The 69948-nt window shown below is 35.9% G+C and overlaps 8 protein-coding genes across 9 annotated transcripts; 3 read left to right on the top strand and 5 right to left on the bottom strand.

Moving 5' to 3' along the window:
* Positions 1-5382: 5382 nt before the first annotated feature.
* Positions 5383-6269, bottom strand: LOC7480696 (mavicyanin). The gene has a single exon (XM_002300807.4). It carries the CDS (start codon positions 6048-6050, stop codon positions 5541-5543), a length of 510 nt encoding a protein of 169 aa, XP_002300843.4. The 5' UTR covers positions 6051-6269; the 3' UTR covers positions 5383-5540.
* A 559-nt stretch (positions 6270-6828) lies between these two features.
* On the top strand, positions 6829-11846 carry LOC7480695 (ribosome-recycling factor, chloroplastic). Its single transcript, XM_002302076.4, has 11 exons — positions 6829-7085; positions 7187-7349; positions 7446-7515; positions 7650-7745; positions 8294-8391; positions 8704-8815; positions 9588-9629; positions 9998-10054; positions 10166-10216; positions 10815-10871; positions 11528-11846. Exons 1-11 carry the CDS (start codon positions 6989-6991, stop codon positions 11543-11545), a joined length of 861 nt encoding a protein of 286 aa, XP_002302112.4. The 5' UTR covers positions 6829-6988; the 3' UTR covers positions 11546-11846.
* An 8618-nt stretch (positions 11847-20464) lies between these two features.
* Positions 20465-26672, top strand: LOC7480039 (protein TIME FOR COFFEE). The gene is made up of 12 exons (XM_006386204.3): positions 20465-20888; positions 20972-21292; positions 21375-21523; positions 21626-21899; positions 21989-22337; positions 22463-22523; positions 22612-22701; positions 22830-23019; positions 23151-23217; positions 23322-23388; positions 23503-23886; positions 23968-26672. Exons 1-12 carry the CDS (start codon positions 20792-20794, stop codon positions 25741-25743), a joined length of 3825 nt encoding a protein of 1274 aa, XP_006386266.2. The 5' UTR covers positions 20465-20791; the 3' UTR covers positions 25744-26672.
* A 197-nt stretch (positions 26673-26869) lies between these two features.
* Positions 26870-29413, bottom strand: LOC7480694 (fatty-acid-binding protein 1). Its single transcript, XM_002300806.4, has 4 exons — positions 28958-29413; positions 28162-28411; positions 27698-27789; positions 26870-27188 (listed from the first exon to the last, which is right to left on the bottom strand). Exons 1-4 carry the CDS (start codon positions 29358-29360, stop codon positions 27043-27045), a joined length of 891 nt encoding a protein of 296 aa, XP_002300842.2. The 5' UTR covers positions 29361-29413; the 3' UTR covers positions 26870-27042.
* A 14040-nt stretch (positions 29414-43453) lies between these two features.
* On the top strand, positions 43454-51812 carry LOC7480038 (ent-copalyl diphosphate synthase 1). Its single transcript, XM_002302074.3, has 15 exons — positions 43454-43653; positions 44434-44520; positions 44639-44733; positions 44850-45153; positions 45277-45460; positions 45634-45848; positions 45939-46059; positions 46148-46260; positions 46357-46583; positions 47113-47228; positions 49175-49273; positions 49365-49607; positions 50423-50546; positions 50689-50886; positions 51478-51812. The coding sequence occupies exons 1-15, from the start codon at positions 43530-43532 to the stop codon at positions 51718-51720; spliced, it is 2493 nt and encodes an 830-aa protein (XP_002302110.3). The 5' UTR covers positions 43454-43529; the 3' UTR covers positions 51721-51812.
* A 3087-nt stretch (positions 51813-54899) lies between these two features.
* On the bottom strand, positions 54900-58653 carry LOC7480037 (N-terminal acetyltransferase B complex catalytic subunit NAA20). Of its 2 annotated transcripts, XM_024594714.2 has the most exons (6): positions 57903-58653; positions 57718-57808; positions 57502-57634; positions 56835-56904; positions 55310-55370; positions 54900-55215 (listed from the first exon to the last, which is right to left on the bottom strand). In XM_024594714.2, exons 2-6 carry the CDS (start codon positions 57800-57802, stop codon positions 55124-55126), a joined length of 441 nt encoding a protein of 146 aa, XP_024450482.2. In that variant the 5' UTR covers positions 57803-57808; positions 57903-58653; the 3' UTR covers positions 54900-55123. The 2 variants fall into 2 exon arrangements, with proteins under 2 accessions (XP_024450482.2, XP_024450484.2); XM_024594716.2 differs by lacking the exon at positions 57718-57808.
* A 102-nt stretch (positions 58654-58755) lies between these two features.
* Positions 58756-60528, bottom strand: LOC127904993 (COMPASS-like H3K4 histone methylase component WDR5B). Its single transcript, XM_052450483.1, has 2 exons — positions 59824-60528; positions 58756-59308 (listed from the first exon to the last, which is right to left on the bottom strand). The coding sequence occupies exons 1-2, from the start codon at positions 60478-60480 to the stop codon at positions 59021-59023; spliced, it is 945 nt and encodes a 314-aa protein (XP_052306443.1). The 5' UTR covers positions 60481-60528; the 3' UTR covers positions 58756-59020.
* Positions 60529-60976: 448 nt separating this feature from the next.
* Positions 60977-67319, bottom strand: LOC7480035 (F-box protein SKIP17). Its single transcript, XM_052450482.1, has 13 exons — positions 66904-67319; positions 66000-66175; positions 65394-65588; positions 65190-65300; positions 64357-64442; positions 64145-64266; positions 63245-63309; positions 63079-63151; positions 62759-62821; positions 62596-62660; positions 62433-62507; positions 61997-62264; positions 60977-61339 (listed from the first exon to the last, which is right to left on the bottom strand). Exons 1-12 carry the CDS (start codon positions 67237-67239, stop codon positions 62048-62050), a joined length of 1584 nt encoding a protein of 527 aa, XP_052306442.1. The 5' UTR covers positions 67240-67319; the 3' UTR covers positions 60977-61339; positions 61997-62047.
* Positions 67320-69948: the final 2629 nt, after the last annotated feature.

The raw sequence follows: 69948 nt of genomic DNA, 5'->3' as shown, positions 1-69948 counted from the left end.
GGAAGCATAAATATAGTGGTTGTAAAGGAGAGGGTGGTTGAAAAGGAGAGGGTGGTTGATGGTTGTTGAGAAAAATGTTGACAATTTGTAAATGTCAACAATTTGCTACAAATCTCCACCTTGACAAGATTTTTCCATTCAATCCTCGTGATCAATCAATGCTGCCTCTGATGCGCCATATGGCGCTGCACCCTAAAGGTGCTCAACACCGAGAGATGTTGACCAAGTCCAAACAATGTTGGAACTTGATCCCTGAGACACATTTTGTGAGCATGTCAGCTGGATTATCTGCAGTACCAATCTTCTATAGCAGAATATCCCCTTCATCCACAATTTCTCGAACAAAATGAAATCGAACATCGATGTGCTTGGTGCGGGAATGATGAACCTGATTCTTTGCAAGACAAATAGCACTTTGACTATCACAATGGACATCCACGTGCTCTTGAATAATTCTCAAATCTTCAATCAACCCATGTAACCAAATAGCTTCCTTGAAAGCTTCCGTTACTGCCATGTACTCTGCCTCAGTTGTTGACAAAGCTACTGTTGATTGTAACGTTGACCTCCAACTTACAGGCCCTTTAGCGAGTGTAAACACATAGCCTGTTGTGGAACGACGCTTGTCTAAGTCACCAACATAGTCCGAGTCCACATAACCAACTAAATTTTGTCCGAGTCTATCATCCCTCTCAAACTTCAAACCAATATCAGTTGTGCCATGAATGTACCGTAGAATCCACTTAACTGCCTGCCAGTGACCCTTTCCCGGATCATGCATATACCTGCTCACCATACTAACAGCATGTGAAATATCTGGTCTTGTACAAACCATTGCATACATTAATGCACCAACTGCATTTGCATAAGGAATTTGAGCCATATGCTTGCGCTCTTCCTCTGTGCGTGGAGACATTGAAGCACTTAGCTTAAAATGAGGAGCTAAAGGTGTGCTTACAGGCTTGGTCTTACCATCTACCCCAAATCTCTGTAGAATTTTCTTCAAGTATTGGGTCTGTGTCAAACAGACTGTGCCTTTTCTTCTGTCTCTCTGAATCTCCATGCCAAGAATCTTCTTAGCTTCTCCAAGGTCCTTCATTTCAAACTCAGTTCTCAGTTGAGCTTTCAGTCTATCAATCTCCACCTTGCTCTTCGATGCGATCAACATATCATCCACATATAAGAGCAAATAGATGAAAGAACCATCAAGAAGTTTGCGAAAATATACACAGTGATCAAACTGACTCCGTGTGTATCCATGTTCTGCCATGAACTTATCAAATCGCTTATACCACTGGCGAGGAGATTGTTTCAATCCGTATAATGACTTCTTCAGTTTACAAGCCCAATTCTCTTTCCCAGTGACTTTGAAACCATCTGGCTGAGACATGTAAATTTCCTCTTCCAAATCTCCATGTAGGAAGACAGTTTTCACATCAAGTTGGGCTAACTCCAAATCAAACTGTGCAACCAAGGCTAACAGAATACGGATTGATGAATGCTTAACAACTGGAGAGAATACCTCATTATAATCTATCCCCTCCTTCTGAGCATAGCCTTTTGCTACCAATCTTGCTTTGAATCGGATGTTGTCTTTTCCAGGATTACCTTCCTTCTTGGCATATACCCACTTGCAACCAATTGTCTTCTTTCCTCTAGGGAGTTGTACCAAATCCCAAGTCTGATTCTTGTGGAGAGATTTCATCTCTTCATCCATTGCCTCTTTCCATTTTGCACTTTCTACACTCTGTACTGCTTCTTTGTAGGTGTAGGGGATTCCATCATCAATCACCGGAAGTGCATAAGCCACCATGTTACAATACCGAGCAGGTTTCTTGATAACTCTTTTCGGTTTACTCGTTGCAATGGATTCTTGTTGTGTGGTTGCTGGAGTTGTTGCATCCTCTTCATCTGAACTTTCATCTGAATCTCCTTCAGTAGGGATTGTCTGAACAGTGTTTATAGGAATGACTGAAGTCTCCAACTCCACCTGTTGTGCATCACCAAACTGTTTTTCCTTCTCCTGTGATTTCTCTTGCTGTAACATGTCAGACTCATCAAAAGTGACATCTCTACTCAAGATCACTTTCTTTGATTCAGAACACCAGAGTCTGTAGCCTTTTACTCCTCCACTAAAGCCCAAAAATATAGCTTTCTTGGCTCTAGGATCTAGCTTGGACTCAGTAACATGATAATATGCTGAGCAACCAAATATACGCATAGAGTCATAATCATTTGCAGGAGAGCCTGACCATACCTCTAAGGGGGTTCTACCATCTAATGCTGCTGAAGGTAACCGATTAACAATATGACGAGCATAGCTTAATGCCTCGCCCCAGAACACTTTGCTTAGTCCCGAATGTGATAGCATACATCGGACTTTCTCCACCAATGTGCGGTTCATGCGTTCCGCTACTCCATTCTGTTGTGGTGTTTTGCGAACAGTAAAATGTCGCTTGATCCCTTCATCCTGACAAACTTCAAAGAAAGGATCTGAAGTGTACTCACCACCATTATCTGACCGAAGAGTCTTAACCCTCCTTCCAGTTTGAGTCTCCACCATTTTCTTCCATTTCAGAAAGATATCAAGGACCTCATCCTTGTGTTTCATCATGTACACCCATACTCGTCTTGAGAAATCATCAATAAAAGTAACAAACCAACGATTACCTCCAAGAGATTCATTCTTTGAAGGTCCCCATACGTCTGTGTGAACATAATCTAGGATCCCTTTTGTGTTGTGTACTGCAGTGCCAAACTTGACCCTTGTCTGTTTTCCAAGAACACAATGCTCACAGAACCCATGCTTCCCAGTCTTGGCGCCTTTTAATAGACCTTGCTTGACTAATCCTTGCAAAGCCTTTTCACCAGCATGCCCTAAACGCATGTGCCAAAGTCTGGAATTATCTGCTTCATCATCTTCTATACTTTTGGAAACAGCTGCTGTACCAGTAACTGTAGATCCATCCAGGAAATATAAGTTTCTTATCCTCGTGCCTCTTAAGACAACTAATGCACCACGAATTGCTCTCAAGACTCCACCATGCATGATAATCTTATAACCACTAGATTCTAGAACTCCAAGTGAGAAGAGATTTTTCTTCAAGTCAGGTACATACCGTACATCTGTTAGTGTCTTGACTACCCCATTATGCATCTTCAGATGGATAGTCCCAATCCCTTTGATCTCACTCACATCATCATTACCCATCAACACACCTCCTCCATCGAACTCCTCGAGTCTCGAGAATAAGTGCTTGTTAGGGCACATGTGATAGGAACATGCAGAATCAAGAACCCATTCACCAGAATGGTTTTCTGGTGATGAGACCATGAATGCAGAGTCTTGTTCATCCTCATCTCGTGCAACGTTCACAGTTGGTTCATCTTTTTCCTTGTTGCCCTTGATTGGACAATCTTTCTTCCAGTGCCCTTTTTTGTGACAAAAGGCACACTCATCTTTTGCAAGATATCGTCTGTTTGATGATTCTCCTCTGGATTTTGAGCGAGATCTCCCTCGCCCTCGAAATCTTCTAGGGTTTGTTCTGCCTCTAACAGTCAATGCTTCTGACGTTGACTCCTTGTGAACAATCTGGTCCTTCTTTCGGTACTCATTATTCACCAAAGCATTGGACACATCAATGAATTTAATCTTTTCTTTACCATATAGTAAAGTGGTGACGAGATGTTCATATGTGTCAGGCAGTGAATTCAATAACAGTAGAGCTTTATCTTCATCATCAATTTCCACATCTAAATTCTTCAAATCAACTATCATTTTATTGAAATCATTTAGATGCTCATTCATAGAAGTACCTTTCTTGTGCTGAAAACGGAAGATCCTTTTCTTCAAGTAGAGACGATTCTCTATACTCTTCTTCATAAACTTGTCCTCCAGTGCTTGCCATAATTCCTTTGCAGAGTTTTGTTCTGAAAAGGCGTACTTCTGATCCTTTACAAGACAAAGTCGGATGGAACTGCAAGCCAACCGATTTATCCTTTCCCAGCTTTTATCATCCAAATCCTCCGGTTTATCTTCTAAAGTGAAATCCAAATTCATTTGGACAAGCATATCCATGACTTCACATTTCCACATGCCAAAATTACCTTTCCCATCAAACTTCTCCACCTCAAATTTGGTATTCGATACCGGGATGTATTGTGGAGGTATACTAGCATTCCCCGCTGATTTTTCTTCTGGAATATCAGCCATTAGGACGTCTTTGGATTACAAATGGAATCCCGAAATTGTTAAAACACACACTTTTATGCTCAAAAGTGCCAAAACAGTAACTTCGGTATGCTGTTTATCAAAACGGACACCACGGTTGCGTCCGGAATGGTTGAAAATGCTAGGAACCAACTTGACTCGGCCAAAAACGGGTCAAAAAATCACTGAGTTGGCCAAAAAACCAATCTGACCGAGTTGACTCAGGGAAGGAATATTCTGTCTCTGATAAAGAATATTCTGTCACGGGAATATTCTCTTACTGGTAACGGAATATTCTTATTCTGTCAAGAGAATATTCTGTCACTGTTAGATGACATGGCTGATGACGTGTCTGATGACAGGGTGATGTGGACCCTCTGTTGATGACGTGGATGATGACTCGGCGCCTACGTGTCGGATGACGTGGCTGTCTTCTCAGACGAGAATTCCGGCACTGTCTGGTTTTTCCGGCAGATTTCCGGCGAAACTTCGGCGAGCTCTACAGGGCTCGTTTCAACTCCGATTGCGACGATCTTTATATCGCCGGACTCGTATGGACGAGAGGAATCTCCGCAGCTGGTCAAAAGCAAGATCTGAGAACTTTGAAAATTCTGCAACTTTGAACAGAGAGCTGAAAAACGTGTTTTTCTGCGTTTAAGCTTCCCTAATGCTCTGATACCAATTTGTTGTGCATACTGGATCGAAAGCAAACACAAATAAAACACAAACAAGCAGATTTACGTGGTTCCCCAAAACCGGGTACGTCCACGGAGGCAGCAGATTGTATATTAATGGAGGAATGATACAAACACTCAACTCAACCCAATACAACCCCACAAAACCCAGTGTTTCACTCTTACACTCGTTTCTCTCAAATCTGCACTTGTACTCACTCTCACAGTTGCACTGTCTTCCTCTCTCTGCACACACTTGCACTGTCTCTATGCCTTCTCTCGTCTCTCTTCTATCTTCTGTCTACATGAGAAGGGGAAGCATAAATATAGTGGTTGTAAAGGAGAGGGTGGTTGAAAAGGAGAGAGTGGTTGATGGTTGTTGAGAAAAATGTTGACAATTTGCAAATTTCAACAATTTGCTACATAGTTAACAATTAGAAAAGAAGCCTAAGGTTGACATAAATTAAATTACCGGGAGAATCTACGAAGCCACGAAAATTATCCCGTAAAAGTTACTTTTATTGAAAACGCGATTTAATACATCGAATATGGCCTTTAATCGCACCTCTACATGGCAATTAAAATAAGAAAAAGAAAAGGCACTGCACTAAACCAAAAAAATCCCTCTAACAGAAGCAGCTTGAAAAGGTTCCTAATTAATAAGCAAACTGTGAGAGACAGAGCACCAGCACACTCAAGGTCCAATACAGTTTATTAAAATAAAGATCAGATGAAGCACTGCTACGCGAGCTTAAGGGCCAATGAGCTGGACTCGGACCGGAAGTTACTGGGGAGATCAAGATATCGATCTTCTGTCCTGCTAGGCAGTGACCACGAAAACCACATATGAAGTAGACGTGGCCAAGCCTTTCAAGATTGATTGCATCGGAGCCGCTAGTGTATGTGGCTATAGGGAATGTTGCATTGCATGTCTCGAAATCCTGTGACGTGACTTGCTTCACGTTGTGGAACTGGATGTTATAATTGAAAACAAGAGTATCGCTGGCGTGGAAGTTCTTATCAGCAGCCCAATCTTGGTAATCAACGCCGCCCATGCTTGTCCAACCAGCAGAGTCACCGACTTGGTAAACTGTAGACGCCATGGAGAATCCGTAAAGAGCCATCATCAAGCAAGAAATCGCCAAAGTTTTCTTCATACTACCCATGATTGGAAGCTAGTCGATACTGAATGAGAGAGTACCCTGAGGGGCTGCGAGGTCTTCGATTTATTTTTTTGCTTGAAGCCTTGAATGAGTGATGAATACAGAACTCCTGACGTACGTATATATAATAGCCAAGTAACCGAATAACAGAAGGAATTCAAGGATTCCCAATTAAATCCATCAGGATAATTTATTGAATCCGCTTTCTGATCGGAGAATGAGGACGAATTCGTTTTTTTTTTTTGTTTGTTAACGATAATAACTTCCTTCAATAATTAGCACCCAAGTTATTATTTTTCATCGAACAATTTCGACCTGGGTCCAATCCTTGAATCACAAGGACAATTACAACGGGTCCAAGTTCCTCCATCAAGTAATTTTGGATCGTTTGGCCCGCTGGGTAATGGTATGATTAGAGGCAAAAGCAGAAGGACAGCAGGGCCCAACGAGCGCTTAGGCAAACAGAGCTCGTGGTTTGGTGCAATCATGGCAAGGATCCAGCATTCGCAATTGTAGTGATGTGAAGCTTTTGTCTAGCTTGGCAGTGGCCAGGGAAACTACACGTGAAGAACTTGCCTGATCTGCCTTGAGGCTGATTGAGTAGCGGCTAGTTGTAATCCCGTTTCCCAGATGCACAATTTCATGATTCCATTGCCAATTCAGTATATTTCAAGGCCCGGATCATAAGCCCAGCCAAAGAATTTAGCTAAAGCTTCGTCCAGAGTTTTTATGGGCCACTTGCAGAGACTGATAAATGATGTGGCCCACTCATTCTGTAGCCCTTTCCCAGAACAGGGGATTTTCTAGCCGCAGCATCCAAACAGTGAGGTCTCCTGCTACTCCTTATCCACAATCCCTCCCTCGGAGTGTTGACAAGCCAAGACCAAGCTTCTACTATTTCCTCCAAGTCCCGAGAACCTCTGCCTTAAACTCTCTCTCTGATGGCGGCTCCATTCTCTTCACCAACAACGCCACCGCCACTGAGGTCCATCTTTCAACCCAACCCAAACCCACCCAAAGCCCTCCTCTCCCTCCCAGGTGCTCCTAATCCTTGCTCTCTTACTGTATAACATTTTTTTTTTGTCTAAATAAAAAAAAATGTTTCGCACATTTCAAGCAATGCTATATTAGTTCTACAGGTTCATTTCATAGAGGGCCCCACCGCGCCAAGGTTTGTTACAACAGTATTGGTGCTACTAGCGTGTCTTTGTGGAGCTCTTCTGCTAACTACTCCAGTCTCCGTAACGGCTCCACCAAACTCTCCGGCAAGCCCGTTGCTGTAAAGCGGTTGCTGCAAAACAGGCAAGCATTTCTGTTCATTTTTAGTTATCAAGGAGTAGGTTGTTGGCGTTGTTATTTTGGATTTCTGTATATTGAATCTGATTAGGTTATGTTCAGAAGAGGAGTGGTGAGGAATGCTACTATTGAAGAAATCGAAGCGGAGAAATCTTTGATTGAGGATGATGCTGTAAGTGTTTTTGATTCTCAAATTTAGTTTTAGAAAAAAGATGTATATTTTTTTCAATTTGAAAGAAATCTTATAGAGTTATGGAATTTTACTACCAGGGAATGTATTGACAAATCAATGTCTGTTTTTATCAGAAAGGAAGGATGGAAAAGACTATTGATACTATGAGAGCCAATTTTAATTCTGTGAGGACAGGCAGAGCAAATCCATCGATGCTAGATAAGATTGAGGTACAAGCCTGCTTTTGTGTGATTTCATTTGTGATTCACATGTGGTTGGTGTGTAGACATTGTATAATGTATGCTTTTTATCGTGTTTTTGCTGGATCATTATTGAGATTAATTGATTAAAGAGACTAAGCCGCAGCAACTATTGAGTAATAAAGTATTGGTACCAGGATTTGGTAGTAACAATCTGTTTGATGCATCATCTATGGTGTCTCTCTTTGTGCATTCCCTAAGCCACTCCAAGGATGCCTTATCCAAATTTTGATTGCTTTGCTGTCGGATGGTTTGTAAGGAAAACTTCCTTCAGCTAGGAATCTAGCGTAGAAAATGTTTTCATGACAGATGATGGATGCAATGTGTGAAAAGGCAACCTCGATTAATTATTTGTTTCCCGGTTGCTGGGCAAGTAGCGCATGTCTGCAAGTTGATTGGATTTGATATTTTCATACGAAGAGAACCTTGGCACTTTAATTCTACCATATTGTTGATTTGGTTTTCTGCGGAACTATTGTGCATTGTCTTGGACTAGCTATGAAAAATATGCATTACAGGTGGAATATTATGGAACTCCAGTCAGCTTGAAGAGCATAGCTCAAATCAGTACTCCTGATGCAAGTTCTCTCTTGGTCCAGCCATATGACAAATCCAGGTAATACAAAAAGGGAGGAGATGATACTATCTGGAATAAACACATTAAAATTACTAAAAGCAAGCATTACTGAAGAAAAAAAAGTAGAGTGCAAGGAAAAAAAATTTAGCTTCTCATATAACTAGCACAGGATTTATAGGGCGAACCATATACAACCACTAATTTTTTCTGCCAATTCATCGGTGTTTTCTGGTTAGCAGGCTACCCAAAAGAGAGATAATTGTACAGTTGGTTTATGCTGTATGAGCTGGATATTGTATATTTGGAAGAGTAACTTTAAAGTCATTGTGATTTTTATGTCATGTTTGTCAGCTTAAAGGCTATTGAGAAGGCCATTGTCAGCTCTGATCTTGGTTTGACTCCAAACAATGATGGAGAAGTGATAAGGATGTCTATTCCTCAATTGACATCTGAAAGAAGGAAGGTAGTTTTCCTTCCTATGGTCTCTCAGAATGTAGCAAGTAGTAATTTTCATATTCACCTGAAGATCCCTCAGACCTTTTTTTTTGTCTTTCATTGCTTTTCAAACACTCTTGAATATAGAGACAGCTAAAAGTTATTATTGCCATGCTCGCTCAACTCATTTAACTATGAATTCAGTAAGAAGTATCATTTTTTACCTTTAGTTCTTGTTGATGATGTAAGTTGGATGTGGCTTTGCAACTTATGCATGATTTGTTCATATAGCACCTTGCCTCTTGGAGCTAGTGATCCTCCACTTTGTTGGCTTGACATTTCTTTTGTCCCATAAATAGTGATCATTCCCCAACTATTCATTCCTTGTTTTCAATAATCATGTCTTGAAGAGGATTTGAGCCCATCAATAGTTTTATATTTTCCTAGAACTTGACCCTCATTTCAAATTAACCACACAAGTCCTGTTTGACAGTTCCACTACGTACATTATTAGAGTTTTGGTGCTGGAAGCAGTCAGCCTGATCTTGGCTAAAGTTTTTTGTTATCTGTAAAGTTTTTATTTGTGATTTTGGTTCACACCGATGCTATATATTTAGAAAGCCATGGTTGTATAAATCAGAAATATAGACAAAATAAATAGCTAACTTTCTTATACTGTTTGATAAACATAGAATGGTGGTACTTTTTGAAGAATATTTGGGCAAGTTCGTTCAGATGTTTTTAAAGATTGGCTGCATATGTATCTTCAACCTTTTCTTTTTCATCTTCTTTATCTGCAGGAGCTATCAAAGATGGTGGCCAAATTAGCTGAAGAAGGAAAGGTACATTGCACTTTTAGTTAGTGGTTTAAGACAGATCATTACTGTTTTGATTGTTTGAATAAGATCATGGTAGGGAAATCTTAAGTGATTTCACAAGAATGATGCAATTGATTTATAAATGAGTTTTTCGTTCCATGAATTTGTAACTAGTGCTATAAAGATGCAAATTTTCACTGGTATCTTGAATGCATGCAATAACACTCATGCTCGGGTTTAGCAACGGCATCAATCATTCACCTTGATGAATCTGTTCTACAGTTGCATTTGCTTACTGTATTGTTATTTGCATTGATTGCATACTACACTAAACAGACAACCTCTTTCCTCTTGCATTAACTGATGATTTTTTCTTGATACATTGTTTGTAGGTGGCGTTGAGGAATATTAGAAGAGATGCATTGAAAGCATATGAGAAACTCGAGAAGGTTTGAATCAAGAAACCAATTCATTTTTGTCACTCTACTTAGATGGTTTTATCTCATCCTCTTCTTGGTGACTCATTTATTAACTTAATTCTGTTTGTTTTTCCCCTTCAGGAGAAAAAGCTCTCAGAAGACAATGTGAAGGATTTGTCAAGTGATTTGCAGGTATGATGATGCTTGAAACGTGTATCTCATTATTAATTGCCATTTGGATTTGGTATCAGTGAACTGTGGCTTCTTTTAGCCGCAGCAGTGAGGTGTCCAAATTTTTTTGTGCTCTTGAAATTGGCTTGATTGTGATGATTTCAAGCATACAATGGACCTGTATGTATTCAGGGTTGTCAAACAGGTCTGTGAAGTGATGATTACTACCATTACAAGCACCACATGGTTTGATCTCTTCCTGGAAAGTTCCTTCAAGTTGTGTATCTTGTCACACGCTAGTGCTGTATTAACTTATATTCTTGCTGTTATGACTGGATAAATGCATTTGGGACAGCACACTAAATTTTTTTTAAGGATACCCAAATAGTTTAATGCCAGTGTGTCACGTTGCTATTGGAATGTGCAATAAATTATCATGATGGGAGTTGAAATAAGTCCCTATAGTTTGTCACAGAAATTTTAGCTGGAAAGGATAAGGGTTTTGTATTCTCTATTTATGTTCTCATTTTTTTTCCCTTTCTGTTTTTTATGTTCTCTTGTCTGTTTGTATCTTCTTTTCTTTCTGCCATTCGCAGTTAACATCATTTTCTTCTTACAGAAACTTACAGATGAGTATATGAAGAAATTAGAGAACATTTTCAAACAAAAAGAAAAGGTAACTTCCCCGCTAATCAAACTTGTAGAATGGAAACTAATATGTGATTACTTTTAGATGAGAGTTTTCCTTTATCTGTTATTATTTAAGGGAGTGTACTTCTTGCATGAGTTATATCATAGATGTGAATCCATGGTGATCTTCATTGCTTTACTTAGAGGTAGAATGGATGGGGTAGATCTCTTGTTGAAAAGGTGACCGTTCATCTCTTTTTGACATTTCTGTGAAATTAATGGAAACCATGTGGGAGAGATGTAGTGGAGTGGGCCTTGGTATTTTTTCACCCTCATGTCATATCAGAATGCGCCTACCAAACACAAGAACAAACACAAGAATACCGCCACACCTCACATCGGAATAAAGTTGCTAGTTTTTATCCTGTTAAGCCAGCATGTTCAACTTGACAGAAAGTGTGAAATTGTCTATGGTTCGAAGATGCATGTTGGAGATATTTGTTCTGAAATATGAAGCTCAATATGAGATAAAGAATAAAATTAAGAGGGATTGCTGAGGGTGGTATCATTACGGACCAGGAGTTCTGCATTCTATTTGATGTCTGGCTGTGATTATTTACTACACTACTGTTGTTTTCAGCTTCCTGTTTTTTTAGTAATTTCATTTCGAGTGGTGTGCTGATGGACTGACCTGTCTTTCAGGAGTTGCTGAAGGTTTAACAACACCTTATGCGTATGTATGAGCTTCCAGTCCAAGGCTCTTCTTTGAGATGAATCTACGATGAACCGTCCATACCTCTCCGAAAAGGTAGTTGTGAAGAGTAAAAAGAATTTGGTCGATGTTTTCTTTCGGAAATGAAGGATGAAAGGCTGGCCGTGTGAGTTTTTGTTAGACATCTGTACAGCACTGTTCAAACTTATCTTTGAGGCTCTGTTTGTACAAGATAGGAGTTCAGTAACTATAAGAAATCACCACTGTGTCGTTGATTTTCTAATGGTAACAAACTTTATCCCCATTTCATTTTCCCAACATTCCTTCTTCTGAAGGGACTCGTGATTCTTGTGTGAGATTCTACATGCATCAGATGGTGCGTGATTCGCCATAATACTGTATGGACCAGACTGCTGTGCTACGCATAAAAGGAGACTGGGGCAAAGATGCATACCTCGCCTGGGCATTGGAACCCAGTATATTATTCCGAAACACGATAAAGTAGAAATTGACTCAAGTGAAAGTCTAGCTGTAAATTAAACAAATTCCTCGTAGATAAATCCTGAGAACGAGCAAGCTTGTGCATTGGTGATGCCACTCTCCTGGAATACATCGCCTTCATGCAGAGACTGACAAGACAGGGGAAGAGCTTTTAAAGGCGGCGAGGGGAGGCGATGCCACTTGCTATTGTTTCTTTATTGGTTAAATGGATGTCGAAAGGATGCCGGAAATAGCACAGCTACCGTTCATGGGCTTGTTTAGGATCAGGTAATGGACTGGATTGCTACAGTTAAGGGTTCTGTCCAACTCAATGAGAAAAAGAATCTTCTCGACTGTTTTTAAATCTGAGTGGCATATAATTGGACTATGATCTCATGATTTATCCACAAGATGGAGAAGTGTGTTGTTGCGTGCAAATAATTGCTTGGAGGAAACTTCGTAAAAACATTGTATATCATGGAAGGATCGGTGAGGAGTAGGGCCGGTGGACCACCACCTTATTGTGCAAAGGTGCGTTCATGATTGGTTCCTTTTAGACCAAGTTTGCAATTTTGGATTCACGGGCAAAGCGATACGCCTTTGACAAATGAGGATAAGTTGCTTTTGCTTGCATTTTAAAGGAGGGATATCATGAGCATCCCCCCGTCTTTTATTTCAAACCAAAAGCAGTGATTTATCAAGATACCATGTCCACCCATCATAGTCCCTCTCGTCAATTGGCCACCTGTGGACCGAGTCGAGATGGTGCTCGAATAGGGGGGTTGGGACCCAGTTTCAACGGTTTGCACCTACTCTCCAAAGCAAAATCATTTTCTATGCCCCCGTCTCATTCTTTCTAGCATAACTCAATGGCATAGGTAACCCCAGCTAATAAATAGTAGACGGTGTGAGTCGGTTGCCGACTGGAACTTTCCTGCTGATATTGGGATGATCTGCACAGCTTACTTTCATGGCTCGCAGCACAGGGCACTCGATATTCTTGTGTGGATTTTCAATCGATAATTCACCAAAAATTTAAAATATATATAGAAAATCAATAAATGGGGTGGCCGCGTCAATTCCATTCTTGTAGCATCAAAAGATGCAATCTTTGTGTGGCTCTCTCGAGTCTCACATGAGAATAACAAATAGGAGTGGAATTGTATTTGACCCTCTGCATTACTAAATTCAGTACTAATTAAAAAAATAAAAATAAAAACAGCAGCAGGAAAGTCGATGCTAGGCTGTTATCACATTCTTAGGTATGGGACCTGAAGATAAAAAGAGAAGGCACGCTGGGCCATAGGGTCGTGCAAGACTGTAAAAGGGCCGGTGTGCCGGTTCAACAGATCCTCTGAACTTCACCAAATTAAAAGTTAAAACCCCCCAGTCAAGGAAGGTAGGGAGGTGGCATTCACTTCAATCATCTTATCTTGTGTAATTTCAAATTTTCAATGTAACAAGTCCTCAAAACACACTAAAAAAGGAAATGCTCCGAATTTATTTGTTCTTTTACGGGTGTCAATTTGTTGTTTGAATTCTAAATTCCTATTTACCGTCTCCTCTACTTTGCGTGAAGAGTTTTTTTTTCTAAATTATTTATTTGAAAGTGCAGTAGTTTCTTGTTCGGAAGCTCGGTAATTTACCGTCTAAAACCTTCCCCTTCCAGCCCATATATACGCATAAACAATTTAAAAAACAAATAAAAGTACACCATTTTTATAAAGAAAGAAAGACATGCCTGAATATTGTATTTCAATTTGGTACGTTGCTTGACTATGGTAATACCTAACTAAAAATGGGACAAAACCTTTGAGGTATTGGTTCAGTCTACCGAGTGATTTATTAATTATAATCCTCTTATTGTTGAATTTAAGAGAAAACCGAAAAAAATAATATTTTTTTCTAAATCCGTCAATCCAATGCACATCACTTGTTTTGTGACTTGCTGAAATATTTAATCTTGATATAATAAAAAATATTTTAAATATACCTTGACCGTTTTTATTATATATATATATAAAGACAAGGCAACAAGCTGGCTGCTTTCCCTAAAGCCCTCTAGAATGCTGCTCCAGTGCGGAACAATAAACAAATGATAGCCACATTGACAAGATCGTCGGGACTAAAATATGTTTTCAACTTTGTGGCCTTTTTAACCCCAGCTGGATCTGATTATCATTATCCTTTAATTATTATACTTAAAAAACCCATGATTTGTTTTTATAATATAGTTACAAAGTGGCTTTGGATGAGTTGTCTTAACTCTGAACCCACTATCATATTATATATTTGTTTTAGTTGCCTCTGATCATATAATATAGCAAAGTAATTAAGCCCCGCCAATTAGAATATTAAGATATACTAAACTAATCAAGATCAAACTATGCCCTCACGCAAATTAAATAATCGCCTGGTAAAGTGATATATCTCTAGATCTATTATCATTATTCGCTTAAATAGTATAATGACACTTTTTCATCTCCACTCAAAAAAAACTTAAAACAGGTTTATAAGGACATTGATTATTTTTACATAGTTTATTTTCTTATTATCACATAAAACAAACAAAAAAATAAGTATTTTTTAATTTTGATTTCTTAGTAAAATGACTCGAATAGCACACAAAGTACAAAAATTAAACTTAGTGTCAAGAGTTATTCTTGTGTTTTCATAATGTTTTTTTGGCTATTATAATTGCAGTTGAGATGCACTTTGGTATTTATATAAATATAAAAATATTAAATAATTAAAATGCATACTGAAACTACAAAATACCCTTCAAATAAAAAAATTTAAGCTCGAGATCAAAGGACATTTTCAGCTTCTCGCAATGATTTTTTTGTGATTACAAAGTCGTCTGGGAGCAATTTCATATTTGTCTAAAACAAAGGTGGGTGCGTGGGAGGCTCTCGTGTCGTTTTGGGGGTGCATGTGACGCCTCCTGGGATCAAAAATTTCATTTTTGTTATGTCGTAGAAGCGCTACCATGTTCTCTTCTTGTTGATGTGGCACAAACCCCTGTCAGTGGTTTAGTTTGGTGTCAATAAGCTTTTTTCCCCTTCTTTTCCCTATTCTCCCTAAGAAATTACAACTTAACACTTTTGATTATTAATATTTCAACTTCAATCTCTGTTTTTTAAATTTATAATTTTTTATCTTAACTCTTTTGTTAAAGTTTTATTTGTTTTTAATTTCATCATTCAATTCTAATTCATCAAATATTATATTCTTCAATGTGGTTCGTATTCTTTGGATTTCTAGTTTTTATCTTTGTCTCTTTTGTAAAAGTTTTAGTGATTTTTGATCTCATTGTTTTAATCTTTGATGTTAATTTTGATCCTCACTGTTTTTGTTTTTTTACTAAATTAATTTATTTTTTTAATTTTACCCTTCAATTAAATATGTATATATATATATGTGTATATATATATATATATATATTGTATTTTAATTTTGATCTTCATTTTTTAATTGCTATTTTTTAAATTTCTTTTATATAATTAAATTTATTTTTTTAAATTTTATTATTTAATATTTAATTGATTGAGAATTATATTTGATGATTTTTTATATTAAATATTTCTGATCCAATGAATTGGATTATAATTTTTTTTTTAAGTGGCTTTACAGTACTCTTTATTTTTTTCTTGGCTTGTCAAATTTTATATGAATATAATAAACCCGCGGTTAACCAATCATAATAATCTGCCCCACGATGAATTGCGATCACCAAAACTAGTATATATCTACTCTCATGACACATGTGAGCATAATAAACCCGTAAACCAATCATAAAAAGCTGATTAGGATTCGCTCAAACTTGTTTAATCAGGACATTGTTAGCAAGTGGACGAGTGGGATGGATTCCTTTGTTTTTTGAGTTTAATACATAGAACACTCATGCCTGGCTGTTGGAAAAAGAAGCTTTTAATGCTTTTTATTATTATTATCACAAATAAGAGTTTTAAAACTCCTACCATGCACTTCCAATATAATTAATTTATATCAGTAAATAGCGATATAAATTATATTTTAAACCTCACTTAATAATTTAATTTTTTAATTAAAATAATTTTTTGACAGAGTACTAGAATATTAATGACTAAAAAACAATAAATTTAAATTTTATTATCTTTTCTAATTAAAATTAATTAAAAATACAAGATAGTACGAGCTTGTAATCCAAAAAACTTTTACTCGAGAGAATATATTAAAGAATAATACGAAACATATCTTTATAACTCATATAAAAAATTAAATTTTTGAATTGAAATTATTAGTTAACACATGTATGATAGAGTAGAATGAATAATTTAATAGTATATTTTTGTAGTAGAATATGTAATGGGTGCATTTGTTTTTCCAAAGTGGAAAAATAATAATAGAAGCTTGCTTTGATTTGAATCATTCTTGCATAGAATAATGCCTCCATTGTCTTTTTTTATGGGGCAAAATACTAGAAAGAATGTATCTAGTGTTGAATGTTGGATTTATACTCAAAGCAAAGGACATTGAACCGGAACTAACCAGCGAGCACTTGAAATATTCTCTTCACAATGCTGCTCAAGTGCTTTTCTTGATGCGCCTGAAGGATACGCATGTAGGTGACTATGTTGTTGTTTTATTCCTCTTTTTTTTTTTTTTTTTTGCAAAATAAAATATTTTTCTATACCTGATTTTTTTAATAAAATAAAATATTCTCTTTGCTATATTTTGCTATGTATATATATATATAAAAACAAAGGATTATATGAGGTTCTTTTGCCTACGATTCTCGATTTTTTTCAATGTAATTTAAACACAGGAATTTACATAAATTTTATGAAAACAAAACAAAGAAATAGAGGTTTAAAATTATAAATTAGATTTTAAAAGTAAAACAATTAAAGACGCACCAGCTTTTTTTATTTATTTAAGAGGGTATTTTAGAAAGCACATGATAAATTGAGCATAAAAAAATAAAATAAAAATATGAACCCACTACAATGCAATCTCGATAAAACTTTAAAAATGAATTTATTGATTTTTTTAAAAATTAATTCTCATAATTAATTCGAGACTTGAACTTCAATGATCAAAAAGAAAAAAAAAACGCTTCTTGACCATTAAATCAACTTTTGAATTCAATTGAATTTAATAGGTTGAAGTGTCCAAGAAGTATATCATGGACCATTTTACATCACATCCACCATGGTAACCATGCCGGTTGGCCCTTCCATGTCACAAAGATAACCTCGAATGGCCTACGCATTGTCCTCTCTTTTTCTCGAGATAATCATCGAAAAAACTCGTTAACCCATCAACCCTACAGGGCCACCTCAGTGGTCGAGTGATGGCCCAGGGACTGGTAAATAGTTTTTAAACTTTCCATCACCCCTCCACTAGTCTAAAATATTTGAAAAGGGTCTTTCAGTTGAAGAATCAAACTTTTTCTCGAGTTGAAGTTGGAGCTGTAGTTCAACTATGAAAAATTTGCTTGCAAGTTAGGTTTGATATCATTTCGAATAGAAAACTGGGGTCGGAATCAAGGCTCATGATTCCGAATCGATAGCATACTAATTTTGAAGTATTGCTAGACTAGCTAACAAATCAATGGCCACACCTATCATTTGACTATGATGTTCTCGAATTAATTTAAAGCATGTCCTTGCTAGCTATATCACATGAAGCCAGCCATATTCTCTTAAATAAATGTTATCAGCAATTACGATTAATATATTCGAATTGCAATTAAAATACACACATGTGGATCGACATGAAGATAATAAAAAATAAAATAAAATCCATGGGCGTTTAATACTGGTGTGGTTTTTTTAGCAAACTACAAATACACCCTCCGTCTTGAGAATACATTTCGACTTGGTCCCTTTTTTATCGACTTCACCAATATTACCCTCGAACGATCAAAATCTTGCTATTTTCTTTCTTCTATTAGGCCGGCGTTGATTTTCCCAGTCACAATACTACCAAAACTCACATGAGAAAAATATTCTCTGAGTTTTATGAAACATAGACTTTTTAAATTTAAGTGCATTAAAGGACCCAACCTTTTCATTCGAGCGTGTTCGGAGAAAAAAAGGGCATATGAAGGTTACCTTTTTTCTTGTAACCCAACCGTGGAAAAATTAGTGCCACTCAACATCCTTCTGGAGAAGAGAAGAGACTGCTGTAATTGTTGACAGAACGAGGGGGTGTTTTGGTAAGTTAACACAGTTAAAAGAAGCTTCTTATGCAATAACAATTTCTTTTACCCGTAGGAGGTCTACGCCGTATAAAAATTTTCTACCTGAGACTGTCATCGGTGCATTCATTAGAAAAAGTACCCATCTAGTTTTATATTTTCAGATATATTTTTCATTTTGTTTTTATTGAAGAGAGTCGGTACAATCATAGGATAGGCAGAGGTGACGCCGCTCGGTTCATAAACTTAATTAATATTTATGTTTGGTAAGCATTCTTTTTTAAAATATTTTTTAATTTAAAATATATTTTTGATTTTTTTATAAAAAATAATTTAAAAAACATAACAGAGCACAATGATAAATAAACACCGTAGCATTTGGCGGGACTTGTTTATGCTGCGTTTTCTATTCTATTATCAGGAGTATTATAAATTATATATAAAAAAAAGAATAAAACATTCAAAAGTGGAGATGTCGTGGCGATATCGAGATCCGAGGCCAGTCGGCTACCAGCAGTTCCAAGCTCGCAACCAGCACTCCTCTACTCTACCCATTCAGCTTCACTCGCTCGCCCCTCCCTGTCGTGATTGCGCCTTGGATCGTGCTCTCTTTTACACGTGGCTTTTCTCTATTAAAGAGAAAAAAACCTTTCCTCCTATCAACACCCGCTGATACTCACAAGCATCACCACACTCGCCTTCTAAATCGCACTCTTTTTATCTTTTTGAAAAAGTTACACGGTTCAGCCAATGGAAGCGCGAGTATATTAATCGAAGAGTTAAAAAGCATTTATACTTGCTTCAGGCATTGGGGACATTGCATCATGGAGCCGCATCAGGCCATTCTCCTCTTTCGAATGAGATGACGTCATCTATCTGCCATGTCATCCGTTTCAGTTGGTATGTAGACCTCCTATCCTATATGTGGTCCCATCATGTACTCACGACAGAGTATGTCTAGCAATGCTACACGGTACTTTTTAATTAAAAATAATATTTTTAAAAGTTTTTTATACTAACAAATTAAAATTATAAAAATAACATTTAAAAAAAATTAAATAAGAAAATATCTTGAAAAACAGATTATAAACACACGTAGTAACACTTGAGTTGAATAATAATAATTATGAATGATAATTTATGTCAAATATGTTAATTTGAATATTTAATATTTTTAGATAATTAATTTTTTTATTGAATAATGGGGGGATACATATATATATATATATATATATATATTTTCAATTTTAAGTAAAAACTCAAAAACACAGTATTCATTTAATATAATATTTATAATTTTATTATTTAATATATATATACCTCAAAAATATATATTATTCATTTATTTCATGTTAAATTACAAATAGTATTCATGAAATGAACACCAATATTTAATAAAATATTAATATCTAGTTTTTTATTAATAAATAAATAAATATGAATATAGTGGAAAGTGGAAACATGAGGATATGCAATGCTGCCCAAAGAAAATGGACCGTCCGATTGAATCATACAGACGGCGGGGATCTCGGGCTTCTTTCCGAAGCTCGACGAGGTTGACTGTGAGGTGCCAGGTCAGACTTGCTTTTCTTAAATGGTTTGTCAAAATTATGATATGTCCACGTCGGATTCTTATCCAACGTCAGTTATGGCTTCAACCAACAGTCCGAACAATCTTATTCGTCGATTTACAATGCGGGTCCCGCTTCCAGCACTTTGGTAGTTAAGCGGGCCATGCTGATTTTGACCGGCTGGAGCGGTTGTTTCGGGGACTCAAGCCCCACATGATTATTATATCCTCTTTTTATGGACTTTACGTTCAATTTTTTTTTAAAATATATTTTCCACCAGTAACCGGCTGCAATCTATGTAGGGGAAAAGATATTTGCTTCCGGTTTCTCTGCACGAATCAACACTCGGCAAATGTGCAGATCAGGGCCAGCAGCAAGTTAGCAACCCTTTACGAAAACGAATAGTCTTCACGTGCCTAAGGCGCGTGAGAGGATGCGGAATCGTGGATAAAATGCAGAAAAGATAATCAAAATATATAAAATGACACGTGGCCATTCATTAATTCATGCAGGGGCTACTATATTCTATGAGGGACAAGGACACATCTGCCATGTTGGCTTCGGCCATCAGTAGCCGTCCGTTTAAAGCCAATCCAAAGGCAACGAATAACCAAATAAAGCAAGTGATTAATCTGAGCCTTCCATCTTCGGAATGGAGTAGGTTAAATGTTGAGCGAATGGACACGATAACAAACACGGCATAAAAAAGAGCAGATAAAGAGATGAGATTTTATAGAGGGCACAAAAAGAACACACAATAACAACCAGGTGAAAGAAAAACAAAGAGAGAAGGTCAGCCAAAAACCGCTCAAGAGAAGAGAAACAGAGAGAAGCTAGAGAAAGAGCGCACCGTTTATCTGATGCGGTGCTCCTTGTTTGTTCTCTTCTAGATAACATTCCTTTGTAGAAATCAGAAACTCTCCTTATTGTAGCCGGCGATTATGGTGAATTTCCGGCTAGGCAGTTGTTTCTCCGGGAACTGTTAGATATTGAGTGTTAGAAAGAGGTGGTCAAAATTTATGGATAGAAACAGAGAAGGTAGAAGACCATCCAACATGGCAGCCTCTAACGGACTATCAAGACGGCGACAGCAGAGAGCTACAAGAGATTCTCCTGGTATAAAACTTAACAATTTCTCTAACAATATTTAACAATATATATAACTGAGCTAACAATATTTTTCATTTTTTTATTTGCAGAGGAGGATGGACAAATAGAGTTACAAGAAACGGCGAGGCTGAGAGAGAGAGGAGGGAGTAAAAGGGAAAGAGATCGAGAATTATCGAGTAGGAATAAGCGTAGTAGAAGAGGAGGAGGAGATAGGTTAGTACAAGGAAGTAATAAAGAAGAAGGAGAAGAAACAACAGAAGAAAGCATCGGTTACGAAGATGAGTATGAAATTGAAGATGGCGGAGTTTCTCGGTTGCGGCCGCCGCCAAGAGCTGTAAAACAAGTTGCTGGTTTTAGAGTGCCTGCAGATGAAATGATTGGTGTCTCTGTACCGAGAAAGGCTCGGTCAGGTAAAAATACTTGTAGATTGAGTAACTATGTTTTGATATGATTTTTTTTTGGGTGAATTAATAGTGATTCTTGGTTTTGCAGCTTCTGTGAAGAGGTCCCATGAGAGTCGGGTATCAGGAAATGGTGGATTTGGTAGTGAAGATAGGCGAGCTTCGACTTCACCGGCGGCGAGTAGGAGTTTTGAGGCTGCATCGCCTTCTTCATCGAATGTTTCAGTCAGAAAAAAGACGGTTTGTATATTTTTTTCGTTTTGCTTTGTTAATGTTTAATGTTTTTTTATTATTTTTGGACTACATTTGAAGGGTGGAGATTTTTTTTTTGTTTATTTGCAGAAACCAAATGGACCCAAGACTCGCCCTCCAAAAGTGTCGAAATGTTCTTCTAGTTCAGTTCAGGAAGATATTGAGATTGAGATTGCAGAGGTTTTGTATGGTTTGAAGAAGCAATCACACGGGTCTAAGAAGGAGGAGAAGGCTGAAAATGATCTGCAGAAGCTTGATTCAACGGATGCTAACGACTCCAAGTCGTCTCCGAATTCAAACTTTGCTCAGACATCGATATTGAACCAAAATAATGCCTCTGCTTCTGATTCTTTACTTGTTTTGGGTGGGTATATTTATCTATCAGTCCAGATTGTGGAGATGGATATTTTATGATATTTGTGTTTTAATTTCCATTTCCAATGAAATTTGCAGCATCGAAGACGCAGATAATGGATGCTGATTCAGTCGTGGTTCAAAATGGTTTAATTGCTCCTGCAGTTACCGATGAAAGGGAAGGGGATGCAAAAATGGAAATTTCAGCGACGAAATCGGGAAAAACATCGTTTTACGCAGAATCGTCTGAGGTTTCACATGACATGGGTGCTTCCAAACTTGCGACTGGGTTAGAGTCACAGGAGGAAGCCATTAAACAACAGGATTCCAAACTGGCAATTGAAGAATCTGGGGTCTTAACTTGGGAAAATTCTGTATTACCAGAAGAGAAGTCGCCTGTGTGCAATAAAGTGGATGTTGATTTCCATGATTCCTTGTTGGAAAAATCGTTAGTGCCATGAATCTTTTTCCTTTTAGTTTTTTTTTTGTTTTGTTTTCTTATGATTTCAGATATCTAGTTAGATATCCCATTTTCTCATCTTTATCCTTGCTCTATCTGGTGGGGTTTCTCAGGACTTCAACCGTGTCAAAGGTAGAGAACCAGAGAGAGGAGAAGTTCAAGATCGATCTGATGGTGAGGATCTATCTTGTCGCATTCCGGTTACATTTCCATTGGTATATTGCTGTTGAAATTTCTCAAGAGTGTAATGGCTTTCCAACAGGCTCCTCCTCCCATGGCGTCTTCTCCAGAACAGGACAGCTTTGTCGATTTGTCATTGGATCCTAAGCCTGCAGCCCAAGATGTGGCAATGGTAAGCATATACTTGTTAACTAATTCACCTCCCCTGTTTTAGTTTTAAGCTTGGATTTGACTCTGACATTTTGTGTAATTTTGTTTTACTTGGAACTCAATACTAATAATTTCTATGTTATGTTGCAGAAAATGGAAAATGTGGTTAAGAATGAAGAATTGGCGGACAGTCTGGTGAAGAAGGAAGGAGTGATTGTTGAAGAGAAGATAAAGACAGTTGGAGAAAAGCGTGGATTAAAACTTGATTTTGAGAAGCCGCATCGCAATGTGCAGCAGAAACTGCTACCTAGAGCTACCATTTCTAAAGTGGAGACTACTGGTAATTCAAAGCTTGAACTTGGGGTTCAGGGGGGTGACTTTAAGAGCTGTCATATAGATTTATTTTATTTTATTTTTTTGACCCAGAGAAATTATTGATGATTTCTTTATCTTCTTCCTCCTCCTTATCAGCTCAATCTGGTTCAGTGCCTTCGCCAATTGCTTTACCTGGGTGGCTGAGTAATCTTCCATCTCTGGGGTGCGATATCTAGGCCTTCAATTTCTTCTCAATCTTTGATTTAAATGTATCCTTGATGAGTGTATTTGATTTATCATTATGAAGTAACTCATGTTTATTTGCAGATACATGCCTTCCTTTCAGACGGTTGTGCCCATGGATGGTACTGCCGGATCATCCAAGGCATTACAGGTATCATACGCCAGTTCTTTTTTCCGAGGCCCAACCGTGATATATACATGTACCTTGGATTTTCATCTTGAATTCGCTGTTGAATTTGCCTTTGAATTATTGGAAAATGTGCAGCCTCCACAGTTTATCCCTCAACCTCGGCCAAAGAGATGCGCAACCCACCATTATATTGCTTGCAATGTTCGCTTACACCAGCAATTTATTAAGATGAACCATTTCTGGCCAGCAACAGCTGGCTCTGCTGCTCTATGTGGAGCCAAGCCCAAGGATCTCAATGCAATGCCTTCCACGGAAAACATGATTATTGGAAGCACTTTGCAAGGAAGCTTTCCATTTGTGAATCTAAATCCTGCCCAGGACAAAGTGCAGGCTGTGGCAAATATTCCAGTTTTTACTAGAAAAGATAGAGGCTCTGAGAGTACTGCCTTGATAGATGCACAGAAGAAGCAGCTTGTGCCTCCTCAGCCTCCACAGCCAGCTCCAGCTGGTAATCTAATGGTATGGTCTTACCCTGTGCATTGTAGTTTAATTTTTGAGTTTACTATTTAGATCTTTGCTAAGTTTATTTTTAAATTGTAGCCTGGCCCTGCTTTCATCTTCTCTCTCAATCAGCATCAAGCGTCCACAGCAACAATGACAAGTCAAACGGGGCCTTCTAAATCTGCTTCCTCAATCAACAATGCATCATTTCCTGGCAATGGGATAGCTGGACTAACAACAAACTCTTCAGCATTGCCAGCAATGGCTGCAGCTGTGAGCTTTAGTTACCCAAATTTGGCAGCCAACGAAACTCCTTATTTGACAATTCTACCAAACAATGGCTATCCATTCTCCATCTCCACTCCTGTTGGAAACCAACCAACATTTAGAGGTGGAACCCCTTCTCAAGCATTGCCTTTCTTTAACGGGTCTTTCTACTCATCTCAGATGCTACATCCATCCCAGCTTCAGCAGCAGCAACCTCAACCTGTAGTCCAACCAGGACATCAAAATGCAAGTAATTCAAGTGGCTCATCATCATCTCACAAGCAACCCCAAAGTCGGCAACCACGAGGGGCACTTGTTAGCACTGCTAATTTTTTGACCTCGACAATGATGCAATCACAGCAGCCACCGAAGCAGCATGTGCAATCCCATCACTCTAGGAAGCTTGACACTGAGATGAGTGGGGAGAGCACCCCAATAATTGCTGATACCCGAGCCGGTCACTCAAAAAAAAGTGTTCATGGCCCTAATTTTATGGTTCCTGTTCAGCCAAACTTTGGTTTAATGGCATCTACCACTGTTGGTGGCAGTGGAAATCATGGTGAGAAGCAGCAACAGCAACATCAACTGTCGCAGGAAAAGAATTTAAAGGGTGGAGTAGAGCTTATCCCCTCTCAAGCATTTGCAATGTCATTTGCCTCTTTCAATGGAAGCAAGACAGCATCAAACCTTAATTTCTCAGCTATGACACAAAATCCTCCCATCTTACAAAGCTTCCCAGACATGACACGTCAGGGATACCAGGTTATAACAGCAGCTCAAGCCACACAAAAGAAGAATCACCAGCCATCCGAAGGGAAGTCTGGAGGTAGTTCGACCAATCCTGATGATGGAAAAAAAGCTCCTTCGGGAAAGTCAACCAGGGGTAATGGGCAGACACTTGTTTTTGATAATTCAGCTCGAACTCTGAACTTTGTGTCATCTCCTTCCACTGGAAACTGGCCTTCTCAATCCATCACTGCAACCACAAGCATTCCAATGGCTGCCAACTCAAGCTCAACTTCTCAGCAACAACAGTTAGTTCAGCTTCAGAAACAACATATTTTGCACCAACAGCTCCAGCAGCCTATTGGTGCAGCGGACAGTAAAGCATCAACATCTAACAGCCTGCCTTTGCCTTCTATTGGTGCCAAGTTTCCAAATAATGCTTCCATTTTTTCTCAAACTCAAGCTCTGGGCAATAGTTCTCCACAAAACCCCCAGTGGAAGAACTCATCCAGAATCCCTTCCTCGCAAGCACCTCTTACATCTCTCTCTGCATCCAACACCTCAGTCCATAAGAATGCTTCCCAGCAACAAGGAAGAGTACCACAAGGTCATAGCCAAATATCATTTGGGTCAAGTTCCAAGTCTGCTTTGCCACCACAAGGGCAGCAAATATCCTCTAGTTGCCAGTCTCCATCTAGTGGTGGCAATTCGAGAACAACTTCAATGAATGCCAAGGCTAATTCATCAATTCCTGCTATACAATCACAGCAGAGTGACAACTCCTCAAGTGGGAATGCCCAGAAGTCCTCCCCGGTTTGTGGTAGGAATGTGCCTTCAATCTTAAGCGCATGCCCAAGCCACCTTTCTGAACTCAAATACTAGAGTCAGCAGTCCATCTATCAGATGTGTTCATCAAGGAGTAGTTACTCGGACTACCATCCGGTCTCAATTTCGGATGGTGCAAGGGTGATTGTAGCCAGTTCAAAAAGGTGCTGCAACTTGCTCTGCTTCTATCGTTGCCGCCCACTCTTGTATTGTTGCTTTCTTGTTCAAATCAAAGCCGTGAGAGCTGGATTGCAGGACTAGAAAACAGTTGATTGTCTCCCTGAAGTTGGATGATACGGGGGTCTTGCATTAAATAGGGAGGCTTCTTGATGGGGGAACTGGCAATTTAAGATGTCTGCTGGCAAATGGATTATAATAGGCGAGGAAGATTCGTTGCATGTGAGATTTTATGACAAGCGTGGAAGAACTGTTCTTATCTTGCGTGGATGCCTGAGGTGCGCCGCCCACTTTGACTGTATCAGTTTGGCAAGGATGTGAATGAGATGACAGGATTATGAAAAGGAAAGATAGGCTCTGTCTCAGGCGTACAGTTTTTGAAGTTATTTTAGTCGGGACCTACCATATCTGAACATCACCCATCGGCAGGCCTACCATATAGTCGCAACTATGGATGGCCGTGATATTAGTTGATAGGGTCTAATTTAATTTGATTTGTGTAATGTGATGCTGATGTGTCCATACGATTATGTTTAACATAGAATAGAACGCGATGCCCCTAAGGCTTGGTTAAACATTTTGAATCCATTTGTGCAACGTTTGGTGACGGACCAAGACTTGTCTGGGCAGAAGAGAACGGGTGGGGGTACCGTGAAGATTTGAAGTCAGAAAAAGAGCACAGAAGTTCTTGTGAAGAAAGGTCCAAGATATATAGCAGGGAGCTGGAAGCAAACTGATCTTTTTAGCCTTTTGTATTAGCATTTTTTTGTGCACCACATAATTAGTTAGCGTATTGCCTTATTTTCTTATATCTTCTTCATTAAGTCGGTTGAAATCATTTAACCAAAACATTGCAGCGTTTAAGGAGATCATATGGTCAAAGGTAGGGAGGGATACATGGAAACGAAATGATTAGATGACAGACCTCTTGGCCTGGACCATGTGACAGAGACCTGGATCGTTAAGGGCAGGCATTCATTGATGCACTCAGGGTGGCAAGATCATCTCGACTCGAAAGTTCTTTCATTAAATAATCCGAATCAATAGTACAGGTTCAATAACAAAGATATATAAATCTGCCAAAACCTTCCATACAAATGGGTCATATCCCTGAAAGTTCTTAAGCAGCTCAGACCAGGATTATTCGAGATGTCATCCACAGCAGTATTCTACATATGATCAGTGATCTACTTGAAGGAGAGATGCAAACTTGCTTTCTATGTCTTCTTTGGCCTCTTTATCAAATGGATCCTCGCCAATGTATAGATCTAAAATCGATCGGCAGAGGAGTTTGCTCTGGATACTTCCCACCTCCTTCCCATCAACTGCAGAAATTAAATGCAAATGAAATCAAATATTTTCACATATTAAAAAAAGGAAAGGACGGATAATATTACAAAATTATTTATACATTGATAACATATGATAGGGTATATATATACCGCACCAGACCAGTAAGGCATTGCATGGTTTAGACATGTCGGCTTAAATCTTGAGGTTGATATTTACTGAGCTCATAGGCTTGCTCTGGATAACTATAGTTACAAAATTTTAATTTTGCTGTGCTTATTTGATGGATCCTTGATATTTTTACATGTTCCAGTAATCCCCAGAAGTCTAGAGATTAATAATATCCACAGACACCATCAAATCTTTTATCAGAATTTTATTGGTTGGGCCATGACCGAACTTCAAAACTTCATCAAAGCGGTCAGTAGCAGACCTCTTGGCCTTAACAAAATCAATGACAAGAGCTGAGTTTAAAACCATGAAGGATAAGTTACAAGGGTTTTTTTTATTCCTTAAAAAAAAGCAAAAGATAGGGAGGTCTCACTTGTTGTGCGAAGTACATGGCCTTGCTCCCTTGAAAGCTCAATCACAGAACCCCGTGGTATTTTATATTCATCCTTAAACTGAGAAGTGAACCTACACATAAAAATGGCTATAAGAGGAAAAGAGATGTACAAGAGTTCGTGACATCTTATAACCAATCAACCAAAACAGAATGAACAACTGGCTCTTAGGAAATCACAACTAGGCCTTCCAAAATTCTAGGAATAACTTTCAAGGACACTGTGGTAAGATGAGAAACACTTTCTTCTCAACATCAACTAGATGGAAATATGTAGAATGAATATATTGCTGCAGATGTATCATAACAGCAAATTATTATTATAGTGACCTCCACGACTGCAATAATTCAGAATTGTGAGCCTTCAAAAATTTATGTCCCATTAAATTCATATACTATAACCATACGGTAAGAAAATCACTAGTTGGAAAAGAAATTTTTTTTACCTCTGAAGCAATTCCTTGCTATTTGGTTCCCCAAAATTTTGCAGTCTGCTTCCTACAGACTCTTCAAAGGCACTTCTAACAGAGCGAATGCTTAGCTTACTATAGACTATCTGAAGTCTAACAGTCATGCCAATATCACCTCCCATAAAATCCTCTTTAAACTCCTTGCTTTCCTTGAGTTCTGAAACAGAGAGTTTTCCATATTTTTCACTCAGAACTTTCCTCACTTCATCAGCATCCGCATAAACACCTGCCAATTGACATATTCCCATTAAATGAAGAACTGACCAGTTCTTTCATCCTTGAAGACATCTATTCAAAATTCACATCTTGCAAACACGCACTACTTTCGTTGTCATAGTCATACATCGACAATATATACTCTCAGAATAACCTAAATACTGCATACACATTAATACAAATCTAAATTCTTCCAAATACATGTAGTAATGGTATATTTCTAAATTCTGTCAAATATATAGCCACATTTCTAAATTAAACTAAACTGTCTCAACCATGGATGAAACTAGTACAAAACTTGTCCCTGACAAATACTAAAGTGCCTCAAAACATTCACCTAAATCTAACCATAAAGTTATTACTACGTAGCAAGTGATTTCCTTCTTTGTTATTAGCAAAGATCAAACCACATTTTTACTTCTGAAACCAGTATAGTAACTTCAAAATTTTACACTTAAACATGATTGTTCACTCATAAAACACACTATGTTCATTATCCCATAAATTAAATCAAGGAAAAAATGCTTATAATCTAAAATTCAGTAAATGTGATTACCGAAGGCGTAGACATCAATGTTCTTCAATCCCAAGATAGTCTTTTTACGCAGCCCAATTCCCAAAAGTCTCCGAGACTCGAAAATAACCGAAGGAAACGCTGCTCCGGTCTTCGTTTCCACAACTGAAGGTGAAGGGTCTGCTAGAGAGAGTGAAGCCCACGGTGCTAGCAAGTGATTGGAGAAGAGAAGATTCAGGGCGTTTTGGATTAATGGGTTATCTTGTTTTGGATTTTTGGAGTTGCGGGTGGCTGCTATGCCTGCAAATGCGGCAGCTCCGGCGGCCAAGGCACATGCCACGGTGGTTGTGGTGGCGGGGAAGGAGCGGGAAGTGATGGTACGGGAGATGCCGTTGGGGTGTTTCTTGGGCTGAGAAAACAAGAACGGGAAGCGCAGTGAAACCATTTTTTTTAAAAAATTCTTTTTAATATCTTTTGTTTCTCTTTGAAATTATATTGAAACTTGGATTTATATATATGCTTAGAGTGGCACGTGACCTGCACGTTTGATACAACCTGGTTTTGTTTTGGGCTGAACTTTGAAGAGAGAAAAGACTAATAGTAATTTGGGCTGATCAAAATATCTCCATTAGCAAATTGAACGGCCCAGGATGAAAAATAATGATCATAGATTGGAAGCTGAAGCTACCAATACCATGCCATTTAAATAAAGGCATATTTTGATGTTTTTCTTTTCGAGCTATTTGGAGAGGGATGATAATGGAGAAGGGTCATGTAATTTCTTCTATAAAGTCATTTTAACCTTTATATTCCTTTCTAGATAAATTTTAATCTTTCATATTTAATTTTTTAAAAATATCTACTTTATAAACGTAGATATTGATTCATCTGAAAAACAGCCCTCCATTTAAAGGTTATGTGGTTTTTTTCATTAAATAAAGTGTATAAATGAAGTATTTTATGTTTTATTTGACAAAGTTAGTCAAAGTAATCATAGAATATATATATATATATATATATATATATATATATATATATATATATATATATATATATATAGAAAAAATCAAGTCACTTCTCCGACAATGAAAGAAAAAAACCCTGACTTCATTCGGACAAACAATGACGGACCTCCACGAAATCGTGTAAAATTATCATCCCAGTATTTGGACAAGGCTATAACATGTGTAAACTGACAAACAAAACTGGAATCCTTGTTACACGAATCTTGGTTGATTGCAGTGTATGTCTTCGTGGATGTAAAGCCCGGTGAAATTCAAATCACAGGTTTCCATGGCGGTAAGCTGACATACTCGGTGAAGTTTTTTAGGTGCCATGCATGCATGATGTTTGCCAAAAGATTTTTTTTCTTTCCATTTTCCTTTCTTATAACAAGGTAGGCCATTGCTTAGATAATTACATCGCTTTTACCTATTGGCAGAGCATGTATGTGTTACATATTTTGCATCATATCTTCCCTACCCCCCCTGAAATCGTAAGAGAAATCATTCGTAGAGATAGTTCTCAATTTTATATGTTAATATCATATATTTAAGATTTGTGGAAAAATGATTATATAAAATACACAATCATAATTCATTATTCTAAATTTGTAGGTTATTAAATATATATAATGTCCATTCGTATGAATATATATATATAAAAGGAGTAAAGGAATCAAGATTCAAGATCATGCAACCAATCAGCAATCCAGCAGCATAGGCTGCGGGTTTATGAAATTTCTTCTTTCTTATCCACCAGCAAAGGCAGAATTATGACTGCGGGTCTCTGAACATTGGCCATTTTTGAGGTGATTAAAGCTGGAAACCGAGGTAGAATTGCAGTTATCAAGATCATGCATCCAATCCGCAAATCAGCGTGCATCAACTTGCATACTGTGTACTGCATGCACCTGGAAAAAGTTTGTTCCAAACTTGTCCCTTCCGAGGAACCCTCTGCAAAGACTTTTTATTCCGTTAAAGATTGATCTAAGAAACACAAAAATAGCATTATCTTGGGAGTGATCATTTCGAATTTTCAACATTGCCTGTCGAAAGGGGCGGAGCCCAGGTAACAAAAAAAATTTAATAATTCATTTTCCTTTTATCTTTTACATAGCAAACCTAAACAATGCCCACTTTCCCTTGCAACACTAATTAATTAGTTATATTTTACAGTAAACCTATCTAAATATAAATAATTAATTTGATCACATGTCTTCTAAGTAACTTGGGGTTTTAGCGTTTTCTTCTCAATAATATACAATTTTAGCTTAGATTTTGAAGAAGAATCTATACAGAGAGCCGCAAGAGTGTAAAATCATCAGGTAAGAATTTACAAGCCTTGACTTTTTATTTTGAATTCAATGTTTCACATTCATTACAGTAGATTGTTAGTGGAGTAAACAGTAGACTGTATCTTAGAAATGGACGGATGCTAACACACTAGTACTAATAATTTACCGGTTATTTCAAAGTTAAGTTCTCCAAATCTCCCAGTAGTCTGCATCACTAGTTTATCCTTGTATATTCTGCATGCATTTCATGAATATTCTATTGTGGCATTAGTAACTTTTTATCTTGCACCTAACTTCTCTAATCCCTTTTACTTGAATAGGTTATAAATTATAATGGAAAATCAAGGAAGCAAGAGAGGAAAAACGATGTTTGCATTCTTTAAACCAAACGAACAAACATCAACCAATAAAGGACATTCTCTATCCAATATTGATGTCTCAAATCGTAGTGAACAACCCCCTTTCAAATCTCAAAGAGTTGAAATTGATGTTAATACTCTTGAACGTGATCCTGGGTTACGAATTCCAGTGTGGAAACATCCTATTAATCAACAAGATGAAATTAGAAGAGCTTATATCAAAATGGTCCATATCAACCTAAGTTAGCAGAGTATTCAAGGACTGAATCATGGAGACAGTATCGTCGATTTCAATACACTTGGTTTGATCAATTTCCTTGGCTAGAGTATTCTCCATCAAAGGATGCAATGCTTTGTTTTCCATGCTTTATCTTTGAAAACAAAGTGTCTCGTCATCTCACATTCACCACCAAAGGCTTTAGAAGTTGGAAGAGGGTTAATGATGGGGTTAGATGTGTACTTTTAATGCATATGTAAAGTCCCACTTCACCACATAATAATGCTGTGAAATCTGCTGAAGATTTAATTAAAGCAAGTAGACATATTGATAAAGTGTTGAATGCACAAACTGTTGAAGAAGTTCAGAAAAATCGGTTGAGACTTACAACAACAATTGAAAGTGTTCGATGGCTTAGCTTACAAGCATGTGCATTTAGAGGTCATGATGAATCTTTAGCTTCTAATAATCGAGGCAATTTTTTTGGAGATGATAAGATTTATGGGGAGACTGAATGTTGACATTAATGATGTTGTCTTAGAAAAAGCTTCAAAAAATTCAAAGTATACCTCGCCGACCATTCAAAAAGAGATTTTGCATATTCTCGCGAACAAAGTGAGGAAAAAGATTTGTGAAGAAGTTAGAGATGCAAAGTTTTGTATTTTGGTTGACGAAGCCAAAGATGCATCAAATAAAGAACAAATGGCTATTGTTTTGAGATTTGTTGACATTCAGGGTTTTGTACGAGAGCGGTTTTTTTTTCCCGTATTGTGCATGTTTTAGATACTACTTCTTCAACACTTAAAAAAGAAATTTGTGATGTGATTGCTCGATATAACTTGTATATTTTCAATATGCGAGGTCAAGGGTATGATGGTGATAGCAATATGCGTGGCGCATGGAATGGACTACAAGCTCTATTTCTCAGAGATTGTCCTTATGCATATTATGTACATTGCTTTGCTCACCGACTACAACTAGCATTAGTTGCAACAGCTGGAAATGAGATTTTTATTTGGTTATTTTTCTCAAAATTGACAACCATTATCAACCTTATTTGTGCTTCTCCCAAACGTCATACCGAGTTACATTATGCTCAAGCTACAGAAATTGCACATATGGTAGCTACTGGAGAACGTGAGACTGGTAGATAGGCTAATCAAATCGGTAATTTACATCGAAGTGGAACTACTCGCTGGAGCTCTCATTTTGATTATATTTGCAGCTTAATAGATATGTATGGTGTAACTATTACTGTGCTTGAAAGTATCGTTCAAGAAGGATCTTCTAATTCTATACGTGGAGAAGCTGGTAGTTGTTTGATTGTGATGAAATCTTTTGAATTTATATTCATCTTATATTTGATGCATAAAATAATGGGGATTACTGATTTACTTTGTCGAGCTTTGCAGCAAAAATCTCTTGACATCTTAAATGCAATGGATCTTGTATCAACTACTAAAGCATTGCTTCAAACTTTGAGAGATGCAGGATTTGATCTTCTCCTTGCAAATGTGCAATCTGTTTGCACAAAATATGAGATTGACATACCACATATGAATGCTTCATATAAAAAGGCTACATGCTGCTCATGTCAACAATAAGGTTCAGTGACAGTTTACCAGCATTATCATTATGATATATTTAACTCAACAATAAATTTCCAGGTGGAAGAATTAAATTCGAGATTCAGTGATGGGACAATGGAACTCCTTATACTTAGCTCTGCTTTAGAACCCAAGGACAACTTTAAATCATTTAAAGCTGATGCTATTTACAAGCTTGTTGAGAAATTTTATCCTGAAGATTTCAATGAACAAGAGATGTATTATTTGAGATCTCAGCTAGAACATTATTAGATTGATGTGATTCATCATGAGAGCTTTCAGAATATATCTACCATTTCTGAATTATGTCGAGGATTAGCTGAAACAAATAAGTTGCAACATTATCATTTGATTGACAGGTTCATTCGTCTTGTTTTGACTTTGCATGTTTCCACTGCCACTACAGAGCGGACATTTTCAGCTATGAAACATGTTAAAACTATGCTTCGCAATAAAATAAAAGAGGAGTTCTTTATAGATTCTATGATGATTTACATTGAACGAGAGCTTGTTGAAGATATTGATTCGGATTCGATCATAGATAAATTCTATTCTAGAAAACATCAAAGGGCGCAACTTTGATAGTATAATTTATTTTTATTTTTATTTTGAATTTTATGTACTTTAAATTTTATTTATTTTATATTTTATGTTATGTATTTGAATTAAAACTTTATTGTTAACTTGACAAATTTATATATTCGAGTGAATGATTGATCTTAAAAAATAATTTGTGTATTTATATCATAGCCCAGGACATGAAAAATTCCTGGCTCCGCCCCTGCCTGTCGAATTGCCCATTCTTGTCGGTGGCTAGCTAGAGACATTACCATTAACTAATTATAAATTTCCAGCCATGTGGGAAATTAAAAGATAAAAAATAATATATGCACTATGGTGCATATATTATATAGTCCAGTCCCTATATATACAGAAGTATACATAGATACATGTGTGTGTGTGTATATAATATACAAAAGTATACATAGATATATACATACATGTGTGTGTAGACAGCAAAGACATAAGAGTGTGTTTGGTCAGCTCCATAGAGGAATAATTGGACTGAGGAAACAGCATCTCCGACTAACAAGTCATTGTTTAACGTCATCATAGTGCTTTGGACTCCTTGCTTAAGTTTTGAGGGAAAGAAGAAAGTGATAATTAATCATGCACTACTGCCGGTAATTAACAATGGTCAATTTATATTGTCCAATCCTCAAGAAGGTTAAGTAAGTAAAATGTCATTTCATAGGAGTCTGCAGTCATCTATGCCCTTCGAAACCTTAATTTAATAAAGGTTTAGAAAAGTCAGACGACAGCTTTCAAAAGTCTGCACCATTCTCCTAGATAATGATGTTGATTTAATTGTGTTAAGAAATTAATCACTTCATCATCATGGGCCATAAGAGATTAATAATAATTAAATACGTGCATAAATAAAATCAACTGTCCATGTCCATTGCGTGCGGGCGCATGAACTAGCATGTAAGATTCTGGCAGTTTCCTGCAAGCATACACGGTGGTCGAAAAAGGCATCTTGATAAAGTAAACTATAGAATAGGGTTTGATCTGATTACTATTTGGAGTAAGAAAGACAATGACAGGTGGGATAAAGAGAGTTCACCTTTCAATCAAAATTATTTTAGAAATATATTTATTTTACGCTATTATTTCTAGTTTTTTTTAACTAAATATATATATATACACACACACACACATACACACGCATGCATTATTATTATTATTTTTTCCGTGTGGGTGAGTAAAATTGTTGGCTTTAAATTAACTCTTCAAAGCGATGTTTTGTTTAAACACACAGATATTTGTATAAAAATGCCGTAATTAAGAGGGCATTTTTGTGGTAAGGGGAGCACCGATAAGCACATATATTAGTCATAAAATGATGGGCAGAAAGAATCAAACTTGATAAAACTGCCAGATTCTACATCGGAAACAAACACTCAGAATACCATGGTGGGATTGAATTATCATAAAAGGTTTGTGAGACGACTGCTTTTGTTGGTTTATTAGGTGTCCTAACGAAAAGGATAATTATATATGCAATAATTATTCTGTTGGAGGGCGTGGTGGTTAGTGGCTGAGTTTGATTTTTCTCGGCGTTCATGTGCTTTTTTTTTTTCTGTTGTTGTTGATCGATTGAAAATTTATTATTATTTTTTAGGTTTTACTTAATAATCTTTGATTTAATGTTATAGATATGACTAGATAATTTCCCGCTTTATGTTGCGTGTCAGGTAAATAAAAATTAATATAAAAAAATATTTATACATTAATATTTTTTTCTGATAAAATCAATTTAAACCGTATGAAGATTTACTTGATGTGACATGATCGATTTGACGAGTTCAAAAACAACTTAGACGACCGATAAAAACATAATTTGACTCAAAATAAATATTCAAGATGATATTTTTTTTATATAAATATTGGGATGACAACATATTAGGTCGATTCGGGTCAACTTACCAATCCGAATGTTAGGTTGTGAGACTATGATAACATCATAGAAAGCAAGTCAAAACAAATTATAAAGTCTAATTTTTCATAACCCAATGTTGAATGATGAAATTAAAAAAAAATAATTAAAAAAATGACTCGAGTCAACCCAGGTTAACATGCCAAACCCACAACCTGGTTCATGAGATCATGATAACCCAGTAGAAAGAAAATTAAAATAAATTATGAAGCCCAATTCTCAATAAATCCCGTGTTGAAAGATGAAACTGAAAAAAAATCGATTAAAAAAAAGACTTGAGTTAGCTCAGGTTAACCCTGCCAAATTCGTGACTCAAGTCATGAAACGAGGATAAACTCATAGAAAGCAAACTAAAACAAATCATGACGTCTAATTCCGAATCAATCCAATAGAAAACAAGAAAAAAAACTCGTGTCAACTGAATTCACTTGTCAAACCAACAGTTCAGGCCATGAGACTGAGATAACCTCATAAATAGTAAACTGGAAAAAATTATGAATATCAATCCCCAATGAACCTAATGTTGAAGGAAGGAATTGAGATTGAAAAATTAATTAAAAAAAAACATAAAAAATAACTTGAGTTAACTTGGGTTAACCTGCTAAATCCGTAACCCGAGTTATAAGATCAAGATAACCTCATAGAAAATAAACTAAAACAAATCATGAAACTTTCTCAATCAAATTTATATAAACCAAAAGTGAAGACCATACATAATTGTAACTAGATCGTTAACATGCGTTATGTCATGAGTCATATTAAATTTTTTTTTTGAATATACAAAAGAAACATCCAGACATTGCTAATATTTTTCTAGTAATTTTTTAAATCATGTAGAGATTGACTTGATGTGACCTGATTGACTTGATGGATCCAAACGTAACTTGACAATCAGTAAAAACATAGTTTGATTAATAAAAATTCAAGACAGCATCTTTTTTATTAAATAACATTGAAATAACAACATATCAGATTGATCCGGGCCAACCCTCATGTTAACCCGCCAAATCCATGACCTGGATCATGAGACCATGATAACCCCATATAAAAAAAATCAAAACAAATTATGAAACTCAATTCCCAATCAACTCAATGTTAAAGAATGAGATTGAAAAAAATTAAATAACAAAATAACAAAATACCTAAGTTAACATGCCAAACCCGTGACTCGGGTCATGAGACTAGGATAACCTCATAGAAAGTAAAAAAAATCCAATTTTCAACATAAATTAATCTGGAAAACTCGCGATCAAGGTCATGAGATCGTGATAACCCTATTAAAAACAAATCAATATAAATTATAAAACCTAATTTTTAATAAACTCATTGTTAAAGATTGAAAATGAAAAAAAATGCAATCTAAAAATAAGATACAATAAAATGACTTGAGCCTACCCGAGTTAACCAGCAAACACACATAACCCGAGCATAAGACCAGGATAACCTCATAGTAAACAAAACAAAATAAATCATGAAGTGTAATTCATAATCAACTCAAAGCTGAAGGATGTAATAGAAGAAATTCCAATTATAAAAAAGATAAAATAAACTTGAGTCAACTAGGTTAACTCGCCAAACCCACGAATCGAGCCATGTGATCAAGTTAATCTCATAGAAAGCAAACTAAAATAAATTATGAAACTTAATTACCAATCAATCCCATGTTGAAGGATGAAATTGAAAACAAAAGTCAATTAAAGAAAAATAGAAAACAACTTGAGTCAACTCGCCAAACCCGTGATACGAATGATGAGACCGAGCTAATCATGAGAAAACCACAATAAATTATGAAGCCTAATCTCTAATATACTAAATATTGAAGTATGAAATTAGAAAAAAAAATAGATTTAGAAAAAAAATATCGGGATAACCTCATAGAAAATAAACAAAAAAAAAACCTAAGCCAACCTAGATTAATCTACTAAACTTGTGACCAAGATCATGAGACTATGATAATCCTATTTTAAAAAAATCAAAACAAATTCTGAATCCTAATTTTCAATAAACCTATTGTTAAAGGTTAAAAATGAAAAAAACATTTCAATCTAAAAACATGACACAATAAAACGACTTGAATCTACTTGGGTTAACCCACCAAACACGTGACCTGAATATAAAACCGAGATAACCTCTTAGAAAGCAAACCAAAATAAATAAAGAATCTTAATTCATAATCAACTCAATGTTTAATGATGAAATAAAAAAAAACACCAATTAAAAAAAGATAAAAAAAATTCGAGTCAACCAAGTTAACCCGCCAAACCCGCGACTCGAGTCATGAGACTAAGATAACCTCATAGAAATCAAACTGAAATAAATCATGAAACCTAATTCTCAATTAACTCAATGTTGAAGGATGAAATTGAAAAAAAAATATCAATTAGAAAATGACAAAAAAAACTCGAGTTAACCCGCCAAACTCGTGACACAAGTTATAAGACCGAGCTAACCACGTATAAAGCAAGTCATAATAAATTATAAAACTCAATCTCCAATAAACTAAATATTGAAGTAATAAATTAGAAAAAAAATAGATTTAGAAAAAAAACGAAAGGCAAAAAAAAAATATTATTGAAATGAATACTGTTTTGTAAGATCTTGCACAGTAAAAACACCTTCTCTTTTAGTTTATACTATAATAATTGAACATGCATAGGTTGGGTCAGAACAAGTATGAGAAATATTTTATCAATGATTAATTATGATCTATTTATTTTTTAAATAAATATTAATATCTTCTGAAGTCATTATTAGATTTTATCCTATCTATCAATCCATTTTCTATTTGATTAAATTTGTTCAATTTTAATTTGAAGACTAAAGTGTATCTACTGTAGAGTACGAGGAAAAAAAGTTGTTAATAAGAACTAATTTATAAGAAAAATAAAATACACAAATAAAATTATTTTTTTCAAAAGTTTTAGAGACAAGTGAATATTTGAGAAAACATCCTTTTTTTCTAAGCTATATTTTAAAATGGTTCAAATGAATAACCCTTACCGAACCTTATCACTTACTTAATGTAAGGTATTTTTTTATAAATTAATTTAAATTTTCTAATGACCTTTTTTTATTCATTTTTTCTTAAAATTGACGGATATGAGTGGATTGGTGGGTGTAATGGAAAGGTTCCCAAGACACATGAGAAATATGATCACCTCTAACTTTTTTTTTATAACAAATTTTAGTTGAATGTTTTTTTGTTTCCTTTCATATATATGTATGTATGTATGTATTGATGAGGCCCTAAAAATATGAATTTCTTGGGGAAAAACTTATGTCTTGGATAATTGATTAATTTCTTAGCCCTGACAATTTGATTCATTCTTTTTAGTCAAGATGGTCTGTGGCTAGTGCTTAATATTTGTAAAAGTTCCCTTTTCATGAATTTAGAGACTCTCTGATGCTTAAGTAAGTATATTGTTTTAGAGAAAAGACAATGATATTTTTTTAGAGAGACTTTAAAAATAAATATAATGTAGATAATATAGATTGAGAACCTGTATTTTTCAAGATCCATTAGGTTTTTATAACCCATCCTTCGCACTTTTCGGTGAAAGGGAGGACCCAAAAGTTCTTTTTTTTATGCATTAAAACATCTCTTATGTGTCAAAGAGGGAAAATATCTCTGACTCATCAAAGAAAAAATATCTATAACTTATCAAAGTCTCGTGGTCCAATATGGATCCTTGTAAGATTGTCAGAGCCTCTTGTATTGGGGTTTAACGCTTGGTTGAGCCTGATGGTGATGAGTGTGACAGCTCGTCAGACCCATATATGCTTGGGTTCAATGCTTGATTGAGCTCAATGATACTAGATCTGATAGCTCACCAAACCCATATTTATTTGGGCTTAGTGTGTGGCTGAGCCTACGGATGACAGGTGTGGTAGCTCGTCGGACTCAGATATGTCTGGGTTTATTGGTTGACTGAACCCATTGATACAGGGCCTGACATCTTTCCAGATCCATATATTACTTAGACTCAATGTCTGGCTGACCTTAGGGATTCTGGGTCTGGTAGCTCTCTAGACTCATATATGTGTGAGCTCAGTGCCTCGCTGAGCCTAAAGATGGCAGACATGACAACTCGCGAGACCTATACATGCTTGGGCTTAGTGTCTGGCTAAACTCATGGATGTTAGGCATGACAACTTGCTAAACCTATATATAGTTGAGCTAAGTGCTTAGCTGAGCCTATAGGTGTTGGATTTAGTAACTCGCTAGACCTATATATACACGAGCTCAGTACTTGGCTAAGTCCAGGGATACTAAGTCATCACCCAACCTTTTGTTCCTTGTTTCGAACATGGATTTTAGAAAGAAAAAAACATGTATAAAATACGTTGTTCCATCAGTATCTCTCCAAGTCTTTCTGTATTTATTACACTAAGATTTTAAAAGGTTACTAGTCTTAAAAAAAGTCTTTTTTCTTGAGAATTGGCTTTCCCATTAATAAAATACTTTTTACCTTCATCATGAGATTTGTCTTTGTAGAACTATTAAGATTCTTTATGGTCATGTGTCTTGTATTTATTGAAGTAGGTGTCTCTTAGGAAACAAAATGACAACTTGAATTTAATACAGTGATTATGTGGATTTCTAGAGATATAATATGACATGAAAGGTAATTCATCTAATGGTATGGGTGAAAATTTATTTTCTCTATAACCATAATTGTTATTTCTTCTATCTTTTCTTTTGCTTTCACTTTCTGTAATTTCTGATAAACTACTTTATGAAAAGTTTTTGAGCCAGACCCGTTCTAATTTGAGAAGAAAACTATCACCTTAGGTATTTCCTACCAAAAACCTCTTTCTTTTTTTACTTTATGGAAAAATATAGACCCAAAAAGATTTTGATTTGTCTCTAGAAAGAGACATGTTGCTACCTCTAAAGAGGAGATCATGTTTCAACTTGAGATTGAGAGAATGACTAAGGATTCACTATTAACAATATATTCAACATCACCAACATCTTCAAATGCTGACATGCTTTCACATTCAGATTCATCACTAGCTGACTCTACTTCTCCGTCATCTCTCAATATCATATATAATCCTTTTTATTTGAACACTCTGATGCATAATACCCAAGTCCTTGACACTTAAAACACTTAATCTCTTGCTTATGCTACTACTGAAAATTATTTCTTCCCTTTTCCTTTATTTCCACAACCTCTTTTTTAACATATGAGAGTTTGATAACTTTAGGTATTGATATCGGCTTTGTTCATGCATTACCATATCTTTTAAGTTTGATAACTTAAAATAACTTGTGTTACACATGTTTAATATTATTATTGTCATTATTATTAATATTATTAATAAAATTATTAATAAATTTGAAAAAAAAACCATAGATTTGATTTGAATGGTAAAATTATTATTATTATTATTATCATTAATAAATTTTTAAAAAATATTATTAATATTGAAGAAATGGGTCTGGCAGGGGTGTTAGGCCCAAGTAACCTGGGTCTGGCAGGGACGCCAACCCAAGTTACTTGGGCTGGTAGTGGATCTCATACCTGGATCTTATTATTATTTTTATTATTAAATTCAAAAGAAAATATTATTACTATTGAAGAAAAACCATAGATTTGATTTGAATGGTAAAATTAAAAACTATAAGAATTTGAGTCAGACATGTTTAATATTATAAATATTATTACTGTCATTATTAATAATATTATCAATATACTTATTAATAAATCTGAAAAAAATATTATTACTATTGAAAAAAACCCATAGATTTGAAGGGTAAAATTAAAAACTATTAATATTAAAAATTATTGTTATTATTGTTATTATGATTATTAGTATTATTCTAATTCTAATTCTTATTATTATTATTATTATTATTATTAAATTTGAAAAAAAATAGTATTACTATTGAAGAAAAAAAATAGATTTGATTTGAAGGGTAAAATTAAAAACTATAAGAACTTGAGTCAGACATAGATTATAAATTATTATTAATAAATTTGAAAAAAAATATTATTATTATTGAAAAAAACCTAAGATTTTATTTGAAGGGTAAAATTAAAAATTATTATTATTATTAGTAATATTATTCTTATTGTCTGGCAGGGGCGCCAAATCTAAGTAACTTGGGTCTGGTTGGGTGCGCAGGGGCTCCGGATTCAAGTTACATGAGTCTAACAGAAGCGCAAACCCAAGTTACTTGGGACTCTCTTGAGTCTTGCATTGTCGCCAGACCCAAGTTGGTTGGGTCTGCATTGGTTGTCAGACCCAAAGAGCTTAAAACATTCTTTATACTCTTAATATTGTTTTTGTATTTTTTTTAAATTATATTGACCCGCTGCGGAGCGCGGGTCAATACATAATTAGTATGTTCGCTAATTGATGCTAGAATTTTTGTTACAATAGCTAATTTAGCCCAACTATTGAAGGATAAAATTAAAAAAAAAAGTTAATAAAAAAAGTCAATAAAAGCCCAACTTTAAGGAATAAAATTGAAATAAAAAAAATTAAATAAAAAAAAGCCCAAGTATGCAGGCTCGAGTGGCCCGACATGCTTGGGTCAACTATATTCTTTTTGTTTTTTTAAAAGGCAAATGACATGTCAAGATACGAGCTGAAAATGTATTTCATGGAATTTAGTGTTAAAAATGACTTTCTCCCTCTTCAGTCAAAATCCAACAAGTCTCTCTCTATCCTCTTTCAAATTCAGGGACTGGAGAGTGAAAAAAAAAAGTCTTGTATTAAAAGTGAATTTTAAAAAATTAAATGGACTAAAAATGTAGTTGAAGAATAAAGTAAACTTATTGCAATAATTTTGAAAGTGCCATCCGGTTTCGCCATGTTTTTTTACTTTGATTCTTTATTTTTCATTGTACCCCATCCTTAACAAATGGCATTGGAATTTACGTTATATTAACCAAGAAAAGCCGAAGGACTTGGTGCTATATATGATCATGCTACCCTTTAATTAGTTGGGGGCTAAAATAGGAAAATAAAAGGAAAAGGCTATTCCTAATAAGGGAATATATATACAATTGAGTGATTTGGATATCTTGTGAATGTGTTTCCTTTTTTATTCAGATTATGTGAATTTGATGGCAATATTAGGATCTCCTAAACATGTTGAATGTTTATCTACACTGTATAGTTTTGGGAGGAAAAACACAGCATAAAAAATCCTATCAAAATTAAGAATACAGAGAGAATCCATTATTATTATTATTTTCTTGATGGGTATATAAAAGCTTAGTCATCGGTGTGAACCCCATAAGAGGGCCATAGAGATATGATCAGTAACACCGCCACGATCTCTTATTTCATATGTATGTAAACATTTCTTCCTACCACCTCCACCACATACGAGAAAGACGTAGGAGAAAAAACAAAGCAAATAGTAGCAACTAGCAAGTGATAACAGAGAGAGAGAGAGAGAGAGAGAGAGAGGGAGAGGGAGATAGAGAGAGGAAAAGGACGGGAGTGCCCTCAATTCTATAGTTTTGTATTTTGGAAACGATCCCATGCACCTCTAAGCGGGAATCTCTTGGGAAATCGATTCTGTCATCTTCCTTCCCCACTCGATCTCCACATTTAAATACTTGGGCGTGGTTTTGGGCTACCTTGCTCCTCGCAGCAAAACAAAAAATAAACATCATGTCCTCTCAATATTACTCCTCTAACCATCTCTTCTCTACGGTAGTACCAAGCACACCAAGATCTTCCTTTTCCTCCTCTAACAATATTATCCATCCCCTTCCTCCTCTATCTTTCCCTTCAGGTGAGTGGTTTGCCTAATTAATTTCCTAAACGGTCACCTCTTGTTATTCCTTCTGAGTCTCAACGAAACCACACGCCAACTTTGTACTTTTGGTGTTTTGTTATTTCTTTTTTCTGCTTAAACTCCATGCGTTTAATTTTGTGGGGTTAATGATGATCCCTCGTGAAGTTTGTCTAGAATCTTGCTGTTAATCAAGGAAAGCGATCATTAGCATTACCTTTACCATTTCAAGATTGTCTTACTTTTTTGTGGGATTGATCAAATTTCATGCTTTTCTTTGATTTAATCGTGAGAACCACACCATCAATATATACACTTCTTTTCTTTCTGATCATCTTGGATGGTTTTTGGGTTTAGAAACGCCAAAATGCAAATATTAATTGCCCCGGGCTAGCTGTAAAAACTGTGTCATATATCAGTACTGGTTACCCTTTTAAATACCTTTCTTTTCCTGCATCCATTCGTACTAATTTCTATATATATATTTTTTGTTTTCTTGCTTTCATAAGCAGAGTGTGTGTCTATATATATATATATATATATATATATATATATATATATATATATATATAAAGAATCTATCTGAATTACTTATACTTAGTGGCAACATCGTATATTCCTACCCAAAAGTGCTATAGTATTTTCTTTTCCTAAAGAATTCCACTAAAATCTAGTACATCGATAATAATATTTAATATACAAATCAGTTACAAACTACTAATTATTACGACTAAGGGAGGTAGTTATTTGAGGTAACCACTATGGCGTCCTTTTCAATAGGTGTTTGGCTGTATGGGGCTAGAGGCAAGCAAGATAACTTTCATGCTCACTCAAGATGCAGTGCTATTTCCAAACCTCGCACTCAAGGTACGCTACCATCTCTAATAAATTATTATTTAATAGAATTAATAAGATTATTCCAAAAGTTAGTGCCATTCAAATGTTAAATCATTTAAGTTATTGGAGATATATAATTGCTGTACAGGATATGCAGACTTGTTTCATCAACAAAATGGTCTGCCATTGATAAACTGGCCTCACGATGTTGTGGAGGATGACACAGAAGAAGATGCTGCTAAGGTGATATGAAAGTAGTAGCTTTTTTTTTTTTGTTATAATAATACTATTTTATGCACTAAAAAAATAAAAACTCAATATGAGATTCATTTCATTTGTTTTTATTGTTGAAAAAAAAGGTTTCTGTGGCTAAGGAAATAGACGAGCATGTCAAAACTATTAAAGCAATGCTGGAAATGATGGAGGATGGAGAGATAAGCATCTCAGCTTATGACACCGCATGGGTTGCTCTTGTGGAAGACATTAACGGGAGTGGTCTTCCTCAATTCCCATCTAGCCTTCAGTGGATTGCAAACAATCAGCTTCCAGATGGTTCATGGGGTGATGCTGAAATATTTTTGGCGCACGATAGGTTGATTAATACGCTAGCATGTGTTGTCGCATTGAAATCATGGAATTTACATCAAGAAAAATGTGAAAAAGGTTAGTAGCACCGTCCAGAAATTAATTGCTATATATGTTCCAGGGTAGCATGCAGGATCGATTTTCTCCACCTGAGGGTATTCATGATAAGCTAACATGGCACCCGCTTCATCATTATATCAGGTATGTTATTTTTTAGAGACAACTTATGCAAGCTTGAAGATGAAAACGCTGAGCACATGCCTATTGGATTTGAAGTTGCTTTCCCTTCACTTCTCGAGATAGCTAAAAAATTAGACATCGAAGTTCCTTATGATTCTCCTGTCCTGCAAGAGATTTATGCCAGTAGAAATTTAAAGCTGACAAGGTTGTTTCATCACACAAACTTCAGTCATAATTGTGTTTCCTAGCTTTCCTGTATATTATATGATAATTGAACTAAAGCGGTCACATCTTTTTACTATTTTGCAAAGTACACAGGAACCTGGTTATCATTACATGTATGTAATGCAATTATTGTGTGTGTGTGTGTGTGGATAGGATACCCAAGGACATAATGCACAATGTGCCCACAACACTACTCCATAGCTTAGAAGGAATGCCAGGCCTGGAATGGAAAAGGCTTCTAAAATTACAGAGCCAAGATGGGTCATTCTTGTTCTCCCCATCCTCCACTGCCTTCGCACTCAGTCAAACTAAAGATAAAAACTGCATGGAATATTTAAATAAGGCGGTCCAAAGATTCGAAGGTGGAGGTAAAGTGCTTTAATTATTCCCGTTCTTGACTAGAAATCATTTACTTTGAGGATCACATGCTTAATTCTATCTGTTTAACCATTTTTTAGTTCCCAATGTCTACCCGGTTGACTTATTTGAGCACATATGGGCCGTGGATCGTTTGCAGCGCTTGGGAATATCAAGATATTTCGAGTCCCAGATCGACGAATGTGTCAATTATATTCATAGGTATATTTCTTTTTTCTACATAGAGAAATGCACGAAATGTGTAAGAAAACCATTTACTTTTCTAAAATGGTATTTAAATTTACTTCAGATATTGGACTGAAGATGGCATTTGCTGGGCAAGAAACTCTGAGGTCCATGATATTGATGACACAGCCATGGGATTCAGGGTACTAAGATTAAATGGGCACCATGTTTCTGCTGGTAAATCTATTTACGACAAAAAAAAATTAAAACAGTAAAGAAACTTTTCCAATTACTGTTATATATAATCCTGGCGTTTTCTTTTATATTTGATAGACGTGTTCAAGCATTTTGAGAAAGGGGGTGAATTTTTCTGCTTTGCGGGGCAGTCAACAGCGGCAGTAACAGGAATGTTCAACCTGTATAGAGCTTCTCAGCTGCTGTTTCCGGGAGAGAAGATCCTTGAGAAGGCCAAGGAATTTTCATTCAAATTCCTAAGAGAAAAACAAGCTGCTAATGAGCTTCTAGATAAATGGCTTATAACGAAGGACTTACCTGGCGAGGTATCGTCTAAAACTTGATATTTGCTGTACTCTTTGAGCCAATTTTATCAATCTTGCAGCACAAGCAAGTGGAAATTGTATAGAGTACTAATTTATTTTTTGCTTAAGAGCACCTTGCTCACCATGGTTATTAAACCCATGGTGTACTGGCTTTCTTGGGTTTCTTTTTAAAAAATTATTTTAAAAGTTGACTAAAAAAAATCAAGTTACTCAATTTAAATCCAATTAAATTTGAATGAGTTAATTTTATTTTTTTAAAATTATATATATAAAATAATATTAGTTTATTTAAAAGAAAAAACTTTTATCTAAAAAAATTTGTTTATTTTCATAAAAAAATTATATAATATAGTTTTGAAACAAATCCGAGTCCATCAATATCCAAGTTTACTTTTAGCAAACTCACGACCCATGTCTGAGGATAAGGGTGGATTTAACAACTATGCTGCTCGCGTGGCAATTTCAACTTTCCCTTTCGTTCTATACTGCAATTAATTTTACGGGTCTTAAATTTATTTATAATATATAGGTGGGATTTGCATTGGAAATTCCATGGCATGCGAGCTTGCCTCGCGTGGAGTCGAGATTCTACATAGAACAGTATGGTGGTGAAGATGACGTATGGATTGGGAAGACCCTTTACAGGTTACACACACAAGTTGTTGATTATGTTCCTATTTTTTAATCTCTTTTCTTAATTACTGGCTAGCACTCAGACACTGTGACACTCACAGTGTCTGCTTTATTTATAAGTAGTGTAGTATATGCCTTTTTTTTTCTTTTTTTTCTTTTTTTTACAATAATATACGTTTTGGATCGAAGACAAGAGAACGTATACATAGTAGTAGCCACAAGCAATCAACGTGACCGTGTTGAATCTTCCAAAGTTAATTCATAAGTAGTTCTTCCTCTCTTGATAGTAGCAAATAAGTTAAAAAAAAATTCAATTAAATTAACAACACATAATAATTGTATAAGAGAAAAAGGCTCTAGATGTAAGCTCTAAATTCACAAATTTTATTTTTCTGAAAGTAATGATAATCAATTTTATTTCCTTAGGAGATTTACAAAACTTTAAATACACCAGAAACCTTATCTTAACTAAAAAAAATCCAACATTACAAAGGAAAAAAGTATAAAATTTGAAAATAACAAAGCAAATCACAAAAAACTGGTAAAATAAAAGCCTTAGAGTGAGATTTGTGATATCGAAAGATCATATGATCCCCGTAGCGACGCATTGGATACTATAGGAAAAACAACCTTTATATTCTCCTGTAAAAATTTAAGCACGATCCAACAATTAGATAAAAAATTATAGCTTTTTGACCAATTATTTTGGTCCAGCATGACCAAACCTCCTCTTGGATCTAGATTTATCCCACTAGTCTTAGGTCATCCACATAATCTGTCTGGTGCCGATCTTCATCTAGTTGGGACAAACCCACACGTACATGACTGCCCATAATCATTCATTATTTATTCCTCCTCCAAATAAGAAGTCAAGTATTAGACATTGAAGACATCATAATTCTTCAGGTGACGGGAAAGACGAATCCTATAAGTATTATCATTTATCTTCTGCAATACCTCACAAGGACCTATCTTTGTTTCCTTCAACTTGTTACACTCACCCACTAGAAACCTGTCACATGTAAGGACTACCCATACCAAATCTCCAACCTCAAACACCATTTTTCTATGACAAGTATCAGTCAAGGCCTTATACTTGACATTAGTGTCACTGATTGTCTACTTGATCTACTCATAAATGTCATGCAAGTAATATGCCATATTAGTAACTTGGATGCTCAATCGTCCGATGCAAGGAACAAGATTTAACTAGTTCCTACTGCTTCTTTACTATTAAAGCCCTCTGATATACCTCTGACACTATTTACAAAGATTGAAGACACAAAACATCCTGAATTGATTGTCGCAAGCCATTAAAGTATTGTGCCACCAGTTACTCATCTATTTCTTCCAAATCATTCTTTGGAATTAGTTGGTAAAATTCATCAGTGTAGTCATTGACATATTTACCTATAAACCAAACATCTTATTGGATCTAGACCTGTCTCACTGGTCCTAAGTCATCCATGTAATCTGTCTAGTGTAAATCTTCATCTAGTTGGGGTAGATTCACATATGACTACTCAGAATCACGTGTTATCGCAGGTCCGACTATATTAGTCTTTCTTTGGTGATTTTGAAAAAAAATATATAAATATTTCTTTTTATATGGATAAGATGTTTTCAATAATAAATGGACATAATCACAGTTTAATTGACTAATAAAACTCAGTTATAATTTGACACAATTAGTTAAAATGTTTTGCAAAATGTAAAATCATAGCCCCTTTTGAAAAGTTGATTTTGCAACTATTTGAAAAAAAAATCAAAAAGTATAAAGATAATACATAGCTTAATTTGAAATATTCGAAAACGCATTATAAAATCCGTCAATAAAAAGTTGCTGGCGTGGTTACTTGGGTATGGCATGCTCTTCGTTTTAACTATAAAATTAGAATATATAATTGTTGTTACAAGATAATTGCCATACTCCAATTATTAGCCTCTTTTTAACGCAGAATGCCATATGTAAACAACAATGAGTATCTCCAGCTGGCAAGATTAGACTACAACAACTGCCAAGCATTACATCGCATTGAATGGGCCAATTTTCAAAAGTAAGTGTCCAAGACTGCACCAAATCTTCAATTATAATGCAACCCCTTAAAGAGTTGATTAGCATATATTCTATAAAATATTGATTTGCAGGTGGTATGAAGAATGCAATCTAAGAGATTTTGGGATAAGCAGAAAAACCCTTCTCTACTCTTATTTTTTGGCAGCAGCCAGTGTATTTGAGCCGGAAAGGTCCAATGAGCGACTTGCATGGGCTAAGACTACGATCTTGCTCGAGATGATCCACTCTTATTTCCACGAGGACGATGACAATTCTGGTGCTCAGAGGAGAACTTTTGTACATGAATTCAGCACCGGTATTAGCATTAATGGAAGGTAAATTTACTGATCCATAAATAATTAACATTTTTCACTGTCTTAAGCTTAATTATCATCAGTTAAGCTTAATTACATTGCATTATCAGCAGACAAAGATTGGCAGCCGATCGATTTAGCAAGTTAACCTCGTGTGCGTTTCTTCGGTCGAGCAACCATCGAATTATACTTTGTCGTATTCATTGGAAAGCACATCTAAAATATCGAAGCAAAACACACTATATCTAGAGAAACTAGTGAGACTTTTAGAAAGCCAACAAAGATGAAGAAAACAAATTACATATAATAATAGCACCGAGGAGAACTTCAAAGTGCTTGAACTTTTGTCACAACATTGACGAGAAAAACAAGAGGCCATCTACTCTTGTCTGTCTCATCAACTTACTGTACCATATACCTTTCTTCAAACAGATTAAATAATATCAATTTTATTCTCATTTTCTTATGTATTTACTAAATTATTAAACTATATTATGCATGGTTATTTTTATTTACACAAAATTATCTTGATTTTGATGGAGATCTATTATGTATAATCTAGCACCATCTTTGTATGCAACCTGCATTAATCAGTTTATGACTGTTAGGTGTACAGGCAAATTGATTGCTGTTAAACCTTAATTAGGTTACGTGATATATAGGAGGTATTTTTTTCCCTTCTCCTGCTTGTCTCTAAACCGGCTAGCAAACACATGAGCACTTGCTAGTTTTGAATATAATGTCAATGTGCCTTTCTTTTGATAAAATAATAACAATTTGCTTAAGGTTCAAGGAAAGGAAATTGATTATTTATGTGTGATTCTTGTGTGTCCCAGGAGGTCGGGTACAAAGAAGACAAGGAAGGAACTCGTTAAGATGCTGCTCGGAACCCTAAATCAGCTCTCTTTTGGCGCATTGGAGGTTCATGGTCGAGACATTAGCCACAGTTTACGTCATGCTGTGAGTTGCTAACTGAATATAATATGAGCAAAATGAACATTAAAAATATGTTACTCTATTCCAGTATGCCTAAATATAGACTAGTACAAGTTCCAATGTTCTAATTCAAGTGTGTTTTCTTTTCCCTAACAAATATATGAAGTGGGAAAGGTGGCTCATAAGCTGGGAATTGGAAGGAGATAGACGCCGAGGGGAAGCAGAACTACTGGTGCAAACAATACACCTTACTGCTGGCTATAAGGTCTCTGAGGAGCTCTTGGTCTATCATCCTCAATATGAACAGCTCGCCGACCTGACAAACAGAATATGCTATCAACTTGGTCATTACCAGAAGAACAAGGTTAGTGAAAGAGACTAGCTAGAGCACCCTTACTAATTTCTTAAAAGCATTTTAATTTGGCTGCATACATACTTCTCTTTGGCATCTTAAATAAATCTTTATGCATTATGTTATGCCAGTGTCGTTTTCCTTAAGGGATTCTGTTTTGGTCCATTTAAGAAGCACAATGTCACTTAGGGACTCGTATTGGTCATTCAATCGTCCCTTGCAAACCTTGCTACTGCCATGTACACCGTACAAGGATAGTTTACAATATACAGTTAAAGAAGAGAAATGGGGATCGACTGCTGAAGTGATATTAACTGAATGATCTCTTCCTACATGAGATGACAAAATCTTCTCTCAACGGATTCTGACAAGGTTATCAAAGAGCAGTTAGAATGCTTAAACCGATATAACTTGGGTGCGGTTTCTCACAAAAAGAGTGCTGTGGGGGTGCGGTCTGCATCTCCGAAAATATCAACTGGACGCAAATAAGCTTCACAATTTTTTTATACAATTATATATACCATCCTCTTTCTTGTTTGATGAATTTTATATTTCTTCTTAAAATAATCATCCAGCAATTGTTTTTCTTCTACGATTTTTTAGGTGCATGACAACGGAAGCTACAGCACTATTACCGGGAGCACTGACAGAATCACAACCCCACAAATAGAATCTGACATGCAAGAACTTATGCAGTTAGTGATCCAAAAGACCTCGGATGGAATAGATCCTAAAATCAAGCAAACATTCCTTCAAGTAGCCAAGAGTTTTTACTACACCGCATTCTGTGATCCTGGGACTATCAACTACCATATAGCTAAAGTGCTTTTTGAGACAGTGGCTTAATCTTTATGTGTATTTGTATTATAGCCATTTCATCAGTGCTTTCTTGTAAACGAAAACCACAAATGAATAAAATCATTCAATTTCACAGTAAAGATAGGTATATGGTATGCTACACGTAATCCAAGATTTTTTCTTTGGTGTTAGTAAACATGTTTTTTTTTTTAATCTCGGGCTACATGCTGAGCATCAGAAGTGACCAGCAGATTGATTGAATGGTTCAGACATCCAGGTGGTCTATCTGCCGATCTGGATCAAAATGAACGATATGGGACTCGATTAGTTTTTTGATAAATTGGCATGCTTCCATGGATTAAAAATGTACGACTTTGGTCCTATTACTCAAGATTTCTTGAACAATATCAATCCCCAAATTCTCAAAAACTTTTGAAATAGCCCTCCACCACAATACAGCAATGATAGCCAGCGGAAAGCCAACTTTTTTAGGAATTAATCTCAAATTTTTAGAAATCTTATATGGGTACGTATTTTAGAAATCATCTCAAATTCTGTTTAGGGATTAATCTCTTCAACAGTCTTCCCTGATTATATGGATATCCAAAGTGTGCTTTGTGATAGATATTTGTAAACTCTCTCTTAGGGCTCACCCTATCAAATCCAACCCAGACAGAAAGTCTACAGACATGTAAAAAACTAGTGATAGCTATGTCTCATCCAAAATCATATATAGGACATAAGACACTTGCCCACTTGTCCAAAATTAACCAACTACATATTTATACGAATAAATTAGATAGTGGACATAAATATATGGTAAGCCACATGAATTGAACTGATACATAAAGAACGTGGCCCTCTTTTGAAAACTTGTTGCAAGGCAGATTGGTTACTTGAATGTATTCAGTGAAAAAACACAGTGAGCTGTGCTTGAAACAAAAGTGGAGATTCCTAAAATCCCTTATCAGGATATTTGGTGTCTCATTGACGAGAAACAAGACAGGAAATCTCAACCTCTATCTCTAATAAGTTTTGAATAACTATCTTAATATTATAAAAAAATTAAGTTATTAAATAAGATTCAAGGTATGATTTATATTATTCTCTAACATGTTTAATTTTTATTAAATAAAATGGGATGGTGAGATTTAAATCCATAATTATTTAATTAACAAAGTTTTGATATCATGTTAAAGAATCATCTCAACTTAAAAACTTAAATTATTAGATAAATTTTTAAAATATAATTTATATTTTATATCAATTTCTATATACTTTATTCAAATATTTCTGACATGAGATAGTTTTACGAAGCCCGCATAATATCTAGGTATGATTACTTGCAAATTTCCAACCCTGAATCAAGGGATTAGCATTGAGAGAGAGAGAGAGATCATGGGTTTGCCCTAACTTAGCAAGTGGGTGTGTATGGTAAATTGACCGCATTAATTTGTTATGAAGATAATTGCGTTCTCCACTTTTTTGATGAGGTTGTTGCTGCAGAAGTTTCTTCCAAAATGTATAGTGACAGAATGGCAGACAATGTGACTTGAGAAGTTGATTCTCTTTTTCGGTCAAAATGCATAGTGACAGAAGAAAGTTTTTTATTTGTGATCGAATTTGTGACCGCGTGCAGTTCGATGTGGGTTTTTTTTTTCAACGTATGATCAAATGTTACAGTCACAAATCAAGTTGTCACAATTTCGGTTTAAATTTAATTTGTGAATTGTTTTTCTTTGTGATTGATATGTGACAGAATTAAGAATGATGATGATGGTGTTATCACCGAAAATAAAAATAAATGATGGTAGTAACAATTATTTGAGAATTATGATGATTTATCAATAATTTCGGTAGGAGAATTAATTATATTAAAAAAAATCATGATTAATCATTTTAGGTTAAACAAAATTATATCAATTCTTTCAAAAAATTATTTTGTAACCGATTTGTGAACACGAGTTCCCTTTAAAAATTCAATTTTTAAATTCCCTCCAAATCTTAAAATTTTTTTATCATAAAGTTTTCATAAAATAATATTATTGTGATTGATTTTGGATTTTTCTATGAAAAAAAAAATTAATTACTTTTTTTTAGTGTTTATACTAGTCTCGAGAAGCCTCAAGAAATAATTTTTAAAAAATTTCATCAATTTCCACGTGGATGGTTTATTTAAGAGACATGGAAGAGGCTTAATCTATCATACATGTCTCATTAATGCCTGAAATTATTACCATATCCCATCAAACAAATCTATTTAAATAGTACCCAATATGAACCGAGGACTGCAAATGCTCCGAAGCAAGTAACGGGTTACATGAGGTTGAAAGTGGATCAATCATAGCCATGGCCATGACAGATGGTAATGAAAGGTTTTTTCTTTCATTTTTTTTTTATATAAATAAAAGATATGTTGAATAAGAAAAGGGAAACATAAGATTTATAAAATTTCATTAGAAAAAAAAAAAAAAAAGCTTTAAAACATGAGACGCATCATTGTAAAAGCAAAAGGCATGTTGTTTGGACCCGTTTGGGTAAAGCCCTTCAAATCACCATCACTGATTTGTGAAAAATTCTTTTGGATAAGAACAATGACACGTGAAGCTTGTCTTCATGCCTGTTTCTTTGTCGTGCAAGCCGGGAACATGCAAGGGACAGAGGTCCCATCAGTGCATATGCAACGGAATTTGAACTTTAAGGTATGATTTGATATGTACATGGACCACTCTCGGATTCAGGTGAGAGGGACCTCTGTGTGGAGTTCTCAGGACTTCAAGAGGTGATTCCAAGAGCAGCCCATTGCCAAGCATAGCCTTAAACGTCACAAAATAGTTTGGCTTGCTGAGATTGATAAGGCGCCCTAATTTCAGTTGATAGAGTGTGTAATGGACTGAAGTACTCAAGAGTATGATCGAATACGTGGCCCTCCCCACTGTTTTGCTGCATCCTCCTAGAAATCCTATGTGCAATAATCGCAAGCCCATTCAGGCAGTCTGCGCCATGGCTTTGGTTGTCACTAGAAAATGTGCCTGCTACGGGAATCAGTCTTCACCAGACATTCACAAACGTGTGTGCCAATCACCTACTGAGATAGATCACCCGACATTTAAAAAAAACAAGTTCATGAAAAAGAAGAGGCGAATCGATAAGTGCCTTGTTCCCTCCTCATGGAGCCTGGATGGAAAGTTGGCATTCTCAATGCTTCTGAAAGAAGAAACATAGCATACGGCAAAACAAGTAATAAATTCATAATCCAAGAAAAAAGCTTGGTCTGTCAGAAGCACGTCCCTTCCCTTCTTCATGAGTCATGTTGAACAAATAAAAGATACAAGACACTGCTCTCTTTCATAAGACAAAATTTCTACAATGGACCCACAGACTCAGGCATCATTTTCATTCCAAGAGTCAAAACCACACTTTCAACTTCAGTTATCAACAAAATGCAGATTTAATCATACTCCAATTCATCAGGAGTAACCGGCCGCTTGAGGGGGATAGTGGATTTCTTTTCAACGTCTCTAGATAAAGCTTTCCTCATATCTGAAAACAGAACACAGCAATGTTGGTGGTGAGAAGCAACGTAAGCTCAATGGAAGGTGTTTGGGGATGTTAAAGCCAGATATGGAACACTTACCTAATCCATCTTCCTCCCCTGAATAATAGCGCAGCACCCTTCTATAGATTACATACCCAAGCTGTGAGACAAAGGCAGAAGAGTAAGAATCGTTTTGTCTCATTGAAAATATAACTCCAGGTTCATATCTAAATGCATTATATAACCTCATAAAAGGAAAGCCCATCTGCATGTTACATGCAAGAATGGACCTTATCAAAGTGTAAACCCAGAGAACCTCAATAAGAGCAGGTCAAGTTGGATGTGAACTTCATAACAGGCAGGGGACTGCCTGCATAACACTGTAAATGAAGAATATAGACCTTGTCAAAGTAGAAAACCCAGATAATCTCTGAAAGGAGCGTAAGGAGCCGCGAAAGGTTGATGTACAAATTAACTAAAAGAAAGTCAGCAATAGCCTAGAATAAAACAAAAGAGTTATACAATATCTGTTCCACAACATTAAAGTAGAAAGATTATCCTTCCAATAATTCACAAGCTCCAGCACATTGCTGATATCTGCTCCTGTTTTCTTTCTTTTTTTTGGTTCCACGTTCATTTTCAAGTACTGAAAGATAAAACTGGCAGGTTGCAGGTGGAAGTTTCAATTTTTTTTTCTTTTAATTGGGATCATTACTTTCATTGTGTATTCTGAATTTGGCCCCCGGTCTAAAGAAGAGCAGTCCTAGTTACTCTACTAATGAGCATATGTTGACTCAATCACCACAAGGTTCTAATTCCCCGTTACACGCTAATCATTTCTGTACTTGTAGAATAGGGCTTCTTTCATTCAGAAAATAGTAAGACTGTCCCTCACAGTTCGCTATTAAAAATATGAACTTAACAGCTAATAAATTCTCTGATTAATCTACATGGGGGATCTGAAGCAAAGAAGCAGCAAGTACCCTCTCCAAATTCCTTTCTGGCTGCCACTAAACAAAAACTTTATGAAGAATTTCCAGAGGATTTCTAATATAAAGCACGTGGCCAAATTCAATTAATACCCTGGCCAACAAAAAAGAATTTATGTCATAGAAGAAGAGAGAAGTTAGACATCTATGCATGGGGTTGGGAGACAAGCACAAATTGATTGGTTTTCCAGAATTATCCATTCTAAAATTGACACTCTACAAAGAGATTATCCAAAAGCAATCTTCGTAAGGCATCTAAGCACCTTACAACCCCTAGTTCTTTGGAAGGAACCCACCAGACCAGAAGTTCAACAGCCAGTTTGTAAGGAAACATAGGACAGAAATAAAAGAAATCAAATTTAAGAGCCAATAGCCAAAAGTAGCAATGCTCTTTCTGGTTATGATTGAATCGTCCAGAATGGCTGACTTTCTAAATGAAAACATGAGCTTCGAGTCTCTGTAGATTAAATTTGAATCATGTTTGTTAACGAGATCAAGTTTTGAGGTTAGGTTCAATTTCTTTCACTGAAGACTCTTTCATGCTTCAAAGAAGCATGCATATTCATTACAAACTCAGAATATGATCAAGCAGCAAGAAATGTCTAGATACCAAAAAGAATTCAAAGAACCATTACCTTCTCATACATCTTTATGGCTGGTGTATTTGATGCTCTCACAAAAAGATCTACAAAATAAGCCTTATCACTGCAGAAAGGTTTCTCAAATTAGAAAGAAGCAGGGGAGACTTATTTTTAAGCAATTACTCGCCGACAGACAACATGCAATTCGAAAAATGCAGATGTAACCAAACAAACACAATTTCAATCAATTGCATCCAAATTATACGACATTGCACAGTTGACTAACAGTCAGGCCAACGATGAGAGGAGAAGAAATGGATCGTTTAGAAGATCTGTTTGTGTCAAGCTGCTGGTCAACTGGAACTGAATGATATTTAGCGATGAAGAAATAGCATCTCGGCATATTTTTACAAAAATCATAATTTAAAGAACCTCGTAATGCTGCAATGTCTTGTTGAAAGAAGTAAAACTAAAAGTAACCAAAAACCATGAGCTAAAACTAAACTCGAATCAACCTCTCTCCAAACATTTAAATTTTAAAGTCCCATTCTACAGTTCCGTAGAGTGATACAAATCTCTTGATAAATTCCAAAACAAAAGAAAGTTTCCATGATAAATTTCTGAAAAATCAAACCAAATTCCTACCTTCAACGAAAATAGCAGCTAAGCTAAAATAAAACACAAAATAACATAACTGTAAGTGATGTAAGGTTAATCTTACATCTTGTCGCTGATATCTTCCAATAGATTCAAAAGTTTCTTAGCCAACTGCTGCCTGCGGTATTCTGTAGCCACAGTTACTGCTGTCACATGACCATGCCACGACTCGCCTTGTCCTTCTACTTTCCCCATTACTGCAACAACCAATTCAAATGCAATTCACAGGATTTTTTTTTAAAATAAAAAATAGTTATAATAGTAGGAAGGAAAGGCTTACTGTAGCCCACGATTTTGTTTACAGGGCCTTCAGCAACATGGAAATAATCGGGCCATCTTGCCGAATAAGTCATGTAGAATGACATATTGAACTGAATAAGTTTTAAAATTTCATTATTATTTTGTATTACTAGAAAAGAATCAATCGAAAAAAACTAGAAAGAAACAAGTGTTGAGGTTCCTTACAGTTTCGGTGAGATGGTCGAGATTGATGGAGGCGAAGCCGAGAAGATCGTTGCAGCTGAATCATCGAATTGTCGTCATCTTTCTTCTTCGCTCGTTGTTTCTTGGATGTGGCTGGCAAATTCCAAAATGGGCCAGGATTGGATTTACCTCTTTTGCAATTTTCTCTGGGCCGTAATAATACCCCCACTAAAACAAAGAAGTCGTTCTCTCTCTCTCTCTTTCAAGTACTAGCCAGCTTGCCTACGAGGCCACGAGAAAAGAAAAGTTCGAAACCTCACACGGGGGAATGGAAAAGTTGGAAAGCTTCCCATGATGGTCGCCCAAAGTTGAACACGGGTAAATCCTGGCCCTGCTGGAGCTGGTGGGTTAATTCGAGATGCTCCCCGCAGATTCATGATGGGTTTTGCAGCTGGTGTTGGTTGCTGCAATGCCTTGAAAGCTGAACTATGGCCGTGAAGATAGGTCCGGGAATGGCGTGCAACATGGAGGTCTGGTGGCTCTTGCTGGTGTTTGATTCATAGGTGGTGCATCTATCCTTGTTTTTTAAATCACAAGGAGGCTGGTTCTTATTCTAATGTTGGTGAAACAAAGCAAGAAACTTACTGTCACTGATGGGAATTGGACTCTTTTAAGGTTAGTCATGTTTATAAGCAAATTTTAGTAGAGATAACCAGGCAAATTTTGGGGGAACGCTAGACAATGATACAGTTTCTTTTTTTGGCAGACTCCTTTCATAATGGAGTATTTGTTTAGGAATATGAGGGGTATTGGGTTGCTGAGATTGTGTAATTTTCTTCTGTTTCTGGGCCTTTGGCCCCTCGTTCGTATACAAGGGAAAAAAAAAAGCAAAATATACAAAAAAGAATAATATATATTTGTTTCAAATTGTTATTATTTGGAGATCTATTAGACCTTGCCATTACAATACCCATTTGGAATGAAGATGCCCAAACGATTCACTCATAAGAAATGTTTATCAATACACTGGCCACCAGATAATAACATGGTTGTTAGGATTCATCAGATAACACGTTAATGCCTCAGATCATGAACTTCCTTTTTAACTTGTTGATCATCAACACTCTTTTGACATATCAATGCACATGGTGTAAGATTCTCTAATCTTGATGCCAAATTCTGATTGATTTATCACCATCAAGGCCAGCAGAAGCTATCTTGTTCTCTGTAGGGTGGCATGTTACAGAAATGGCAGTATCAGTATGGCCTTCTAGTTTCTGAACCATGGTTTTTTGCTGGAGATCCCACAAGTAAACACACTTGTCTTCAGACCCACTCACGATGTATTTCCCATTTGTCACAGAGAATGTCGAGGTTATGCAGTATACTTTGTTGGTGTGACCAGAGTAAATCTTCAAGAACTTCCCCGTCGAGTAATTCCAAAGTTTCTGGCGACAGAAAATTGAAATTAAGCAAGCATGAAAACAACAAAAAATTCTCTTGGATTCTGAAGATTACTATCCCAGTTTGCACTGCTACACATCTAACATCCAGAATGCAGAAGGGAACTCAAATTTGAATCTTATTATGTATGCATGCTCTCGTGCTCAATACTTGGAATCTACCAAAACAAAAACTCTACCAGGTGACACAACCATAATACTCAAAACAGTTAAAGCAAACGGAAACTAGGAATAAATGCATCCATTTGCAGAGAGTAGAAACACACAAAACCAAATCCTAATTACAAAGCTCCACAACTCCTCAGCATTGAACAGCAAAAACAGTGAGTAAAAATGCACAATAATATCTACCCAAAATCACAAACCTACCAACCCCTAAACCCCCAAGATTGCTTCACTTCTAGCATCATTAAAAACGTTTATCAGTTCAAGAATCATAATATAATCTTGAATTATTGTAAGATATGGAACTTAACCAAACCAACAAAGTGAAAACTTACAAGAGTGCTATCAAGAGTAGCAACGAGAATGAACTTTCCATTAGGCGAGAATTTAACAAAGGACACAGCAGGGTTCTTATCATCAATGAGAGTCTTCAAACAAGTACCAGAAGAAGCCTCCCAAATCTTACAAGAACCATCATGACTCCCCGAGACAATCAAAGAACCATCTCTATTAAAATGCACTGATGTTACCGGCATAGAATGAGCTCTAATGACCCTAACGCATTTCCCTGTCTTCACCTCCCAAATTCGAATCGTTTCATCAAAAGAACCCGAGACGATTAAGTTCGACTGAGGATTAAAATTCACACAGAACACAAAATCAGAGTGGCCCTTGAGGATCTTAAGGCAATCGAAGGGGGTGCGTGCGTCCCAGATGCGGAGAGTGCGGTCATCAGAGGCGGAGCAGATATAGTGAGAGTCAGAGGACCAGGCGAGGTCGGATACGCCCTCGGAGTGCCCTATGAGGCGGTGGACAAGGGAGAAGTCGGGAGACGACCAGAGAATTAGGGTTTTGTCCAAGGAGGCTGAGGCCAGGAGCGTTCCATCGTTTGAAAATTTTACGCAGGAGACTGCTCGCTCGTGGCCCCTCAGGGTTCGTATGTGCCTGTACGGTTTGTATGGTGGTGTCTGTTGCGATCCACTGCTGGCCATCACCAAATCCCAAGTGAAAGTTCCAATGGAAGATGCTGAAGCAGCTACTTGCTTGCTTATATAGCGGAGGGGATTGCTTTCTTAACCCATGGGACAAGTGTTTAAGGGATCATTGGGCCTTGGCCCAAGGTAGGTTGGCGTCTGCCGGTTTTTTGCCCCTCAAGAAAACAACGGGCCTGAAAACCTTCAAGACTACATCCATTAACACTCTTCGATACTCTCTTGCAACCTGCAACATCCATTAAATTTTCTAGAAGTGAAAATCATATAGAAGATTAATGCCAAATATTAATTTATCGAATGGTTAGGGATCTGGGCAAGTTCTTCTCTTTCAAAATACGGGACAAGCTGCAGCTGCACTCTTTGTTAAGATGACTTTAATATCTAGAATCAAAGCAAGGTGTTTGAAGCAATGTGGAGTGGGAGGACGAGAGACAGCGAACACAGAGGACACTTCCATGGATGGAAATGATGGGAAATGACGGGAAGTGATCTCTTCAATCAATATTCCCCGATGTAAGGGACGTCATAAATTTATCATAGATAATTAATAAGAAAGATGTCATCCAATACCCTGAATACAAACTTTACAGGGAGGTAAAAGCGTCCACAATTCAGGGGAAAAGATTAAAAAAAAAAAATTCCCCAAAGGCTTTCAACAGTCATCTCAGTAAACAAGGGCAGACCCCAACTCAAATGTCTGTCCGGGCAAATATCGGCAGCTTTTAAAATCCACAGGTATCTGACTCTGAGGGAGGCATGAATGTGATGGCATATGTGCAATCAAGTCCACTGCCCACGAGTACATTCAACAATGGTTCTAGTCAGCTTGCTCTCAATAAGAGCCTCCTGCATAAATCTAGGCAGCATAAGAGCACACTGTTAGATCAGAAACATGTTTTAGAAATGCACAAAAAAAAAGGGAAAGATGCGGTGTCATTACTGGTACAACTCCAGTACCATGATCCATGATAGTCCACCGCAATAGTTAGAAAAATTAATCATTAACTTTATGAAGATAAGACAACAAATAAACTAGATGCTACGCTCAAACCAGCTTGCACCTAACAAGTCCCTAGACGATTTTAAGAACACGCCCTGCATTGATCTGGTGCATTTATGAGAATTTAATAAATTCTTCTTTATGCTAATAGAAAGTTAATGAAAGAAGCATACATCTAAAACAGCATCATTTTAATTTTAAAAACTTGGTTACATGACAAATTCCACATCCAATTAGTATGCAACTATAGTACCCAGTATTACATGATTTCAGTAATAAAGACAAAAAGCGTCATGAATGGCAGCTTCCTGACATGTGATTCCAGTTCTTTTACTCAATCATCATGCATATCCATGCCAACCATGTTTCGAAGAGCCCTAAAATACCGGTCCTAGAGTGACAGGAGAGATCACTTCATAGAGTTCAAATACTAGCAATGTAAAGCATGATCTCAGTCACAATAAAACTTAGAATTCATAATCTGATTAGCACAGAAGACAGGGGGATGGATACCTAATTCATTAGTGGCCACGATTCCAAACCTTGCTGAACTTGATGGTTCACCTAGCCAAGCAGATAATCATACTCATCTGAGCTTTCCTCACAAACAACATAACCAGAATCTCTACCCTCCTCATTCCCACTTGTCTGATCACTACTATAGTTGCTTTCCGATGTGTACATAAAAGACGAACCATCTGATGCAATACTGCTCAGTAATGATGACAAGCTGACCTCGCTATTTAGATCGCTATCAGTCATTTGGCTGATGTCGATAAAACTGCAAAACCAGATTGACAACCAAACCATGATGAATTTAATTCCAAAATCATAGATTCTCTGTTCTTTTTTCCTCTTCTGATATTGGCTATTTTGACAGGAATAAAAACCAGAGTTCAACTCCTGCTGGCACAAACTAAAGGTTTAAAATTAATCAGAGATATCTGACCTTCCTTCTGATGGAAATTCTGCTAGCAAACAGATTTCAGGTCTTTCTTCTAATACTTGCTTCATAGGAATGATACTGCCAATACGCACCAAAATACTTTATATAATATTAACAGGTAGAAATATTGTGTAAGCATGATAAATGCAGAAGGAAGAAACAGTACCTTGAACTGTAACATCTACCATATGAGTCACCTGCAGCAGCCAAACCTTCCCTGTTTGATATATCCTATTAAAGAGCAGTAATAAGATTTAGAAGAAGAAGAAGATGGAACGTGACAATCAGACTATGACAAAGCAGGATATCAACAATATCGATCTACCCACAAGATGTTGAAGATATTTAAAGTCCCCAGCAAGAACTGATGTTAATAATCGTGCAACTTCCAGCTGCATATAATGAAACAAAAAGGTGAATTAGAGAAATAAAAAATATAACAAATTATAATACATTTGCTTTTCATAGACTGATGTCTAATCTATTTCTAGGTATATAGATTATCTGCATGCTGTCTCATTTAGGAATTGAACCAGATGAGCCACCAAAATGATCTTAGAGACCCTGCAAAGTATGAAAGCCAGGATCTTTCGTATTCGAAGAAATTTAAGGGAAAGGATGTGGGGAAGCAAAAGGAACTATGGCCTGCCTCTTTGAGATGTATGCAGTCTCGCAAAATCATAACTTCCAGCAGACTCCCACCTATGTTACCTCCAAGGTTCCTAACAGTTTCAACAAAAACAAACCCTTGTAAGATTTCAAATAGAGAAAAGAATGGACCTACCACAATTATATTCTAAAAAAGATGTGCAGACCTCAAAAAACTTCCAGTGATAGAATATGATGTTGAAAAATCAACATATTTTAGCTTGCGAAATCCCTGTACAGGTATACAGATCTTGTTAGTCATTAGAGTTCAGTTAAGAACCAAAGAACTATGTATTGGCTACAAAGCAAGGACATGCATTTATTTATCAAAAGTTTCCATTGTTCTGTGCTAGGATCTTGGTTAGATCAAATTTTGACAACAAAAGATACACATAGTGAATGGCATGCCATAAGACCAATCATTATTGTAAAGTTGGTGCTAGAAATATTAATGACCAAAAGTATACAGATTGCTCGTTCAGGTCATGAAGTGTGGCCATTCCATGATGCGAACCACAAATACACAATTTTGTGATGACACAAAAGTTTGCTAATTCTCCCCAGGAACACAAAGTTAGATTGGAGAACCAAGCAATTGTGTTTTAACAATAAAATCAACTAAGCATGGTTCTTGAACCAACCAACAAAGGAGACCTCTATCGTGAACATGGAGAAATAATTATCTAGAAAACAACTTGAGAATGGAGAAATCAGGTGTATTATAAATTGAGTACATGCGGACCCAATCTCCCACAAAACTCCATTTTCTAAAGCCATCTTAAAGCTTAAAAAATAATTTCAACCAAGCCCTCCATTGGAATGATGCCAGCTTAACATTCTTTCTTGTCATTTCCAATTTGCTTTGTTGGATGTCACAACTATGAAACAGTCCAAAATTCAGCACAACAGAGTAAAGCAATGATTAGATATTACTCTCAAAAGGGGGAGAAAAGGAGATTAGTTATAATTAAATTAAATGGAAAAATATCTCAGAAATACTTAGTAACGCGTGTGGAAACACATGGTTACAACAACAACAACTAGACCGAACTTGATTGTTGACGTACCTTAACAAGTATGCGAAGTTTATAATCATACAGCTTGAAACCTCTAAGAGCCAATGAAGTTAAATTTGGACAATTATTTACCAGCTCCACACATGTTGGCGATTTCAGGCTGTCATCTCTTCCTGGTAGAGAACATGCTCATAGTAAGCAAAACAAAAACATGTACAAGCATGGATTTAAAAAAAAAAAAATCTCATCAGAAGGTTGTGCACCTGTTTTTGAAGATTCGAAAAACAAACGCTCTATCAAGGGACAATTCATGCTGACCGACACCAATGTTTGCCTCAACTCAACATGTCTGCTCCACCCGAAAAAAATCAGCTGCCACTATGAAGACTAATTTGCCCAAAGTTTTCAAAATACAATGCTCGAAATGAATTATAGAAAGATAAAGACATTTGAAAGCAATTGCATGTCCACGTTACAGGGTGTTTGGTATTATATTTTCCATAAACTAACTCATGAATATATCAACATGAATTATCTTGCATGCATAATTATATTAACGATTTCTGGTATAATAAACACATATGGTCAACAAGTTTGTAGCTCAACAGGCACTCCTCCTCCAAGAGGTCTCTAGGTATAACCAAAATTTTAAAACACACATGCACATGATTCCCTAAGAGAAGCTGACTTAAGCCACTTGAATTTGTCAAAGGAGCAACTCAAGAACCAAAATCAATTAAAAGTTGTGTGTGTTAACTGGTTTATTATCATGATAATATTACCATGCTATCATTACAAAGGTAGCTAAAACATGCTGATGAGGAATCATAGCTAAATCAAATAGGCATATAATTATTACTACTAGCCAGTAAACTTGGAAAGTTATGTATGGATGAAGCATCCAATCACATCATTAGTAGTAGCATATGAAAGCCCAAAAAGTACTGGGAGATGCAATGTAGCATTGTTAACATCTAGTCTATCAAATACACTCCATTTATCAATGCTATTCACCCGATACAATCACCACCATTACCTCGTGCAATGTTCTTAAACCAACAATATCCCACAGAAAACAAACTCAACAGAAACTTACAGGCCAATTATTTCCAGATCAAGCAGAGATGGGCAGGCTGACAATGCCCCACAGAGAGATGTGTTGTCAATTCTTTCAATATTGTATAAATGCAACCCTCTCAAAACAGCCCTTGCATTACGAAAAGGCAGACATTAAGATCAAAAGAAATCATAGATGTGGACAAACAACTCTTTAATCAAAGTTTCCAAATTCCAAACATACCCAGCAGCACCACTGTCCCCACTTAAAGGATTTAAGCAGGATCTACTAAGAATCGATGACTCCTTCCCCTGTCTGGTCTTTTTATCATTCCATGAAAAGTTGGACACTTCTACAGCGTTCTGGATGCCATATACCATCGGTTGACAAGATCCACGAGACATAATCGGACCTGGAACTATACCAAGCTTAAGAGACCTGGGTCACCAAGTGGCAGAGAGAGAGAGAGGAAATCAGTAAGACCACCAACAATATCCACATATGAGATCCTGGGAACCATCATAAAGGGTGACATCCGTGCATGCTATACAGCATATTTCTCATGCATAAATATAACACTCAACACGGGCTAACTTTAGTGTGATCAACAGAGCCTTTCCCAGTACAGATAAATCCTTCTCCATACAGAACGCAAGGATGAACATCAATTAAATTTAATAACCACATATGATATCAAAATGAATTAAATTCTATATTTAATTAGGAAGGAAATAATTTTTCAGAATCTTCATAATTGCATAATAGGGGATCTAAATGAGATGCCAAGCATATAATAGACCCAAAGAAGACTTGCACAAAATCTAGACTTGTTATATGAAATCTTCTTACAGAAGCGCTTTCCCAGCACGCTGGATCATTGTAGACACAACAGCGTTATTAACTTTTGGGACAACAGTCGTCAAGTCAATATTAGCATAGCACAAGGGATCCATGGCACATTTGTAGAACATTGAACAAGTTGCAGCAGCATAGCACAGGCTTTGTGTATCAAGCATGGAAAGCACCTGCATTTGTACACCATAAATCAAAAATCCATAAAAAGAAAACCAATTCACACTTAAAATGCATTTATAATTAACTAGACATATGAATGCTCAACACGTTCTGAGAACAACAAAATAGACATTATCATAACAAGAATCTAAAAATCCTTGATTCTTAACTATCATATGCCATCGTACTAAACACGGAAGCCTCATAGCATCTCCAACGCTTGGATCCGCAGCATATTCACCACATCAATGTTTCAGAATATTCAATACATCAATGTACTTCTAACTTGAGAAACTATTATATTTGGCAGTATTTCTGTCTTAGAGCATCATGAAAGTATCTTTTGAGAAAGATTTACAACTTAATTGACCACATTTAGTTAATACCATCAACATCTTCATGCAATCAATTGATGTCAAGTCGCAACCATCAATTAAAGGATTGTCAAATGCAAATTTAAAACTCCCAAACACAAATCACATTCCCTTTAAAGTTCCTCTACAACACCTGACTTGATCATACTTCACAGTATCAAGCAACACAGAAAACTTGCAACTCATGAATCAATCAACAAGTAAACCAAATCTTGAACTCCACATTACAGTAATGAAGCTTAAAAAGGAAAAAAAATCTACTGCCATCGTCGACAAGCAAAACACAGCACGCGACTTGCATGCATTCAAATTCTAAAAATTTGAACAACCCGATGAGGAAAAAGATAGTTGACAATAAAACAAACCTTAATGGTGAGATCGGGAGGGAGAGCCCAAGTGAGTGAATTATGAACAGAAGAGCGTTTCCTAGCAGAGCGCTTGCCGGCTTCGAGAAGCAGCGATCCTAATTTAAGGGCGCGATCGATGAGGAGAGACTTATCAGCATCGCAAGGGGAAGACTCGAGGAGATGCTCGAAGGAGTGGTCGATGGAGAGAGAAGGAGAGTCAGCGAGGTTAAGAAAAGTTCGGAGGAGATTATCGAGTTGATTGTTCATGTTAGGGTTTGGGGATGGAGAGGGAGAGGAAGGAAAAGAGCAGGGACGCTTGGCCATGGAGGTTGGGGTGTGGAGGAGGGTATCCATAGTGAGTGAATGTGAGAAAGAGAGAGCGTGACGAAATGAGAGTGTCTGTTTTTGAGAGATATGGAGTACGGACAAGGAAATGGGTGACACATGGATGTATACGTGGGGAGATTCGGGAGAATGCTGGAGTAGGGAGGGTGGTGACTGCTTCGCATGGATACCTCTTTGTGTGACTTTATCATTGGATCCCTACGGATAAATTTAATACATGGATATAAAAAAAGAGAAAATCATATATATTTTACCACAGTAATGAAAATATTTTTACTTGTTATAAAATTAATTTTTTAATTTCCTTTTTTTGTTTTGTTATCTCAATTTATTAAATAAGTAGTTATTGTTATAATTTGAGCATCATAAAAAAATTTCTTATATGTTAAATAGAAAAAATAAGTGAATTTTTTTAATAATACAAATACACAAGTTTTTTTTTGTTTTTTTTATCATGAGTGTAAGTTTAGATGTATCCTAAACATACCACTAGTTACTTCAGCACAATTAATAATTAAAAAGGGATTCATTAGTTTAATTGGTGGTATATAAAAAATAAAAATAAGAAGAATTTTATATATTTTATAAATGGTGGGATTTAAATCAAGGTTATCAATTTCGTTTCGGTAGGTGTTTTGTTTTTTCAATTGGAATGAAATGCTTCAGTTTCGGAGTGTTTTGATGTGCCGTTTCAGGGTTGTACTGTTTATATATATAAAATTCAACAAACATAATTTAAATTCAAGATAAATTAATTATAAATTATATAATTTTAAAATTTAAAATATTTCTAAAAAGTCAAGATTAAATAGATTTTTAACTTAAAGTAATTCAACTTAAACAAAATATCAAAATACTATGAAAGTAAAATGTTTTAACACAAATATTTTAAATATAAAGTTAGGTCAATGTTATCAAGGCTAATGGGATCTAAAGCATCCCTTGTTTTGCTTAAATTCCTACAAAGTATAAACATGAAAAAAAACAACATGAATATAAACTATATATATAAGTGATAAATATAATTTTTAAAAAATAATATAATTGTTAATGAAAATAGTAATAATAATTTTTAATATTATTATTAATATCATTGTTATTGAAAATAGTAATGAAAAATAGCTTTTTATACTTGAGTGATTTAATTAATTAAATTGAACAAGATTCAATGGTTTTTCAAGAGCGGAACAGAACATGTGGAATGAAATCGGAACGTTCCGGCCGGAATTTAGCCGAAAAATCCAGAACGGACCGAGATTTAAAATGAGATGAAAATTGTTCCGTTTTGTTTTGTTTTTTGAATTGGTATATAATGTTTTGGTCATTCTAAACAAAACGAAACAAAATTGACAACCTTAATTTAAATCATGATCTCATAATTTTCCTCTCCATCAATGAATTACGAATATAGATTGTGTAAGAAAAACTAGTCCGTAGCCAAACACTCCGGGAAAAAATAATCGATACGCTTGGGCAATATTTTTAGAACAGCGCGACCAAGATAGGTGAAGAGACAACGAATGACTGGCTGTAGCCTGTAGATGCGTCTAACTTGCTCACAACGAACCAGTCTTGGATCGTAAAATGGATCAAGATTCAGGAGCATCACAGCTATTCTTCGTTTTTAGGACAAAACGTTAACTGAATTCGGTACAAATTGCAAATGCACCTTTGCACGGCTAGTTTTAATGAGAGCATCTTCATAACAGATGACTTCATTTTTTGTACAATAACTTGGGAGAGTTCGGAACATGTTTCTCGGTCAGATTTGGCAGTGTTATTTTTAAAAAAATATATTAAAATAATTTTTTATTTTTAAAATTATTTGTATATAAAAAATATCAAATTTTAAAAAAATACCGTTTTCAAACACATTTCTAAACGGCCATCAACTCTTGAAACTCAATATGCCATCTGAAAAATGCATTGCTCGGTTTGGAGCAAACTTTAAAATTCAAAATGAAATTTATTTATTAAAATTTTAACAGGATTAAAATAATTAAAATAATAGTAGTTGTATTTCAAAGTATTTTTTACTTGGAAATAAATCAAAATAATATTTTTATTTTAAAAAAATTATTTTTAATATCGTATCTTAAAATAATCTAAAAACACTAAAAATAATTAATTTTAAAATAAATAAAAAAGTATTTAATTTTAAAATTAAAAAAAAATTAGGCTCGAAAACAGTACTCGAGTTTGATCTGGATTGCCCGTGCTTGACAGAGGTCCAACGTTGTTAACGAGATCCCACATATTGTCACCAGTTGGTTCTACCTCCAGCGGGTTCCACGCCCGTGCAAGGACATTCTCATTCGTGGGTATGTTCTATTTGGCGGGCCTTAGGCCCTCTGCTTATGCCGTGGGGCTGCTAATTCATTTTCCATAAGGGCTTTTGGGCCAAAACCTAGCCCCGTCAACATGGCTCTAGAATTAGATAATAGTTAGGTAGCTTTTTCATTCATTTAAAAAAAACATGTTAAAACTAGGAGATATGTTCCTAAAATCTAAATTTAATTAAAAAAACACTACACTAACTTCACAAAAACTCGTTAATATTATTGTTTTTTTTTTCAAAATAAATATTAACTTCAATATACATATGTAAAAAGATAAAAATAGGCACTTTACAAAATAAAATTAATATTATTTTTAGTTTATACAGAATTAAAATTTGAAATGTAATTATACGATATCCAATACAAAAAACATAAGTTA

This window comes from Populus trichocarpa, chromosome 2 (genome assembly GCF_000002775.5).
Source record: "Populus trichocarpa isolate Nisqually-1 chromosome 2, P.trichocarpa_v4.1, whole genome shotgun sequence".
NCBI lineage: Eukaryota > Viridiplantae > Streptophyta > Magnoliopsida > Malpighiales > Salicaceae > Populus > Populus trichocarpa.
The sequence above is the reverse complement of the archived record's forward strand: the minus strand, read 5'-3'. Positions and strand labels throughout refer to the sequence as shown.

Coding starts and splice junctions, on each gene's coding strand:
- LOC7480037 (XM_024594714.2), bottom strand. CDS start 57,802: ATGTCATTCTACATGACTTATTCGGCAAGATGGCCCGATTATTTCCAT. Junction 57,635..57,717: donor AAACAAAATCGTGGGCTACA/GTAAGCCTTTCC, acceptor TGGTTGTTGCAG/TAATGGGGAAAGTAGAAGGA. Junction 56,905..57,501: donor GAAGATATCAGCGACAAGAT/GTAAGATTAACC, acceptor ACCTTTCTGCAG/TGATAAGGCTTATTTTGTAG.
- LOC7480694 (XM_002300806.4), bottom strand. CDS start 29,360: ATGGTTTCACTGCGCTTCCCGTTCTTGTTTTCTCAGCCCAAGAAACAC. Junction 27,790..28,161: donor AGCAAGGAATTGCTTCAGAG/GTAAAAAAAATT, acceptor TTTTATGTGTAG/GTTCACTTCTCAGTTTAAGG. Junction 27,189..27,697: donor CCATGTACTTCGCACAACAA/GTGAGACCTCCC, acceptor TAATTTCTGCAG/TTGATGGGAAGGAGGTGGGA.
- LOC7480039 (XM_006386204.3), top strand. CDS start 20,792: ATGGATAGAAACAGAGAAGGTAGAAGACCATCCAACATGGCAGCCTCT. Junction 20,889..20,971: donor AGCTACAAGAGATTCTCCTG/GTATAAAACTTA, acceptor TTTTATTTGCAG/AGGAGGATGGACAAATAGAG. Junction 21,900..21,988: donor TGATTCTTTACTTGTTTTGG/GTGGGTATATTT, acceptor TGAAATTTGCAG/CATCGAAGACGCAGATAATG.
- LOC7480035 (XM_052450482.1), bottom strand. CDS start 67,239: ATGGATACCCTCCTCCACACCCCAACCTCCATGGCCAAGCGTCCCTGC. Junction 62,508..62,595: donor GGTAGATGTTACAGTTCAAG/GTACTGTTTCTT, acceptor GCGTATTGGCAG/TATCATTCCTATGAAGCAAG. Junction 62,265..62,432: donor GAATTTCCATCAGAAGGAAG/GTCAGATATCTC, acceptor CTGGTTTTGCAG/TTTTATCGACATCAGCCAAA.
- LOC7480695 (XM_002302076.4), top strand. CDS start 6,989: ATGGCGGCTCCATTCTCTTCACCAACAACGCCACCGCCACTGAGGTCC. Junction 9,630..9,997: donor AATTAGCTGAAGAAGGAAAG/GTACATTGCACT, acceptor CATTGTTTGTAG/GTGGCGTTGAGGAATATTAG. Junction 10,217..10,814: donor ATTTGTCAAGTGATTTGCAG/GTATGATGATGC, acceptor TTCTTCTTACAG/AAACTTACAGATGAGTATAT.
- LOC127904993 (XM_052450483.1), bottom strand. CDS start 60,480: ATGGCCAGCAGTGGATCGCAACAGACACCACCATACAAACCGTACAGG. Junction 59,309..59,823: donor CTACTCTTGATAGCACTCTT/GTAAGTTTTCAC, acceptor TTCTGTCGCCAG/AAACTTTGGAATTACTCGAC.
- LOC7480696 (XM_002300807.4), bottom strand. CDS start 6,050: ATGGGTAGTATGAAGAAAACTTTGGCGATTTCTTGCTTGATGATGGCT.
- LOC7480038 (XM_002302074.3), top strand. CDS start 43,530: ATGTCCTCTCAATATTACTCCTCTAACCATCTCTTCTCTACGGTAGTA. Junction 46,060..46,147: donor TGTGTCAATTATATTCATAG/GTATATTTCTTT, acceptor AATTTACTTCAG/ATATTGGACTGAAGATGGCA. Junction 46,261..46,356: donor TGGGCACCATGTTTCTGCTG/GTAAATCTATTT, acceptor TATATTTGATAG/ACGTGTTCAAGCATTTTGAG.